This window comes from Uloborus diversus, chromosome 9, assembly GCF_026930045.1.
Source record: "Uloborus diversus isolate 005 chromosome 9, Udiv.v.3.1, whole genome shotgun sequence".
NCBI lineage: Eukaryota > Metazoa > Arthropoda > Arachnida > Araneae > Uloboridae > Uloborus > Uloborus diversus.
Genome location: NC_072739.1, coordinates 123,016,721 through 123,084,168, shown reverse-complemented (window position 1 = coordinate 123,084,168; position 67,448 = coordinate 123,016,721). Strand labels below are relative to the sequence as shown.

The 67,448-nt window shown below is 33.0% G+C and overlaps 2 protein-coding genes and 1 non-coding gene across 3 annotated transcripts; 1 reads left to right on the top strand and 2 right to left on the bottom strand.

Moving 5' to 3' along the window:
* Positions 1-12,891: 12,891 nt before the first annotated feature.
* Positions 12,892-12,976, bottom strand: LOC129230780 (small nucleolar RNA snR60/Z15/Z230/Z193/J17). Its single transcript, XR_008581182.1, has one exon. It is a non-coding gene; the product is annotated as a small nucleolar RNA snR60/Z15/Z230/Z193/J17 (small nucleolar RNA).
* An 8,551-nt stretch (positions 12,977-21,527) lies between these two features.
* LOC129229318 (flavin reductase (NADPH)-like) lies at positions 21,528-35,393 on the top strand. The gene is made up of 6 exons (XM_054863603.1): positions 21,528-21,719; positions 27,404-27,562; positions 27,675-27,764; positions 30,335-30,466; positions 31,259-31,402; positions 35,174-35,393. The coding sequence occupies exons 1-6, from the start codon at positions 21,638-21,640 to the stop codon at positions 35,176-35,178; spliced, it is 612 nt and encodes a 203-aa protein (XP_054719578.1). The 5' UTR covers positions 21,528-21,637; the 3' UTR covers positions 35,179-35,393.
* Positions 35,394-36,760: 1,367 nt separating this feature from the next.
* LOC129229544 (uncharacterized) lies at positions 36,761-50,416 on the bottom strand. Its single transcript, XM_054863865.1, has 3 exons — positions 50,253-50,416; positions 43,004-43,165; positions 36,761-39,748 (listed from the first exon to the last, which is right to left on the bottom strand). Exons 1-3 carry the CDS (start codon positions 50,320-50,322, stop codon positions 39,528-39,530), a joined length of 453 nt encoding a protein of 150 aa, XP_054719840.1. The 5' UTR covers positions 50,323-50,416; the 3' UTR covers positions 36,761-39,527.
* Between the last annotated feature and the right edge of the window lie 17,032 nt (positions 50,417-67,448).

Below are 67,448 nucleotides of genomic sequence, written 5' to 3'. Positions count from 1 at the left end.
TTTTTTACCATAGATAGCTACATTATCAGAGACAACTTAGGCTATAATTTATTACTAAAAAACTTAGTTTAAAAACGTCGTGATCGAAAACAGTAAACGTCATGTAATTTCCACATCAAATGATTAAAGATTAAACCCATTGTTTCGAAAATTCGTTGCCTAACAACAGCAATATTAAAAGTTATCATAATGTAAATTTTGAATCAAGGTCTCTCTGGAGCAAGCATGACATTTATTGCTTTCTTAGGAATTGTATCCTCATCCTTATACATAAATGGCTACTTCTGTATGTAAGAATGTCCGGGGTTCGTGCAGTCCTTCAAAACTAATGTACCGATTTCAACAATTTTTTTTACCATAGATAGCTACATTATCAGAGACAACTTAGGCTATAATTTATTACTAAAAAACTTAGTTTAAAAACGTCGTGATCGAAAACAGTAAACGTCATGTAATTTCCACATCAAATGATTAAAGATTAAACCCATTGTTTCGAAAATTCGTTGCCTAACAACAGCAATATTAAAAGTTATCATAATGTAAATTTTGAATCAAAGTCTCTCTGGAGCAAGCTTGACATTTATTGCTTTCTTAGGAATTGTATCCTCATCCTTATACATAAATGGCTACTTCTGTATGTAAGAATGTCCGGGGTTCGTGCAGTCCTTCAAAACTAATGTACCGATTTCAACATTTTTTTTAACCATAGATAGCTACATTATCAGAGACAACTTAGGCTATAATTTATTACTAAAAAACTTAGTTTAAAAACGTCGTGATCGAAAACAGTAAACGTCATGTAATTTCCACATCAAATGATTAAAGATTAAACCCATTGTTTCGAAAATTCGTTGCCTAACAGCAATATTAAAAGTTATCATAATGTAAATTTTGAATCAAGGTCTCTCTGGAGCAAGCATGACATTTATTGCTTTCTTAGGAATTGTATCCTCATCCTTATACATAAATGGCTACTTCTGTATGTAAGAATGTCCGGGGTTCGTGCAGTCCTTCAAAACTAATGTACCGATTTCAACAATTTTTTTTACCATAGATAGCTACATTATCAGAGACAACTTAGGCTATAATTTATTACTAAAAAACTTAGTTTAAAAACGTCGTGATCGAAAACAGTAAACGTCATGTAATTTCCACATCAAATGATTAAAGATTAAACCCATTGTTTCGAAAATTCGTTGCCTTACAACAGCAACATTATAAGTACTGATGTTCCGGATATCCGTATCCGCGGATATCCGAGGAAAAATAAAGATCTGTATCCGTTACTTTTTTGACGGATCCTAAACGGATCATTTCTATTCTAAAATTTTTTAAATATTTGAATAAAAGACTCTTAAATTCCGTTTAAATTAGGTTTTACTCCCTCTTTTAATTATAAGGTACAGAAGCCAATTTGTATACCACCTGCAAAAGGAAGGGGAAACAAGTTTTAAAAATGTATCTGTGTCTTTTTGTGGCATCGTAGCTCCTAAGCAGATGAACCGATTTTAATTGTTCATTTTTCGTTAAAAAGGTGACTTGATCGAAAGTGTTCTTAGCCAGTGTTGCCAGATTGGGGGAAATTTCCCCATTTTGGGGAAATCTGGTGCTCTCTGGGGAAATTTTGGGGGAAATGAGTTTTGAGGGGAATTCTTTGGGGAAAAATTTTTTTCTTGCGGAAAACCTCGGGGAAAAAAGAATTTTTTTCGTATTTAGATTCACGACAAGAAATAGTAGTTACATTGTTTGTATCAAACAACGTTGGTTTAGCCTTTGCTAAACTTTATGGAATTCTCATTTCGCTTTATGTGGAATATTATGCGACGGATTTCGCATTAATGTTCTGCGTGAGTAACTAGTTGATACGTGAAACAGGTAAAAATACGTGTAATGAAGAACGTTCTTGGATAAATATATACAAAAATCATAGTTTAAATATACATACAGAAGCAGAGTAATACATGCAAGTGGAAAAAAAACATTTGGCTATTTCTTATCTGTCGGTCAGGCGCTTGTATTTATGACTGGTGGCATCCGCAGTAGAAAATTGAAAGGTGTTTTGGTTCCCCTGTATATTTACAAATAATGCATGATGAATTTCTCGCTAATTGGCTTGCCCACGTTGCGGTTCCACGTTATGATAGCTTGATAATTTACTCGTCCATCTTATGACAATTTTGCCCGGGAAAATGTTCTTAAACTTGGAGTAGAAAAAGAACAAAATCCAGTTTTCGAAAAATCGCTTCGAGGTGCACACCCCTATGCTACCAACTAATTTTGTGCCAAATTTCATGAAAATCGGCGGAACGATCTAGGCGCTATGCGCGTCACAGAGATCCTGACAGACAGAGAGACTTTCAGCTTTATTATGAGTAAAGGTAATGAAAGATAAAGAAGACAAAAAGAAAAAAGCTAAAATGGGAAGAAAAAAAAGTTGGGGAATTTTATAAGAAAATTTGGCTATTTGGGGAGAATTTTTTTTTTTTTTTTTTTCCAGAGACAAAAATACTTAAGGAAGTCGATGCATTTTATAAAAATATTAGTGGAAAAATAATTTTTGAATTTGGGGAATTTTGATAGAAAACATCGCTTTTCGGGGAAAAGTTGGAAGGGAATTGGGGAAATCTGGATTTGACCATCTGGCAACACCTTGGCCTCGTTTTTGTAGAACTTTAATTTCCGGAGATATTAATTAAAAACGATTTAACGTTTTTCACAATTATGGTGGTAAAAATTCCCCCGTACGTTAAAAATGTTGACCCGAATTGAAAGATCGAAGTTTTCTGCATTTGATATTTATTTGAACTTCCAACTTATATACAGTAGGAGCTATAATCTTGTTAAGTAAGTTTTAAATGCAATTCTAAGCCTTTATTCGCGATTTCATAGTCGGAATATAAGGAGAAAAAGCTCAATGATTTAAAATTTTTACCTGTTGTCAGTTCATATTTGTTAACAAATGTGTATTCTGACCGCGAAATTCATCTTAATATGAGGTCGACTCGCTAGGACATGTTTTGTTTTTTTAATTTTTAATTTAATATTAGTATTTGTTATTGATTTGGGGTTTCTGTTATTCTTCATTTTTGTTTTTCTCGGCATCCTTTAAAAAAAGTGAGACTAATATATTCTCTATTTACTGTTTGTAAAGGTGTTCCGGGCTCTGTATTTCGTCGCTCTTGCTTTTGTATCCTAAATCTACCGAGTAAGCTAGAAATAATTTTTCACATTCCATCTAAGCATTAATGCAGCGCTGACCCATTCCTTCCAACTCTCCCTCAATTTTAACGGAGATTTCTTTAGAGTAAATTATAGTCTTGATTATATTTTTATCGCAGTTGACATTTTTGAAGAAACTGCCATTATTCTGACGGGAATACCTTCCGTAACAAATTTTACACTTGGATAATTGAATTTTGTAAAAAAACAAAAAATTTTTGAGATCCGTATCCGTATCCACGGATCTTGACACTAATGATCCGGATCCGCGGATCTACTTTTTTAATGATCCGGCACATCACTAATTAAAAGTAATCATAATTTAAATTTTGAATCAAAGCCTATCTGGAGTAAGCATGAGTTTCAAGTCATTTAAACATTTTAAAACTCTACTTTTTGCACCCTTTGGGAAACATAGTAGAGAGCTTTTTTCTTTGTGTGTGTGTACTATTTAACTAAATAAAGCGCACGTTTTTTTTAGTGATCTTTGTTTTTGTTAGTTCATATTTTGGAAATTTTTTAAATTTTTATATGCTTAAATTCGTGCTTTCGTTTCTAAATGAATATTCGTTGGTTATTTATACTTATTTCTATTTTACTTTTAAGGGTAAGGAAGAAGCTCGATTTTTAATCACGTCAAAGCGGTGTGTTTTCAGTTCTTGTAGTTAAAACAAAAAACGAAAGAAAGAAGAGATTGTTTCTCACAATTATTACTGACCCAGGCAACGCCGGGTATTTTTGCTACTTACGGCGTTTTCCGCACTTTTGCGACGTCACTTACGCTAAACGCATTTAATTATAGGCCATTCAATAAGATACTGCATTAGAATGCGACAATATTCATTTCTTTAGCATTCAGCTTAAAACATGAAAATTTCACACTTACAAAGGTACTTTATTATTCAAGAAAATATTTCGGAAATTTTGCCCCGCATTAAACCATTTGAAGTTGGTGTTTGCAAACATTTTCCCAAGTTATACGTGAGTAATATGGTGTTTATTAAAAAATTGTCCAATATTCTTTTGGAAATTTCAAAAATAATGCTTAATTTTTCAAAAATTGCCCAAAATGCGTATTTTTAAAAAAATGCCGGTTTTTTGGTTCCCGGATAAAAGGTTCTGCACTGTATGATGAGAGATACAGAAGATCTTATATCTTTAAACGAGTAATTCTTGTGGGTATGTATATATATATATATATTTCTTTTCTCGGAAACGGCTCTAACAATTTGGATGAAATTTTTGATTTAATTGTAGTTTTGCATTCCAAGTTCATCTACATCAGTGTTTTTTCTGTAAAAACGCGATTTTTTACAAAAAAGTTTTTTAAAATAAAGTCTAATTAAGTTAAGCCTTAAAAAAAAAAAAACTGAATTGATGCATCAGGCAGACAATTTGCAACCATAACAATGAAAATTTCCCATTCCGAGTCACAACTGTATTTATGTCGAGGACTGCATACTAAGTGCCTTGCCTCCATTATTTTATGTACCGATAGATGGCAGCACCATAACCGGATCGAACAATTAATGAGAATTTAGAACTAGTCCAGGAGCTAACAGCTACCTGGTGCTGGCACCCCCCAGAGGTATCGTTTCACTTGGAGGACATTGAGACCACGAGCATATTTAACGTCGCCCAGTCCCCTTTAATGACGGCGGCGGGACTTCGTCCATCGAGGTTCCGGCCCCGAATCCGACACTCTAGCGATCGGGCTACCACGGCCCTAATGAAAATTTGTCTCTTCTCGCTTTAAAATTTTAAACTTGCTTAGAGTTGCCAGGTTTGGCTGATATTAGCCACTTTGGCTAATTTCAATCATACTCTGCCAAAAACAAATTAGAAGGCATTATGTAAGTCGATATGTAAGGCTTTTTTTTCCGCAAAACTATTGCTTGACCGTCTTATTTTTCTTATTTACTTATTTTCTTTTTTTTACACTTCAAACGTTTTTTTTTTTTTTTAAATCATGCATCTAAATTTTATTTCGGAAAAACATGTCTTGAGACTTGATATTTTGTTGTTATAATTTGTTGGAGTGGTTTATGGATCATCGGTTTTTATGAATAGCAATTCCAAATGAAAATCTCGATTGGGATAAAATCGTGAATCGCAACTCTTTTGATAAATGACAGGAAAATTGTATAGTGGAAACAAAAATGTAACAGATAGTTTAAAGCAAAATGTTGATTTAATTGCATTCAGAATCTTCTTTGCTTGGTACTTGAATGTTATAAGAAGGTCGCGGCGCATTTTCAATCCAATTTTTCATATTTATTGTCGCCATGTTTAGGCTCAGAAACAACTTTTTTTTGTCAATACCGTGCGTTAAATATTTATACGCAACCAGCTGAGAGATTCCCTTGGTGGATGTCCGTAGGAGAGAGGAAGCCTATATTTAGTAGTAGGCTTCTTATAACTGAAATGATTATAATGCTGATGAAGTGTTTATATGTATATCTCTCGTTTCTTGGAAGCACATCCGAAGACTGGCGAGAGCCTTTATATTTCGTTAACGTGATGCTTTTCAAGTATATTCGTAAAAAGTATTGAACCTTAGGAAAAAAAACAAGCTGACAAAAAATAATTCTTATGTTTAATCATCATCATTTTCTGTCTCTTCAGGAGACTGAATGTTAACTCTTGAAGAGTACATTCTTTTTTTTTTTTTTACAAAACTCATGCAGATATCTTCGCAAAATACCAATCATGTTCAAGCATGCTTTATGGATTAATACAGAAAAAGCAATTTTATAAAATCTCTGCTTTCAGACAGGACCAACAAAATGAGATAATTGCCCAGTTATTCACTTAATCGTATTATAGAAATCAAAATAAATAAAACAGAAACCTGGTAAGGAGAAAACCATTTTATTCATAAATGAAGACATAATACATGAGTAACAAAACAACTCTAGTCTATTTACACAATTTTACATAAAAGTTGCAAGAAACAATTCCAAAATAAAGTTTATATATGTATCTTTGTCAATAGGTTTAACTACTTGTTTAAGGTGAATCAATTTTTGAACATATTCTTATTGGAACACAGGAAACCAAAAAACTAAATACAAAAGAATTGGAAGCAATCTAGGACCAAGGTGAGGTTGGCATTTCAATCACCATTACAACATCAATAGAAGGATCACCACTGTTTGCTTTTGAGTATTAATAGCAATGTTACATGATGTTTACAGCTTTTATAAAACATGCCTGTTTCTGATGAAGTCTCACGTTCAAGCGGTTTCAAGCAAATTTTGTACCTTTTTCATTCATTTGTCTCTCGCACATAGCATAAAAATATTTGCGTACTTGCCGACATTTTACATTTAAAGAATTAAGTCTGTCATTGCAATGCGGCCGGCTTTAGACAGCACTGAAACCATGCTAAAAAATCTCTACGTATGAATACTGCTCTCAGATGAAAGAATTTTAAAGTTTTAGTTTCCTCAGAAGTTTTTGATCCAAAATAGTGATAAAACATAAGATGGATCAAATGAGAGCGTCTCAAATATTTTGATGTTTACTTTCTCTACCATTTGAGTCCAACAAAGAGCTATTGCACTTGTCTTGTGCCAAAAATGCATAGAAGTGAGATTGCGCTGTTTTTTGTTGCTATAATTTTGACACTTTATTGTAGATATAGAAAACAATACTTCAAGCGTTATTGTCGAAAAACGTGAAAGAATAACTAGCAACTCAAAAATACATCAAGTATGAAAATTAATTTTATAAAATTTTTGTGGGCGAAGGTTTGGCAGTGTGAGGTTTAATGCAGTAGAAAAATCAACGGAATTTAAATGCAACTTAATTTGGGCTATATGCAAATAAAGAATTTATGAAATTTGTGCAGAAGATATTTCTTGTAGTAAGTCAGCTTATAAGTATTTGTTTTGTTATAAATTAATATTAGTGTAAAATATAGAGTTAATGCATGTATCAAAAAATGGATGCTCCTATTATTTTTGAATATACGAATTTTACTCCACACTTTTAGAATTATCGCAAGAAAATTCTTTAGCAATGTCACGATTAATGTATACAGTATATCTTATAGTAAAACAGGTAGGTTCAAACGGGCGGATACAGAAACAGGGTTGCAAAACACCTGAAGTCTAAAAAGATAAAAGAGACTTTATATTGATACTATACTGTCTTTTAAATATTAATAGATAAGTTTTCTTTTTTACTAGTAGAAATGCTAACAAATGAATAAATAAAATCAGCTTGCATTTATTTAAGACCTTAACAGCATATTAATTCCATTAACCACTTTCAATTTCTCATAACCCACAAATCAGGTGAAATGAAAACTTCATAATGTGACATCTAATGCTATAAAACTTCCATATAATTAAACACCTAATGCAAGCTGAATCATTGGACACCACAATTACAAAATGACATCAGTGTTACTAACCCTGGAGAAACAATTTGAGGAGCATTTTAAAATTTTGTGGAGCAGCTGGGTAATATTCTATAAAAATCATGAAAAACTAAACCCAATCTAAAACTTTGAGCTTTGATGGTCATTTTAAGTACTAGCATAAAAATTATTTTTTAACTGATAAAATTTTTTTTTAAACACTATGTGTCATGATTTGAGAATATAAGCATTTTAAATTTCCCTTTATTTACATGTCTGAGATAATATAGCACAGCATAATTAAAATAAATTTGAATTTATTAAGATCTTCAAGAGTTATGTTTTGGCAAGCCTAATGAACATTAAAACTAGAGTAGAAGAATGATGTTGGCTTAAATTAACTCTTATGGAATAGGATAAACATTTTTCAATGGGAGTCTCAAGTCTTCATGAAAAAAAAAAGTATAATGCAACATTCAGACTGCGTCCGGACAGAGTGTGAGCTAGTATCTTTCTCCCCAAAACCAGTTTTCGTTCGGCGTTGCCATGACAGAAAGCCGTATTGTACTGGACCACCTATCAATGTGACTAGAAGCCAGATATCTGACATCCGTAGAGTTGAGAGTCCCATTTCAATGGTTTCCATGAGATGAGTGCGCTCTCGCTATTGGGTGAGAGTTTTGACATGTGCTTTATGCACGTTTAAATGTATGAATGCTTCTCCCCGTTCGGAAAACTTTGAGCGAGTGTTATGGAAGCAGATGCAATCAGATTTCGAAATGCATAAACGCTGATGCTTTCAGTGGCCGGGAAATGGAAAACATAGAGCGGAAAATCGTGGATCTGCGGAAGATTTTCATCCATGAGAAAAAGCTTTTGGAGGGGCACGGGAAATTGAATAGCCTTCCCCCCTTGATGTTTCACAACAAAGTCTCGACTATTTTTAAATGTGCGTGTTTTTTTGTTTTTTAAAGATTCCTTCAGGTCAATGAATCTACTTCTAAGTACTTGAATATTACTCAAAAAAACGTTGAATGTGGACGGGGAAAAAACACCTTAAACATTTCAAGTCATTTAAATACTAAACACAATATAATGTCACAGAGATGTTAGAGAGGAAAGGTTGGGAACCGCTGGACTAGAGTAAAAGCGGAGTTTTTACCTAGAACCCAGTTCGCAAAACGAGCTTTTGTCACCAGCTGGGTGAACCCACCTTTTGTCACCAGTGGGGGGAGGGGGGCTGCTAAGAGTACTGGATAAAACCACTCCCTCATAAAAGGCGCAAGCTCTCTTTGCATGTCAGCTGTGTATCTTACGACCATTGTTAAGTTGGAGCGGGGATATGCAAGGTACTAAAGTCGCATATAAACGCCGCAAGTGTGTAACCTGTGAAAAAACACCACGAGTCACTTGTAATGTCCCTCTTTGCTGGATGCTTGCTAATGCTACAGATTTGTAACAATAATGTAGATAAAAACTAAAGTTAAAAAAAAAATGGTGATGCCAAAATTACATATAATCACAAAAATTGAGGCTGAGAACCCTTGCTGTAGAACATTTTAAAGCTCAAGGCTAGTCATAGCTATGAATAATCTATCGCCCCAAAAAGATAACAGCATTTTAATAGTAACACACTCAAAGCTAATCTTCAATGTTATAAAACAACATTTTATTGCGTGTATTATGTTTTTACTCATGAAGTTTTAATTTTTCATATTGATCAGAAAAAACTAAACAATCAAACCGGTGAACCATACGAAAAGTAATGATGAAAAAAAAGAAAACTCAAATAGGTAGCAGTCAAAAAGACTGTTCTGATGCAAAATGCATTTGCCCTAATTATCCTAATTTTAGATTGTTTGAGAAAAGTGCCATAAAGACTTAGCAAGATGTTTAAGACTATCACATGATTTCAACTTCTGCATGAGCAAAGCCAGGACACCTATTTTTAACAAATAAAACTTAGAAACATGCTGTTTCAGAAAAAAAGAAGTTCCTCACAACAATTCAGTAGCAGAACTGGCAAAAAGCACTCATCATGTACAGCATATCAATATATAAAAAATTAAGTACTTTTAGGAAATTATTACATTTTGGCTATATATGCCATGGTATATGCATAGTATGGTATACTAAGTTTTATGATCAGTTATTTTGTAATAAGTAAAGTAATAGGATAGATTATTGGAAACGTGTGAAATCAGTAACTATAGTATAAAACCATAAATGATTTCCAATTTGATTTCAAATATTCTAACATTACTTATCCTAGCCCTAACACTGGATTCACTAAAAAGAGACTGAAAAAAAAAACAAAATGACCGACTGTGTGACTTATTTGATCAAAGCTGTAACCCATACAGATTTGTGTGGAACAGTCAATTCTTTTAGCACCCAAATTTGAAAGACCAACTTACAGAAAGCTGTCTTGCCTTACAAGTGCAGTAAAAATTTATACCAAACAATGAACTGACCCAAGATGATAAAATTCCCCAAGTTAAAATTGGCCGCATTGAGTTTCGGCCAATGGTGGTTTTAACCACGGATAAAACTGGCTTGGATAAAATCAATTTTGTCCAGTTTTAGCTATTGGACTGTGGATATAATAATAAAGTTTAAAATAAAAACAAGTGAGTTCATAATTAAAAGACATATGAAACATCAATCTCATATAGCACAATACTTACTTGTTTCATAGTTTTATACGTACAAAATGAATTTCAAATTTATTCAGTTATTGCCTATTTTTTAATACACTGAATACATGTTACAAGTTTTGTGAAAAATAGTTATTAGTTTTAATCATATAGGTTGTTTAGTAAACGAGAGTCCTTAACCCCCCTAGTTTAAAAAATTATTTTAATTATGATAAACACACATGCTATTTCTCTTAATCATGCATTAAACTGTACAATCATATGCATTCAAACTGAATGTGTACACATATTAGTGTGCTTTTATAGGATACAGTTTTGGCCAGCTCTATGGTGGTTAATTCCAGTTTTGGCCTTTTTCCAGTGGCATGGCCAAAACTACAACCCTGCAAACTAACACACAAATACGTAACCTTTTTTTGGGCATAATTTCTGTCAATCATGACGTTTAACAGTTAACTTATGCATAGGACACAAACAAGTGAAACAAACAAGTTTAAAACAAGTGAATTTTAACTTTTGCATGAAGAAGGAAAATTTCAATTTCAATTGTTAAAATATTCAGTATGTAATAGTTTCTACTAGTAGCAGAGCGAGCAAGAAATTTACTTCTTGGTGGGACAAAGGAAACTTCTGGTTGAAGAAGCCTCTTAATCTAGCATTAAAAATTCTTAAAAATCTTTTTTTTTTTTTTTTTTTGCACTTTGTTTTGTTAGAAATTCAGGAAAAAGTATCCCCCATTAAAAGTATTGATAGGGGGAGAGTTGGAAAGAGTGAGACAGCGCCGTATTCATTCCAAAATGTAGCAGTGAGAATGTCAAGCTGCTAGATCTACTGGACCAACTGGAAATAATTTTTAAGTTTTACTTAGGCAAGAATGCAGGGCTGTTCCATTTATCTCCTACCGGAAAAATACGTTGGAGAATATTCCCAAGTGAATAAGGAATTAACATGACTACAATTTAGATAGAAAGGCAAACTTCCAGTTTACAGGCGGAAATGGACGTATCTTTTAGTTTACAAGGATGCCAGCTTTTGCAGATGTACTTTCAATTAAGCAGAGCCACATTCAAATGAGCACAGGCAAATTTTACCTTTCCCCCTCATTCATCAGACACCCTTGTCTAAGACATTTACCAATTCCATATAATCGATTGTCAGACTGTACATAATAAGATAATGAATGATATTTTTTCATTATAACTAATGATTAATGAAGAAAATATTAATATCATAAATATTTGTAGATGAACTATATGCGTGGCTACAAGTCCAAAGAAACGTTTGGAGACCCCTGCTATAAACAAATAAAACTGCGTGCTATTTCAGATAAAAGTTATTAGCTCTTCACAACTAATCAGTAGCAGAACTGGCAAAAAGCATTCATCATAAATAGCACAATACACTAAATTAAACAAAACACTTATTTCACTGGATAATTACTGGATCTAAACTAATTCACGATTTTTCCACTTATGACCAACATGCTCAGGACCTATACCTGCATGGCACTCATTTACGGAAACTCAGCTTTAGAAACCGAGATAAAAAAAATTCATTTTTGCATTGCCTCAGATTAAAATTGGTGGTCAACTTTTCATCATGCACAATCAAGAGTAGCAAATGGAATCATCAGAGGCACACTTTAGGAGACAATCTGCTAAAATAGGGACATTTCAGCTCCTATCGCAAAATAAGTTAAATGTTAGTTTTACATATGAAAATTGCATTTACTGACAAAGGAAATAAAAAACTGAACATTAAGCAAAATTAAAGAGGATTCACAGTACAATAATGCTCAACAAATTGGTTGAAAATATCCAGGGATGAGAGTGTTCAGAAAGGAGGAAATCCAAAAAAAAAAAAAAACTAAAAGATATCATATCCAAAACTGCATCAATAGTACTTGGAAGCCATGATATTCAAAAATTCAACAAAATTGGCTAATTTACCAGTTTTAATGGTAATATTATGTATATAATTAAGTATAAGTAATAATTGTGTACAATTTGCTACATTGTACCATTTCTTGCAGAAAGTGTTTATTCTTAAATAAATCGAAAATTTGAAAAAAAAGCACCAATTTCTAACCCTAGAGGCCTTGAACAAAGGGTTTTGGAAGAGCCAGAGGTCAACCTTGGCTGCATCACACAATAGTGTCAACTTTTCATATTTTTAAAAGAAAAATATTTTTTTCATTAAAAACATTTGACTTCATAGTGTTAAACGAGTGGGAACATAAATTTTAAAATTAGGTCTGCTTGTAAAGTAAATATTTACAACAGAGATAAAATTTCTTTGTGACCATGCCAAGTTTCAATAAATTTCAAGACTGTGGATGCTAAGCAACAATTTTTTGATTCACTTTTTTATTTTTTCTAAAATAAATTCAAGAAAAATTTTTTTGAAATGATATAGTAAAAAACTACCCAACATTGTAATACTTGCAGGATGCAAAAAGATTGGAATCGCAAACTAGGCATGCAATTTTTGTGCAGCACGTATTTCACATCATTGGCATGACTCCAAAACATACAGCAGATATGGCGGAGTATGAAGATTCACGGGGGGGGGGGGGGGATAGAATAGAAAAATAAGAAATCAGAGACTGAAAATTTAGGTGACCAGATCTACAGCCTATATTGTTAAACTGCAATTTTTCAGATAGGAGCGAAAGACTTGAATAGTTCTTCAGCACGGAATATCAGCTGAACTATAATATCATCACTAAAATTACAGATCACTAGGGTAAAGTGTAGTATAGTCAGTAAAAAAGTAAATTGCTAAATAAACCCCGTGAAACTTTTAACTCATGCAATGTTGTTGTTAGTTTTACTTTTTTCCACCTCTAAAAATATTTGAATAGTTTGATAACATCCAGTGATGGACTTTTAGGACAAAAGTGGATTCAGTTTCTAACTTTTGAGGAGGTTAGAAAATATACTGAAGGGGGGAGGGGTGTGTGGAGACGATGAATAAGAGGGTCAGGAATTGAGTTTTTAAAATATAACCATCCAAAACCGCAATTTGGACAATATTCGGTTCCGGGGGGGGGGGGGGGGCACTTCTGAAGGGAAGCAAATTTGCCATACTTCAGTTAGATTCCATTGAAAATCAATAGAAAAACATAAAACCAATTTGTAATAAATTCCCAAATATAAATTTACCTCTTTGCACAATAAACTATTCACTCTTGAAATTTACAACACAGAAGATAACATTTTATGTTGCTCAGTAAATATAAATCATCAGTACGGATCGATCAGTTGAAGAAATTCATCCAATATATTCATCACGGCAACAAAAAAGTTATGCTCGTCAGTACGATCAGAAGCTAAGTAATTCTGTTCTGAGTAATATGACGAGTAAATGAAAAAAGATTACTACGTTCGAATCAAGAAAAATTCATACGACCGAGACTCATCATTGCAGTTCATTAAGCTATAAAGTCAAGCAATCAGACAACGATAATCATTCATTTGCAATCAGCAGACCGTCGTTTGTTTTCATCATGCTTAAATAACGAGATACGTGAATAATCTGATACAAATGTACGCCGTCGGCATAATACAAGTTAGAAGAAAACATTACAGTAGGATTGGTTTCAACATTTCTAAACAAATTTAATACGCATAGCAGAAATAAACCACAAAAACTCATCTATTTTCATTACTTGCCAGATTAATTGGTCAAACATGATAATCAAGAGATAACACCAGAAGATTACTTAAGATTGAAAAAACATCAACGGATGAGAATGATCACTTTTCAAGCATGCATGGAAAGAGCATGTTGCGAAAAAAAAAACCATATTTTTAAACAACATGGTATATAAAGAAGGAAAAATCTACGAAAAATAAATTGAAACAAAAAATACAAACTATAATGCACAACCACAAATAAAACTCAGCTTTGAGACCCTCGACAAAACAACACTGAAAAATATACGTTCGGTTAGAGACCGAAAGATTCTGAGAGCGTCAGGGTGAAATAGTGCAATATCTTCGCTTTTCTGTATGATTTTCTTATCGTTTATGCTGCCATCTAGTGGATAAATGTACGAGTATCGATAAAAAATTATTATGAAAATAAAGGTTGCAAAGTCCTATTAATGGAGGTTCTCCTTCTTTCTTTTTTTTAGTATTCATTTGTCCTTTATAATTAGCAAAAGTATAAATATTCGAATAATTAAAATGGCTAATAATTTTGTTTACGGTGGAAAAAAAATGAAAAAATACTTTTTCATTTACGTGCATGATTATTTAAATTAGATAGTGCAATCTTATAAAGGAAAGAGAAGAAGTATGCATTATTTTTGGTTACTATTGGTATAAATGGGTGAATAAATAAATTTTCAAATTCAGTAATATTTTAACATGATAAAATTCAAATTGCCTGCAATTGTTAGTAATAGTAAAAATATTCAAATAGACAAGAATAAGGTAGCATTATTAAAGGTTTTTTTCATTTGTGTTATTCTGAATAAGTACATTGCGCATTCACATGAAATAGACTTAATATATTTAACAGCTACGATTCATGAAAACAGTAATTTAAAGTTGGACGGAAAAATTACAAACATTGAACGTTCTTGGGAATTATGGTACTTGTTACATTTGGAGGATGTTAAATTAATCCTCTTAACAAAAAAGTTCATGTAACCTCAACTGATGAAAGTATTCAGTCAATTTCGCAAAAAAGAATTTTAGAAATGGAAAAAAAAGCATTAAAATAGAATTATTTTCTTTCTATTCATTTACTTTTTACAATTAGCATTCATATGAATTAATGCCAGGTGGAAAATAACTATTTACAATAGAATAAAAGTTATTAAACTAGTTTGTTGATAATTATATTTTTAAAAAATGAAAATGGTACTGAAAAATATCTGTTAATTAAAAGTGAACAACGAAAAATTTTGAATGAAAAAAAAAATAAATAAAAATAAAATTAATTTGAATTTTGACCTTTTAAATTCAAATTATGTTTTTCGCAATCGCGAGTGTGTGTGTGTGTATGTAGGCGTGTGTGTGTATGTGTATGTGGGGGGGTATGTGTATGTGTGTGTAAGCATGTATGTATGTGTAGGTATCTGTAATGTATGTGCACGTGTCTGTATATGCGTGTGTGTATGTGTTTGAGTGTGTGTAGGTGTATGTATGTGTGTGTTGTGTGTATATGTTTGTGTGTGTGTACGTGCGTGTATGCATGCGTGTAAGTGTAGGATATTGACGCAACCTGGAGACGGTTTTCGCTAGAGGAGCAGCATCGTGAGGCGGTCGGTCGACGGTGGTGCTGCAGAGGGTGCTGGTGGGAAAATAAAATCATAGGAACGCCAAAAAACAGTCAAATGAAAGCAATAAGCAATCGTGATTGCTCAAAAAATAAAAAAATAAAAATAAAAAAAAAAACAATTCAAATTCGTTTACAACAAATTTAATGATGATCATATCAGTTAAAAATATGAGTATCAGTTTTACATCAACTACAGAAAAAGCCCTCAAATATTTTACTCTGCAAGACTCTCATATGTTAAACACATTTCCTATGTTAAGATTCCATATGAAAATAGTTTTATTGTAATAATGATAAAGGTTAGAAATGACTACTTAACATCAGGGAATGTGATTTTTTAATTTTTTTAGTCAAAAAATTCGAATTTTTTTTTTATTCATTTTTTTTTTTTTTGATTCATTTTTTTTTTTTTTTTTTTTTTTTTTTTTTTTTTTTTTTTTTTAAGAAACCTTTGTAGATACCAATTATCATTATTAATCTTTCAGTACAAGTTCAGAGGCATAGCTAACTTTTATCATAAAATGTTTGTACATTGTGCATAGCAATCTAGCAATTTTTCCCCCAGTCCCTTCTCTCCCTTTTTTCACGCAGTTTTCAAACAGAATTTTTTCTTTTTATTTAAAGAAAACTCACACATGATGATAGAAGTTTTACAATGAACAATTAGAAATCCTTGCGTACAAATTTCGTCACCACTAGGTTTCAACTCCAGCTGGTCCACCCCCCCCCCCCCTCCCCTTTCCCCAGCTACTACCACCAATCATTCAACTATACTTCTAGGAAACATTGGTACTGCTATATTTCCTAGAATTATAACTTTTATACTTTTTTCAAGATAAATTCTTAAAATTTGACAATTTTCTATGTTTATCAGCTCAGAGTCGACTGAAGTTCTAAAATAAAATCAATTGGGGGTGAATAAGGCAATTGTTAATTAATTAATAAATTAATACTTAAAATGATTGAATAAGTAAGCGAATTGAACTATGTCACTTTGCCCAGCATGCACTTGACTAATTTAAGAAAACGTTTAAAAAAATGTTCTTGACTGACAACAAAATATTAAAATATGAGCAACATTTTTTTAAATCCTAATTGTTATCATTTTTTAATACTCAATGTGTTCATAATTTGGAGCCATACACGCTTTCAATTTTGTTAATACTGATTGTTAACTGCTTGACAATCTTACTTAATGTTAAGCAGTGTTCGTTGATTTAAATCAGCTTGATTTAAGTTATGATTAAAATCATGATTTAAATTAAGTAATTTAGAAAAAAAAAAAAAAAAAAAACCGTTGATTTGAATCAAGAAATTTTTTTTAACAAAATCATTCATTAAAATCAGTTGATTTAATTTTTATTAATTAAATTTGAATTTTTAGAATGTATTGCTCTCAATGTAACTGCACTGTATTATACAATATTAACTTCAACTTGCTAAACTACATAGATTACTCTTGCAATATTGCTTTTATTCCAAAATTACAATTTGGCAAAAAGTATATATAAAAAATTGCATTTTTTCTTATAACACCATGACTTTAATTAAAGTAATTAAGTAAACTTATTAAGTGAAGTAATTGTTTAACACATTATTTTTACACTAAAAATGTACAAAATGATGGAAACCTTATCATTTAGCCAGGGGTGCCCACCAAGGGAGGGGAAGGGGCCATGCCGCAGACTGATCCAGTGAAATTTTTAGGGGGGTTGTTTTTAGGAGTATTTTTCTCAATTTTGGGGAGCTCTTGATCAGGGGGGGGGACTTCGTGACATTTAGGGGGTGTGTGCTCTTTCCCTTTAGGATGAGGGGCACCCCTGATTAAGCAAAGCGTAAAACAAAATCGCATCTTGTCTAAACGTTATAACGTTTTTATGAATCTTCAGAATTTATTGAATATTTAGAGAACTAATGCTAATTTTAAGAGTAAGCTGAAAGGTTCATCAGTTCAGACTGCTTTATAACCAAGTTTTAACTATAGCCTTATTCATCCCAATTAAATCTATTTCAGAACTTTTGTCGACTCTAAGCTGATAAACATGGAAAACTGCCAAATTTTAAGATTTTTTTCTTCTAAAAGGTATGAAACATATAATAATAGGAAATAGTGGTACCACTGTTCCCTAGAAGTATAATTGCAGGATAGGTGGTAGTAGCTGGGGGAAGGGGGAGGGACAGAGCAGCTAGAGTGGTTGATAATCGAAATTTGTTCTGAAGGATTTCTAATTGTCATTGTGAAACTTCTATCATCATGTGTGACAGTTCTCAGATTAAAAAAAAGAAAAAATTTTTCTTGAAAACTGCTTGAAAAAAGGGGAGAAGAGACTGGGGGAAAATTGTAGATTACTATGCACAATGTACATGTACAGACATTTTATGATAAAAATTTATTGTGGACTATGCCTCTGGGCTTGCACCAAAAGATCAAAATTAAAATTCTATGAACCTTTTTTTTTAATTTTAAACGCTAAATTTATTTTGAATCATACATTATTTGTGTTAAAACTAGTCTACTTATACCTATTATTCAAACATAGCTACTGCCATGAAATGAAAATAGTTAAAAAGTTGCTGTTTCATGTATTGTGTGGGAAATATATTATGTTTTTAAATGTAAAGTATGGTTGGTTGGGGTAAGTGGGATCCCTTTTGAGAATGGTTCGTTTTTGAAACCTTATGCATAAAGTTTTGAAGCAAAAAATTTTAAACTTATTGTCTTATTTTATCTTACATATTATAAATAAACAAAAATTCTTCATTATTTTCTAAAATAATGCTTTAAATATTCTTAACGATTATATTTTTTAAAAAATCGGATGGGGCACCCACTTACCCCATGGTAAGGGCAGGGCCGGTTCTAGTAATTCTGTCGCCCTAGGAGATATTGACTAGTGCCGCACCCCAATCACCCCCATATTGAATAATAATAATCATAATATAAAATAATAACATGGGTTTTGCATATCCAAGCTGTGGTACACACTTTAAGTTGTCTTTTTCATTAATAAAGTAGTGCGTCTTATATCACTGAAACGGATGTTAATATTTTCAAAAGACTTTTAAACCACGCAATTTGCCGCCCCTAAAACTAAATTGAATTTTTAGTTATATTCCGAACTATGCTTTGCATGTCCAAGCACTGATACACACTCTAAATTATTTGTACTTTTAGCTTTAAAGCAGTGAATCTTATGGCGCTGAAACAGATTTTCATACTTCGAAATTTGCCGCCCCTAAAATCTGCCACACTAGGCGGCCGCCTACCCCAGGAGCCGGGCGTGAGTAAGGGGTAAGTGGGTCACCCCCTTTAATTTAAATTTAAATAAAGCATATCTAAAAATGCGGTAATGCGGTCTTACATGATAAAGTATGTACATTTTTAGTGTGAATCTTTTTTTTTTTTTTTTTGAATGCATCCATTTATATAAGATATTTACTGTCTTTTAAATCTGTATCACGGAAAATTTTAAAACGAGAAACAAAGCAATTTCATTTGTGAATTCTATTGAAAGTCTATAGGGACATACATTTTACTTTTACAAATAAAGGTGTGTTTATGAACGGAATACAGTTAATTAAGATCAATTTGAGTAAATTTGCCAAAACTATAGGTTAAAAACAAAATTGGAAACACTAAGTGACTGCGTCTTTGTAAAGTTGGCTAAGAAAAAAAAAGAACCATCATCGTTTCATCCTCAGTAATTATCCCAACATTATCTGCACAATGCCAATAAAAAGTGTCACTATTTCTATTCACACTTTTTTTTAAATTTGTATCATCAACTTCCAACATTAGATCTACTTAAATCGAAATGATTTTTTGTCACGTCCGTTTCAGAAATACATAATCACTAGCTTTAGCAGATTTTAGCTCAACTATCAATTCCTATACTAACTCGTCATAGTTGTCTTGCATTTCGCCAATACAAATACTTAATCAGAGTTGCTCTTTATTTTGAAAATCCCATTATTATAGGGGGGCCCAATTACCCCATTGTGAGGGTGTAGGTATAATACCCACTTACTTAGTAGATGGGTATAATACCCACTTACCACGTATAGCAAAAATGTACGGGGTAAGTGGGACCCCTCCTCTTAAACACTTATTAATAATATTTTATTCAAAAATTCTTGTTGCTGTATGAACTTTAAGTTATACTATAGGTGAAAAATTAATTATCATATAAAAAATAATAAAAACTAACCTGGAAACACTTTGAAAAATGTTGCTTGAACTCGCAAAAAAAAAAAAAAAAAAAAAAAATCTGAATTTTTTTTGACTAAGTGCTATGACTTAGAAAAATTTCACGAATCCCAAATATGTGTTAAACCAATTACTGTGATGAAATTTAACATGATCTGTGCAAAAGAGTTTGAAAGAGTTGAAGACAGTTTGAAGAGTTGTTTATCCCTATTTCAGTTTTAGGGGGGTGACCCACTACCCCCAACCAACCCTAATATACGAATGTTTCAAGGTTTAAAAAAATCTGAATGAAAAAATCCGAGTTTTTTGATTCAAAAAGAAAATTAAAAAATGTTAAATGATGTCACGTAGTCATTTCTAATAACCTTTATCATTATTACAATAAAACTATTTTCATATAGAATTTTAACGTTTAAAATGTGTTTCACATATGAGCGTCTTGCAGCCCTAAAATGTTTGATTGCTTTTTTTTTTGTATTTGGTGTAAAACTGAAACTCATATTTTTAACTGATATGTTCATCATATTAAATTTGTTGTAAACGAATTTGATTTTTTTTTTTCAATTAAAAATTTTCGTTGCTCACTTATAATTAACTGACATTTTTTCAGCACCTTTTTCACTTTTTAAAGATATGATTATCAACAAACTAGTTTAATAACTTTTATTCTATTGTACATAGTTATTTTTCACCTGGCATTAATTAATAATGAATACTAATTGTAAAAAGTAAATGAATAGGAAGAAAATAATTCCATCAAAAAATTTTTTTATTCATTTCCAAAATATTTTTTACCGAAGTTTATTGAGTACTTTCATCAGTTGAGGTTGCATTATTTTTTTTGTTCAGAGGATTAATTTTACATCCTCCAAATGCAATAATGCCAATTCCCAAGAACGTCCAATGTTTGTCGTAGTCCAATTTTAAATTATTCTTTTTATGAATCGTAGCTCTTACATATCCTACGTCTATTTCATGCAAATTCGCAATGTATTTATTCAGAATAACCCAAACGAAAAAACGTTTAATAATGCTACTTTATTCCTGTCTCTTTGAATAATTTTATTATTACTAACAATTATAGGCAATTTGAATTTTATCATGTTTATATATTACTAAATTTGAAAATTTATTTATTCACCCATTTACACCAAGTGTAACCAAAAATAATACATTCTTATTCTCTTTTCTTTATAAGATTGCACTAAAGTAAATAATTATGTATGTAAATGAAAAAGTCTATTTTTCATTTTTTTCCACCATAAACGCTAAATGTAACCTTTTTAATTCTTCAAATATTTATATTTTGGCTAATTATGAAGAATAAATGAATACGGGAAAAAAAGAAGAAGACAACCTTCATTAAGAGGGCTTTGCAACCTTATTTTATAATTAATATTGATTAATAGTCATACATCTGTTCGCTAGATGGCAGCATGAACGATAAGAAAATCAAGTAGAAAAGCGAAGATATTGCACTATTTCACCCTGACGCTTTCAGAATCTTTCGGTCCCTAACCGAACGTAAAAATACGTATGGAAATGCATAACTCCATAACGCGGAGTCAGTATGGAGTTGAGTAGAGTCCGACTGGTGCTGGGTCAGTCAAATAGTTAAACGAATCGAATTATCAGAAAACCCAATTTTGTACTCAAAGATTTGTATTTTAAAAAAAAGACGTAAATAAGTAAATAGTATTACGATTTTTTTTTCTCTTTTTGTGGGCAGAAGTGTGTAAAAAAAAAAGATATTGTAACTGTAACTTTGTAGTGCAATTTCGTCATTATTGTCATTGTCATGCAATTGCATGAAATAAACGAAGTACGTTGTTTACTTGAATCTGAAGCCAGAGATCACTTTGTTATATAGCTTATATGATTTAAAAAAAAAATAAAATGCCTGACATAAAAAAAGTTCTGATTTTTGGAGCTTCCGGCAGCACCGGCTTAGCTACCACTAAAGCTGCACTGAATGCTGGTAATGGGTGTTTTATTTTAATCATAGTGTCAATTACAATTGATTTTAAATGCTTTTATCTTTTGAAACGTTTTGACAAAGTGATGAGTTAACAGTGATAGTTTTTAACTTTCAAATTTTGAAAATGTCTCTTTGATTTCGTTCACAATGGAATGAGAAAAATATTTCCATTTTGAATGGATTGCTTCAGAGTTTTTTTAATGGTACCTTGAATAGCTATTTAAATTTTAAAATGTTTTCGCTTTTACGGTCAGTTTATTGAATTTGGAGAGCTAAAAAGAACAATAAACTTGCAAATTAACGCTCAATACTTCAAATGGTTCTAAGATAGCATTAATTTCTCTATAACTTATCACTAAGAGCTTCTATTTCAAAGCCTTGGTTAGAAAAATCATATTTAAAACAGGATTAGTTCAAAAATTCATGACTATGTAAAATTAAGCTGTGAAAAAACTCAGTAATGAGTAATTCTTAGTAAGTTGATCATCTTCTTGACCAGTGGCGGATACAGCCAGCAGGCAACCGGGCATTTGCCCTGTGGGCTGGTCATGCTTTGGGCCGATCGACTAACAGCGAAGTCTTTAGGCCCTGTCTACTAACAACAAAATGTAAATTTTACATGCATGTGTTTAGAATAACGCAAAACACAGCCTCGGCTCTTCTTTACGCATGAGCTAAAGCTTGTGGGTGGAGGGAGGGAGGGTCGTCACCAAGAGGTGGAGGGTGGGACATTTCTGAAATGGCGCTGCCCAGGGCCTGATTACCACACAGGTTGACTAGGCCTAGACCTGGGGTCCCATTTTCGTAAGGGGCCCCACATTTTTTAAAGAATTATACATAGCATTGCGACAATATGAAAAATACATGTATTTTTTAAAAAATGAAAGATTATGACTTATTAATTGGAAAAAAACCTTCTTGAAAGGGGAATTTTTAATCATTCTGCCAGTAACGAATTTACTTGGTCACAATTATGAGGGAGCCCAAAGGGGATTCCTTAATGCACATAAGTGATTTATACATAGTTTTGTGATTAGACAAAGAGGCTTCCAAAAATGCATTTGTGCTTTAAAAATGTAAATCAAACACTGCATAGTCTTCAGGGGGCCTCCAAATTAATGTGGGCCTAGGGCCTCGCTTTTAGTTAGTCGGGCCCTGTTAGTCAGGTCATGTTGACTCAGTTGGAGAATAGGGGCCCGGCTCGGAATTGAACTTGTGCAGAAGGTAAAATAACCTAATGGTGAAAGATGTAGAAGGGAGCTTGTGAAAAAATTGACCTATGTCATTTTTTCCTGGATCCACTTTTGCTTTCGGCGACCCTGTTTATAACAATTGGAATAAAAGTGACAAAATATTTTTTTCCGTAAAATTGTTTTAAAAAATCCAATCCTAAAATACCATTGAGGAACATGAAAGACTCTACATTATAAAGATTTTCAAATCAAAGGCCAAAGGCTTCCAAAATGTGAGTTTCGAACATTTTTGACGAAACATAAAGTATTCTGTATGCTATACAAACTCACAGTTTCAGGCCCCCTCAGTTTAAAAAGAAAATAAGTTGATAAAAACCAATGTCGAAAGAATTCAGGTGGTCCCCAGAACCTCCCCTCCCTAATTACATCGAAGTTCATGTAAAATTCAAATTTTTGGGTTTCTTTTTTGAATAACTTCATAAGAGGACAGCCGAATCAACTCCCGCCATAACATGGAATTCCAGTTTCAAAAATTTGCTGGATGAAAGTACTCTAACCTCTCCCATTTTTTTTAACAATCCCAAACATAATCTAAAACTGTGTTTTTAAATTAACAGTATCGAAAATTTTCTGGGGAAGTACCCCCATCCCCTCCTCTCTCTCGGCATCATCAATGAAGAACGTTTTAAATCTTGTTTTAAGTGCTTCAATTTCGAAAATATTCTGGGGTGAGCCTCCTGAAAACTCCTTTTCCTAACATCACTGAAGGTCAGCAAAAATTTCTTTTTTGGATCTTAACTTTTGAGTAACTGTTGGTGCCCTAGTCTTTACCAAAAAAGGTTTTTAAGACTTCATTGATGTCTTAAAAGCCTTTGACACATGATTCATGACATATTTGAACATTTTCTGGTGGATGGCCTCGGAATCTATCTCGACTTAAAATCACCAAAGATCTTCTAAAACTGTGTTTTCAGAGCTTATATTTTTTTAAAAATTTCAGATGACAGCCCATAGAACCGCTCTTCATACCATATACTTGAAGATAATTTAAAATTCTGTTTTTGGGTTTCCACTTCCGAAAAATTGCAGAAGGAGAAACCCTGAACCTGCGCTCCCCTAACATCACCAAATATTGTCTGCAATTGATTTTTTAAGCCTACAATTTCGAAAATTTTCAGTGGGGAGAGGCCCCCCAAACCCCCTTATTCAGACTCAATGTTAATCTTTGCATTACGTTTATATTGCTAATACTTTAATGACTCCCATAAGCCAGAAAGCTAAGTACACTCTCTCTCTCTTTGTATTGATACATGTGATTTGAAAAAGAAATTGGGGGCTGCCAAACTGGTACCCGACTCCTTCCACCAGGATTTTGACCTCGCATTGAGTCTGGTGGTTGCCAGTGTATGGCAGTATAAAAAAGGGAATGTTTATGACAAAGCCCAGTAATGTATGTTTGTGTCGAGGGACCCATCAAGTTCTAAGCCGGCCCTAGTCTTTCACCCATGAACATTGCTAGATCAGTTTCATATAACAGGGCAATTAAGCTACTTGTTATGACAGAAGAAAAGGACATACTAGCCAAGCAGTTTTATCATTACGGAAATATTCAATCAAGTTCCGGGCATTATAAAAATACTTAAATGGACAATTACAATCACAATTTCCATCCAAAATAAGGTTTAGCTAATACTGTATCAATTTGTTCACCATTAAAGTACAGAAGTGTTCCTATCTATTAAATTTTGTTTAAATGAAAAATATTTAGTTGTTAATAATAATTTCCTCATATTTAAGTGATATCCCAATCGTTAGGTAAAGTTTAATATCTATAAGAGCTATGGGGCCGCTGCATCTCCTAATGCCAGGGCCGATTTTATCAACCAATCCGCCACTGTTCTTGGCCTCACAATTCCATTTCTGATTTCATTAACCCGAGAGAGATCGGGCACCAAACAGTGACGAAAGCGATCGTGAGGGGTAACTCTATCACCCCAATCAGCTTTATCTAAAATTTTCTATGAATCATCATTTTCTATCTTTTTATAATCTTTAAGTTGGCGTTTGCAGGCCATTATTCAGATCACAAAGCAATATGAATACAAAAAGAGAACTAGGGAATGAAAAACTACGCTGCTTAAAATGAAAAATTTAGAAGCAGTTACAGTCACATGGGCAGAGTAAGGTACCCCATTCCCATTTGAATTCCTAGAAATAATTGCTTCAAGCGCAGAAAGAAAATAAAAGTAAAAATAGCACTTCGCCTACCTAGGGGACTGTCAGATAGGAGGATACTGAAAGGTTGATATATACTACAGAAAAATATTTACCCTGCAACACAGGTGTTTGGATTAGATTGGGGTGATTGTGTGCCCCGCTCGATCACTCTGAAGTTAAAATTTGGCATGGAGAAGGCATATGACAAGAAAAGTAATTTCAGATTTTTATTTTGAAAATTGTTCAAGATATAAACCTGTAAAAAAAAAATAAGCGAAAAAATGAAAAGTGTATACTTTCAAAGAATGTAACATTTTTCTTTATTGTAGTAGAGAATAAAAGTTCATAACCCATGGTAAAGCTAAGGAATATAGCATTCTATTGATATATCATGCAGCTTTCTAATCACAAATTTAATTTTCAAGGTTATTTCATCATGATTTTTGTCCTTGAATATCTCAAAAAAAAAAAAAAAAAACCTATTGCTTTAATACTTATTTTCCACTGTACCAAAAATAAGGTTGGTACCCCAATGGCTGAGCACTGCAAACAACAGGAATGTTTGCATACTTTCTGTAGCTGTTTTACACTATTTCTGTTACAGCATTAATATTTTCAATTTTTGTGCATTATGTTCATTAAATAAGGGGAGGTGGGGCACGTGGGTCTGCTTTTTTACTTATCATTTCTTATCTCATCAAGAAATTTAATGATTAGTTCGATTTTCTGCAATAAGTTTCACTAAAAAAACACTTCTCAACCCCACAGATTTTTTTGGAAGTGTTGAATTGATAAACTTTTTTTATACTAATTTTTTAATGGAACTTCATAAAGTTGACCAACGTGCCCCACAGGTGGGGTACGTTGATACGCCTGATGCGGCACGTTGGACCGCATAACTCAAACAACATTTGTTATAATTTTAGTGATAAATACTATTAAACTTTGTAACTACCTTATTCTCTGCTATGTGTAAAGTGAAAAATATTAAGTTTAAAAATCATTATAACATATTAAATTGATTTTTTGATAAATCATCTTTATTTAAAAACAGCAATCAGCATTCACCACTAGTACACAATTGTGTTTTAAAAAAATCATAGAATAATATTATTATAATCAAGTCTTAAGAGCAAAAAAAAGTTTTTAAATTATGTGTTGTAAGTTGGTTGGGTCCAACGTGCCCCACAAAGAGTAGACCAACCAACCCCCCCTTCTTGGTCTGAAAAAGTAGTGTCATATTTTTTTTTGTTTTTGACAAAAAAATGAAAAAATTGCCAATTATATTGAACTAAAAGAACTTATATTCAGTAAGTTACCGCCCTAACGTAAAAGAACTTACTTTAACAAAGGAGTTCAATTTTCCCCCCACAATCTTGATGAAATCCATTAAAAAAGAATAAAGTAATAGTTAGCTGAAAATTACTCAGGACTACTGAAATAACACTTTCTGGAATAAAATTTTTTCAATATAACTGTCCTATGTGATTTCACTATAGGATTTGTAGGACTATAGGTGCTATTTTTTGGTTATGAATTAAAATGAAAAATATTAACAGTAATAAAAAGTACAGTTAAAATAATTGAGACCGGTGCAACTTACCCCACCTCCCCCTACACATATTTTGACACATCGTCAGAGTTTTTGATTGCAAGCTAGTATGTGATAGTAATTTTATTTGATAAACAAAATTCCTTCAATGAAAAGAATGTGTAAAGAGTTTTTGAAGATTTGATTTTCCTTTTTGAGATGATGCAGTCAATTATTGTAAGGAGCTTTTCTAATGGGCATCCTTCCAATAACTTTTTTTTTCCATAAAATAATTCTGAGAGTTATTTAAGATTTTTACCAAATTTTTGAGTATTTTTGGTAGGTAATTTCAGTTATTGGTTGCTAAAATATTCCTGTTATTATACACAAATATATTCATGATTATACATCGAATAATATTTAATTTTCTGTCCTAAAATGCCAAAATATTATGTTCACATATAAATGTGGTTAGCGTACCATTTGTTTAAAAATATTATGGAGATGTTTCTATTTTTGTATATATCATTACAATATGTTCCCTTAAAAACTAATCCGACAGAACTTTTTAAAATTAATTATTTGTTGGTTTTTCAACATTCATAAAATGAAATAACTCTTTTATTCTATTAATAAGCAATTCAATAATGTAATTGTGTCTATAATTTTTAAACAACGAAATTATCTGAAATTACTTATTCCAATGTGTAGTCCACATTTTTTTAAACGTTTTTCAAACTTAGGTTATGAGGTGACAGCTTTTGTTCGAGACAAGTCAAAATTGGAAGATGTTGTACCCAATAATGTTGTACAAGGTGATGTACTCAACAAAGACGGTGTTTTAAGTGCTGTTGCTAATCAAGATGCTGTCATAGTTGTACTGGGAACAAGGAACGATTTAAGTATACCTGTTTATATTTTTTAAACATTATTTGGTATCTTTTGTTGCTGGTTTTTATTGTATTTTGTGCATGCTTTGTGACTTGGATAAAACATATAAACTTAAATTTCTAGGCCCTACTACTGTCATGTCAGATGGTGTAAAGAATATTTTGGAAGCTATGAAAGTTCATGGTGTGAAAAGAATTTCATGCTGTATTTCATGTAAGTATTTTTTTCTTTTAAATTGTTATAGAGAGAAAAAAGACTATTGCCAATCATCACAAGGATCTGTTCAAAATAAAATTAATTTAATTTGTATGATTTTAATTTTATAATCTTGTTGGATTAAAATGCTTGAATTTTTTTAAAAAATGGACCTCAAGGGTTAAGAGACGTTTAACAAGTTTAATTTGTTAAAAAAAATATATACAGTGGCTCCCAAAAGTGTTCGTACACCTACGACTTTCAATGAAATAGGGCCCTATCCATTGGTTAGAATTAATATTTCGGAATAGGTATTTAATTATAAGATCTATGATCAATTTTCAACAAAACAACATAAATTTTTAAAAAAAAATATTACAACTTAATTTTTAAAAAATCAAAAGCCAAAAAGTGCCGGGAATTTTATCTCACAAAAGTCTTTGTACACTTTAAAAAATGTCTATATATTATTGAACAATCTAACTTTTTATTAAGTTATTATTTAGTAGAATAAAATGCAGTATCAATGCCTCCTTTTAAACGTCTGGGAATAGATTTCATTCTTTTTTCTTTCTTTTTTTTGCGTAATTTCTGAGTAAGTGTTCAACCACACTTTGAATCTTATTGTTACTAGCACTGTTTTCGTTTCAAAGCCGTATTTTTGTAATCTAGCCTCCAGATACCTCTAAATATGTTACATTGAGTTACAATCTGGAGATTGAAGGGGTATTTTCTAAACTTTACAACCATTTTTGGGGCACTAGACGCAAACGTTGAAAACCGTGTGCTTCTTATCGTTGTCTGGATAAAAAACAAAGTTGCTTCCAATAACCAAATTTTTGGCTAATAGTTTAAAATTGGTTTTTAAAATATTTAAATGAACAGCATGATTCATTATTTCAGCAAAAAATTCCAAACTACCAAGTCCTGGTGCTGATATGCACCCTCACACAAGAATGCTTTCACCGTCCTGATTAACTAGTTCAACTAAGTTCTTAAGATTAAGTTCTTAATTATTTTATTTTATTTACAATTGTGCAAAACTTTAACCAAAAATGTTGAATTCATTTTTATCTGTAAGTAAGACGTAATTTCAAAACGTTTTGAGCATTTTTATCATTGATTTTGTGACGAAAAGCGTAAGCTTTCTGTTTTTCACAATTCCAAGAAAACTTCTGCGGAAAGAGGTCCCATTTAATCCAGCTAATCAGAGAACTTGGCGAACAATTTTAGGTGAAAATTAAATGTAAAAAGTTTCATTTAACACAGCAGAAACTTGTAAAATACAGCACTCAAATGTGTCTTTTTCCTAAATTTTTTAACTAAATCTCCGATCAGGCGTTATCAACTTTGCCGGTTGACCTTTTCTTACATAGTTTTCGGTCCGATTCTTTTCTTTAAAGCATTTTATCAAGCACTTCAATATAGAATGGAATAAATTAACTAATTTAGAGACATTTCAAACCAATTTACCACTACTGTGAGGGAAAAATTCAAATTTCGAATGGTGTTTGTGGTTTTTTTTTACGAATACCAGCCATTTTAAAGTAATAAGCACATTATTAAGGAATAAATAAACAAAAAATTAAAGCCAAATGACATTTAAGGGTCAACACAATGCAAAAATTGTAAAAAAACGACATATGATAATTTTAATCATGAATTTATTCGAAAATATTTGAGTTTACGATGACTTTTGTGGCATATGATTTCTCTGTCTCTTCGCTTTTTGACCCATTTCAAGAAGAAGATCCGTCAATATTTTTAAAAGAATACAGGGTTTCATTTAGAATGACATAGCAATGATGTGAAAAAAAATTGGACTTCATATTCGTATTCAGTTTCGCGTTATTTTGGTTTTGCTAAAAAATTTCAAAGTGTATGAACACTTTTGGGAGCCACTGTATACATCCCTCTCTTTCTTTTTGAATTATATTTTGTAACGATCTTTGAAGTAGCAGTTTTCTAATTAAAAATGTGATGCGAAATTACATTTTTTGAAGTTTCCCTCAGAGTTAGAATCAATAAGTTGATCAATGTTTGTTGCAAATCATCTCTTCACTAGGATAATCATGATTAGTATCTGAGGTTATAAAATTGTGGTACATTGAAATTAAAGCCATCAAAATGAGTAAAATCCTTAATTTATTGTTGTTTGCGAAAATCTGTTCCGCTAATTTGGATTAGTAAACTTGTTTGTCAAGTTGAAGAAATAGTTAAGACAAATTCAGGCTCTTTCTTTTTTTCCGTGCATGAAAAAAAAAGTAAAGAAAGGTTTTAAAAAAAGTTAGAGATGAAGTTTTTCAGGAAATTGGTTTTTATAAGCATTTTGTCTTTAAAAAAAAAATTAATAATTTTGAAAAATTACTTCAAAAAATTCCATAACTAAATCTTTTTCAGTTCATAATTTAGCGGTATGTTAATCTTAAAAACTTCTCTCTTGTAGAATAGTTGTTAAGTTCAATCAAAATTTGCTGCTTGCAGTTGTCAATAATCTAGCATTCTCTGCATATACTATTGGATCAGTATGTTGTTTTTGAAACTGCCTAGTTTATTTTTAAAATTTTACTGCTTTATTATTTTTATAGCATTCTTGTTTTGGCCACGTGAAAAAGTACCAAAGCCATATGTTCCTCTCACTGAAGATCATGAACGAATGTTGGATGCTTTGAAAGCAAGTGATCGGGAATGGGTAGCTGTGCTACCTCCACACATTTCAGGTATAGTGCAAGATGTTTTTGTAGAATTGTAAATTTTTAATCAGAGTGGAGCTATTTCTTTGTATTTTTTCATATATAAATAAATTGCAAATGGTTTCAAGTCTTCACCTTTGCCCGGCTCTAGCATTGTCTTTCGGAGAAAAATAAAGTGCCAAGTCTTGCTCAGGCACAAAGCTCAATGAGTAAAAAAAAATTCTAACACTCGTAGGCAGCTTGTATGGTCGAGGGGAACAACTGCCCAATTACTTCTAAAAGTAAAGTAGCTTTACTAATCCACTTTTATGTTCAAAAATAACAATCAATCAAAAAGTGATAGTGTTGATGTGTAGTGATAGTGTTTACATTCACTTGATTAAAGAAAGAATAATTGACTTAATAAGTTGTCGTTTTTTCTCATGTTATTATTTCATTAAAGTTAAAATGGAACTGAATTGAAAGACGGGAGTCTATCGTGGCCATCCGTCCCAATTTTTGAGGATTGTCCCAAATTATGGTAGACAAATCTTTGTTAGGCAAAAGAAAAAAAAAGTCAGAGCTTAGATTGCTTAGCTAGCATTAGTTTAAGAGGCAGATTTTTCCTTGGTGGTTTGAAACCAATTTAAAGTATATTTGCACTACTTTTACAATAGAAAACCAAATATTTCTGGGAATGGCATTCCTCTCAAATACAGCTCTAGATTATATGCATTAGTTGCCTTTCTTTTGACATAATCAGCTCTTTTTGAAATGCAATTTGTGTTTAGTCAAATCTTAAAGTACATTTAGTAATAAGTTACATTTTTATATCATCAGATGAGCCAGCAAAAGGAAACTATGTTATGAAAAATGAGGAAGCCGTTGGGAGGATGATATCCAAGTATGACCTTGCTGATATCTTAGTGAAGTGCCTGACTGCTGAAGAGCACATCGGCCATTATGTAGGAATCGGTTACCCAGGTGCGGCCTCTTCTGATCTTCGCACATGTGTCCCAGAGAAATGATTTCATTACTGCATGAACCTGTTACGTGAAAATCAATTTCAGGTATTTCTGGTAAAAACGCCACATCGAAGTAATCGCTGCATCCCCAGAAAAAATGTGTTACAAAAGAAAAAAGTAATTAAATGCTCAAAAATGCTGCATTGCTGTAAATGCTGTGATTTAAAAGATGATTAACTCAACCATGGTGCATCAGGGGACTAAATGCACATTAAAAAAGAAACATTGAAAGCAAGCCCGTCATTTTGAGTTTTTCCAGAGCAGTGCAAAGGGTGTTTAATGAATCAATGCAAATTTTACTGGAAAAGAACAAAAGCCATGCTCACTTATATGTGAAATGATAATTTTTTTTATGTCAGGGGGGGGGGTGCAATTGACCACATGAACACCCTAAATATTGAGCCTGTTTAAAAAAGAAGCATAAATAGAATTCACTGTGCACACTCATGTATGGTTTGATCCCTCTTTTTTAAAGCAAAAATTTGGAAAAAAAAAAAAAAAAACTGGCAACCCGCATTTTAATCAGCCCTCAAATTTTTAGAAAAAGCTAGAATGTTTTTTATCCCTTTTCTTAAAAATAAACTAAAAATAAATGTGAAAAAAATAAAAAATTTCTAAATATGGTTATAATCCAGGACATGCAATATTCATATTTCTGTATGAGAAAAAATCATTTTTGCAATCTCTATTTTTGTAGAGGTCTTGTTTTTGCAAACACTATTTCTGTTAACTGTTGTTTCTATTTTAAACTAACACAAATAAAACACAGGGTTTTCATTTTTTGCTTCGTTACAACACTTTTTTTCGTTAGAATAAACTCAAATGTACTCACAATCAACTGTATGTAAAATTCGCAATTAAGGAATTTGACATTTCCTGCATTGTTTGAAGTGTACCTTTTACTGTAATTAAAGCTCTTAATTAACATCACAATGCAAAATTATATGCGTCAGTATTTATTTCTTTATTGTGTAGTTAAAAGAGCTAGACTAAATTCACAGTGATGACATAATCACGAGCACTGCATCAACGGAAAGGCCATACTTCCGAAAATTAAACTTTTGAACAATTAAATACAGTGGCGTTTCTTCCAGAAATGACTTTATTATTTTGACTTTTGCATTTATATATATATATATCAAAGTTAATATTTTTATGTATGTTTTTATGTTACAAAATGTTTTAAAGTTATACATATGCATATATACAGTGAAACGTGGATAACTCAACCAAACACAACATTTGGAACGATACCAGGTGGGGATGGGGGATGCAAAGAGAATATATATCCAGTGTATTTTTTTTGAAATGGCGAAAATCATGCTTACTTACATGTAAATACATTAGAGACTCAGAGAGTCTTTGACCGACTAATATTGAACTTGCGGCTTTTTGATCACAAGCCCAGTATCAAACTGATCTGGCTATCAGAATGTCCACCCACTCAGAAGTTCTAAATAATAGTGTTTAAACTTCTTAAATTTTGACTCAGCAGGAAGAATCAATTTCAAAAGCAGTTTATTAGTTTAAGATTGGAAACGCTGCTTTTCTTTGTCACAAGTAGATAGTTATTCATTACACATTAATGGCTAGGCATTATAAGTTTCTGAAACTACTATATCCTTACCTTTATCAAATCTGACGCGACTGATAGGATGCTTTTTTACATATTTATTTGTTCTCATAGTTTTCTGTGTGAATAATTGTTATAACAGGGGTACCCCCCCCCCCAAGAGCAAGGGCACACTCCCATAAATGTTGCAAAATCCTTCCCCCCAAAAGTAAGAGCCCCTCAAAAAGTTAAAAATACCTCTCAAAACACTCCCCCCTCTAAAAATTTTAATGCTGCAATCTGTGCCATGACCCCCCTTCCTTCTCTTAGGTGAGCGCCCCTGGTTATAATGATTACTTTTACTGTTTGAAATGAAAATATTTTACATAAATTTTTAATGCCCCTGCCCTTTCAAGTGCTTTAGATTAAATTCGTAATTTTTAAAAGCAATGAATGTTTGAAAAATAGTTGCAAAACCTAAGATTAAAATCATACTTGCATGCTTTATACATGTATAAAGAGAAAGTCGAAATCATCCTGTTTATAACAGCATATCCAGGATTTAACAACACCGGATTTAAAAATTTTCTCAATTTAGTGATACATTTCACTGGTCCAGATTTGTCTGCAGTGAATGTCTACGCTCCTCAATTTAACGATATCCTTGATTTAACAATAACTTTTTCCAGTTTAAAAAAGGTACTTTAAAGGTTTCCGTTAAAAAGGGTACTTATATAGTAAACTCTTGATTTTCCATGGTTGGATTTTTTTTGACCTTTCACACTTAAAAAAAAGAAAACGACAATTAACTGAAAGTAGGTAAATGTTCATATTCCAACTTAATTTCTGCAAAATCTATTTTAGACATTCCCTATTTCTTCCTTCCTTCTCCCTTTCAATGACATCAAACCTTTAAAGTTCACCAAAATCTGACATGTTGAAATCTGAATTTTTGATGGTAACTACAAACTGCTTCAGATCTATACTGTTTACTGACTTTTAGATCTACCTTGCTTTCTAAAATCTACACTACTTGCTAAAGTCTACACTACTTATGCGCGCACAAACAAGTGACCAGACTAATCTTGAACAAATTCTCCTTCTCTCCCATGGCTTTTCGGTGTAACCTAGTTTGATCTGTTGCAGTTCATTTGTTTGCAGGCTTTACTCACGTATGTTTGTAATCCGTTTGCAATAATAAGCAATCCTTTTTCAGGTTTTATGTGAATTTTTTACATATGCTCTTATTGTTTAAGCTTCAGTTTAAATGTATGTTAGTGTTATTGATCTTTTAAAGCCATTGCATATACTAGCAATAATTTTTAATGCTGCACCTATTTTCGTTTTATCACATTTTATGTACAGTACAATTTTTGTTTTTTTGCAGAAGATAATTTTTATCTCCTTTTTCCTCATTTTAAACCTTATTCAGGTTATCCATGATTTTCGTTATACGGTACCAGTGCTACCCAATTCCCTGAATAATCAAAAGTGTACTGTAATTACAAATCAATGAATCTCAATTTGAGGAAAGTAATTTAGTTTTGTCAAACTGGTGAAAGGAGCTTAATTTTGTCATTAGATGTGGTTATTTACAAGTTCCAAATGTTCTGATTTTGAAATTTTGGAATCTTATTATTGAAATGTTTAATTTTTTGCTATATTTATAGTCCAATTGCTTTTCTCCCCTATTGTATATGAACTGCTATTTTTTTGGTCATGTGTAGCTTTCATTTGTGCTATTCTCTGATGCATGTATCATTTTTCGTCTGGCATGACTCAGTATTGTCTCATTGTTTTTGGTCTTGTAAACAGATTTCTCTTTTAATTTAAATTGCTAAATGTAATGTTTAAGCTTTTGTTATGCATTAACCCTGGTTATGTAAATCAAATTTGCTATTTCTTCAATAATTGAACGACTTTGAATACTGAATTACCAAGCTTGTCTTGTTGCCTTGTTACTTGTTGCTTAACTGTTTTGTTACTAGTCTAATTGCCTATCATAAGTCTACCCTTTGGTAATGTGTACTGAAAAAAGAAGTATTTATTTTCTAATAGAAAATCGTGTTTTTAAGATTTTTTTTTCAATAGGAAAAACAATGTTTTATGCAAATGAGTTGAATTTTTAAGCTTTTCATATGCAGTCATTCGAATCTCTAACAATGACCATCTTTTTAGGATAAAAATATTCTTTTGAACTGTATGAAAAACCAAAGAAGAAACTGAAATTAAAATGGAATCAAAGCAAAGGTTTAAATATTTACATGAAATGTAATATTTTTATACTAAATTTATAGTGTATTTTACATCTGTGCAAATATATGTACATGTTTGAATTAAATATCTAAGTGCATTAAAATGCTATGCACTTGAAATTTTAATAAATACCAAAACCATTTCTTATAGAGGTTCATGAATTATTTTGGTGTTCTGTTTTACTTGAAATAAGTTTATATTTAGTAGAAAGTGTTTTTTGAGTTTGCTAATTAAAAAAATTATGGAAAGAGTTCATATTCATCTTAACTTGATTTGACTTTAAAAGTTCTAGCCAAGTTTTAAAACTAATTTATATCATTCCAAGCAATTATTTCTTCATTATTTAAAAACTCTAGATAAAGAATAAATATTACTTCACCTCCATTGTAGTTTAGTCTGCAATTTAGTTTGTTTTTGTGTGCTGTCAGTTGTCTTTGAAAGCACTGATTTGTAAATTTCATATATTGGATCTCTTTTAACTTAGGTTTATCTCAATAAGTGAACTTGTAGCTGCATTTAATAAATACCTCTCAAACAAAAAATCGTAGTAGCTATTTGAGCATTAAATGATGAACATTTGTCATTGATTTATTTTCAAAAATGGAGTCATGGTAAATTATATTGACAACTAAAAATCATTTGAACTTATTCAATTATCAGCGTTACTCTTACAAATTTTAACTTGTTAGTCAGTAATTAAATGTGTTCATAAAAACTTTTTCAAGAAATATATTTGTAAGTACTGTTTATGAATTGAATAAGAGTACATTTAGTGTGAAATTTCTCTCATTCTAATGGAAATAACTAGAAGAATTTCACAGTGGAATATAATTGCAATCTCAAAAAAGAATCCTTGTTTGCATAACTATAAATTGTTCCATCACTGGTTACAGCAATGTTTCAGAATTTAAAACATTTTGCGATTTTCAATGGGGTGGTTTCCTTTAGTCAAAAGTACTACTTTTTGTCATTGAAATGGATAGAATGAGAAAAAAAAAACATGAACCCAAAAAGTACTTTGATTTTCCTAACAGTTTTTTTTAAATTAATTTTTTAAAATGTCCGATTTTTCAAAAAAAGCGTGGTCTTTAGGACATCACAAAAGATGCAATTTGGCGCATCTTTCTTCCTCGTTTCCACGTTATGATAATCAAGAAGTGAACTGAAATTGCACGCTACACTTGCTATCTACCATATCATTGCCAATACATGTGAGTAAAGATGCGAATTAAATATTTTGTTCTGTGAAAGGCAGCATTGAATATCATTTCATCATTTGTGATGTCACGCGGCAGAAGTGTAAACAATAAAAGCACACCGATTTAAGTTTTTTTTAAAAATATTAAACTTAAATAAATTATTTAAAAAATGGTCAGATCCTATGTTTTTAAGCATGCTCTTTCAGAAAATAATACCTTTGAAATTTTGGAAACGACCCCATTATTGATTGAATTATTTTTTTGCAAGCTATATTCTAAATAAATGAGGTTTGGTCAGTTTTTAGCAGCATGTTTATTTCAATTTTTCATATTTTGACCTGTTATAAATGTTTTGCATAGTAAAATGAGTTTTGCTCTGCCCATGCAACCAAATAGTTATTTTACCTGACATATTAATAAACTTTAAAAAGAAATCCAATATTTACTGGCAGTTGTTTAAGCAAATCATGACATTGAACTTTTACCTTATCTTTTTATATTCTGTTTGAATTTGAATGAGTAATATCAGTCACAAGTACAGTCAATGCTCTATATAACGACCATCTCCATCCCAGAGAAAAAGGTCTTTAGTAGAATTTAAAAATATATACACAATCATCATGCATGCCCTTTTGGCACTATTTCAAACGTTCCAGTTAAATGCCCAAATTATTTTTATGATGGGAATTTTTAGAAAAATTCTGTGCAAAATATTATGACAGAATATTAAACAAATTTTAAAGTGGAAAATATAGGGAAGAATATGTTACTCACAAATCTGCTACTATTACTGCTACCACTACATTTTATGAAGATAAAACCAGAAATAGTTTGCCTTTTTAGCACACATGATTTTTGCAAAATATTATTTTCCATTTCAGATATAGGTGATTAATTGTGTTTTTCTTGCTTTTCAAAGAAACATTTAAAAATCCTTCGAGAACCCAAAATCTTAAACACCACTAGATTCAAACACCAAACTACCAAAACATCTGTCAGCTCCCTTTTCTTAGGAATCTGAAAATTTCTCTTTGTCCTCCCATTATTATTTTTTCTGTGCTAGCTGTGGTGAGTGGTAATTCCCTCCCCCCTTCTCAAAGTTGGGTTTTATATTTAACACTCCAGGCAGACGTCCATAAACAATAACAGAGGTCATTTCAAATTACAAAGTTGTTTTATTGGAAGGAACACCAGAAATAACATCCGCTGAATTTGGTCGCTGTATTGGATTAAACGATACAGAGCGGTCTTTATGTCAAAAGCATATTAACATAGAGTTCATAGCAACAAAGTTGGGACTTTTTTCACCGGGCGTTATAATGGGACGGTCTTTATAATATGTATGTGGTCGTTATAATGAGCGTCAATTATATACACTTTGTGCCTAAATGAAATTTATGCATAAGATCTCTTAAAATGCCTTGTAAAGAAAAAAATTAAGCAGTTCATTTACTTCGGATGAACACTTCGTGGTCTCAAAAATCAAGTTTCACTCAGAACATATATATTTAATTTCACTTATTAAGTCTAATAGGAATGCTGTTGGTGAAAAAAATGCATATTTTACATGAATTGTTCGATTTTTTTTTTCAAAATTCAAAATTTCATTACTTTACGAAGTCACTTAGAAATGTGCTCATATAGTCATCTTTACCTTAAAAAGCAAGCAGGGAGAAAAATAATATATACACTAGAATCTCAAAAATCTGAGTTAATTAGGACCCACGTCACCTCGGATTACTGGAAACTCGGATTATCTGGAAAATTCTTCCAGATTAAAAATTGACACTATTCGGCAAAACTTTACTTCCTCGTACAAAGGAAATGAAGTATTGTCTTCACAAAAAATTTATCACTTAAATTTCAACACAAATTTTCCTTTCAATTACGTCTGAAAGAATTTTGATTTTACGTTTTTACGATGTCTGTAAGTATTTATGTGTGCACATTTGTAGGAAACCAAAACATGCATTTTGAATGCGCCCGAATCCATTTCAATGAATTTAGTCTCATGAGGTTATCTACAGGTATGAGTGCGTGTATATGTATGTATCTTGCATAACTAAAACTGTTTATTTGTGGAAGGTTTAAATTTTGTCTATTGAAATTTCAATGGCTTCACACCTTCTGTTTTGATTTTATTTGAACACCTTTTATTTTAATTGCAATCAGATATTCCAAAAGGGATGTTAACACATTCGTTGTGGCAAATCAATGTGAATTTTGTGTATCAAGTTATCTCCAAGGCATCTCTTAATACATACCTTGTAGTCGATGAATATTTTGTGCCACTTAGGTAGTTGTTGAAACCAATCTCAACGTTTTTTTTTAAATATTTACTGTTTGTAGTTAATTAGTTTCATAGTTGCATAAGATTTCATTTTCAGATTTCAATGAATTTTTTTTAGCTGCTAAAAAATTAAACTTAAAGTATAAATGAAGCACCTTGGATTAAGCAGAACCTCAAACTTTCTAGAGACTCTACTGCATATATATTTTTTTCCCCACAGAAGAAATGCACTGCATTACATTAAGGTTATAAATGTTATTTATATACACTTTATTCAAAAAAAAAAAAAAAAAATGAAAACTTTTATTGTGAAATGTGCAAGCTATTATTATTTACACTAGCTTCTGATTCGAAGCTTTTTATATTTTATTCAAAAGCTTAATAGCTTCTTGAATAAACCCTCTTGTTTCAAGAAAGTTTTGAGCCATCATTGTAACTGTTGCTGGAAGCAAGAGCTTTCTCATGGAAATTTGAAAACGAAAGGGAAGAAAAAAGATCACAGAAAAATTTAAAGTAAGGAAAGTGTTGAGGTTATGCTCCAGCTGATGTAACAACAAAAATAAATATGATGGCAAGGAACTTCATTGAAAAATTTTCCGGAGAAGCTGCTGCTACTTTTTGCCATAACTGACCTGGGCCACACCTAACCAATAAGCTGTGCAAATAGTAGGTGTGGAAGGTTTCATTTTGCCTAGCCATTTGGTGTTACGTGCAGTTCATTCATGGCTTCGAAATATTCTACCTATTTGAATATTGCATTGATAGTTTTCTAATTTTCAACATAGGTTCATGCCATCAATTGTCTTCTGGCCAAGATAAAAACGAAAGCAGAACAAAGAAACAGTAACTGATGGCTGATGCTTCCAGGGATCGACACACCGTTGCACAAGTCCCCCAAGCAGAAACACATATAGACTGGCTTTCTGTCGAAGATTGTATCCGAACACCTTTCCTCACCATCTGTTGGTGGCCTTTGAACACACATGCGTTCAGTTGCAGTGTCAAAATCTGTTGAGAGAAGATCAGAATTAATATCTAAGAATTAAAATCCAGAATTCATATTGAACAGTTAAAATCTGGCTTTAAGTTTTACAAACACATTCTGGACAGCAAGCACTCTTGTAGTTGCATTCAAATAATTGATTTTAAAAATTGATTTGTACTTAATTGATTAATTAAACAATTTCTCTGCCCGGCATTTTAGGTTGCACACTTTTTTTTCCACTTCTGGGGTGCATTTAGATTTTCAATTATTTGATTTTTTTGAATTCTCATCGATAACATCAAACTTTTACAAAATTTCATTTTGAAGCTGAAGTTTTACAGAAATTCTCGAATTTGGAGGGGAAAACTCTTGTGTGCACTCTGAAGTTTTACATTAGTGGAAGTACAATTTTAAAAGTAAAAACCTATATTTATGTTCAAGCAGAAAATATGCCAACAAGAAAAATGTTGTCGAATCAGGTTGAAACACAAAGAGATCGGAAGACACACAAATACGATTGATCATTTTTTTTTCAGAAACAGTGCTGGTAATAATTATTCAGCACTATTTCGTTTATTGCTTGTCAGAAATGCCAAAAGATAGCACTAATTAAAAAATGTCGAGAGAAAATAGTGTACCAAATTTGAGTAAATGTTCGAATTTACATAGCAAAGATTGATGTCTATTTTTCGTATTAGCATAGCGTAACCCTTGACCAATTCTATAGTTGCAGCAAACCTAACTCAGCAGCGTTGTAATGTTGTGATTACGATCTGTGTAGCCTTCACAATGCTGCCAGGTTAGGTTTGCCCTAACTATAGTTATGTCAAAGTAAGCAAAATTGCAACCATTTTGTAACTATGGGAGTCACTGGAGATTGATATAGATAAAATCTTGACAAACTAAAAAAAGTTAAGAATAATTAACAATGATTTGTTGACATTTCTTTCTTTCACTTTTTTTTAAATGGGAGTAAAATGTGTGTAGTATTTACTTAAAAATTTTCAGCAACATAGAACACCATAATTTTGATGCAGAAATTTTAGTTTTACTTTTGAAAATGTGCTAAGGAAGAAAAATGGTTCACTCTTGAAAAATTGTAGAAGCTCAAAACAAACATTATTTTAAAAATGTTTAATCTTTTTGATGGTGAGTTGACTTTTTTTCCACACTCTGGAGAAGTAGTGCAAGTATGAGCGAAAAATATGCTTAAAAAGGAGAAAATGTAAACAATTTTTATGGGTCGAATTTAAAATTCGACCTTCAAGACACAACGTCCTGCCTTGTCAGATTTTTAAACTATTTGTTTATCTAAGCTTCTGACTGTAAATGTTATACATTCAGCATTCATCTGGACAATCGTACTACACATTAAGACTCGGACATACAAAGCATCTTAAAAAGTAAGTGGAGATACAATGCTTGGACTTCAATCTTTTGGTGAAGTTATTTTCATTTTCACCTTTCAAATATTTTAGGAGTTGTGTGATTTTTATTACGGCTTTTTAACCGACGAAACTAAGGATTCTTCATGCTTCCTTTACAGAATTTTTTTTTCATTTTTTTTAATTCTCATTTTGGCAGCTTCTGCTAAGTTATTTTCATTATTTAAGATTTGCTGATGTTCCTAAACAACATGTACAGTGAACGCGGGTTAATTGAATCTGTGGGAATTGAGTCAATCTCTTGAATGAATCAAATTGACAAAAAGAAAAGATAATCCTGTTTTATCGAACTAGCCGCTTTATCGAATCAGCCGCTTTATGGAATCAAAACTGTTTAGAACAAACGTGATTCATATAAGCGGCGGCCACTGTATTGAATAGTTAAGATCCCTTTTTTCCTCTTCTATCACTTAACTTTTCCTCTGCTTTTTTACTAAAACTTCCCAAAATTATTTTCAACTTTTAAAATTTGTGAATCAGTTTTTCTTAAGATGTTTTTTTTTTTGGTTTCTTGGGGTGTGATCATGTCCCCTCACTGTTGGCGCCCAAATGAAAAATTTTAAGATTGGGGCTCAGATATTTTCCCCATAGAAACCGATTTCAGTACAGATTAGAGTTATTAAAATTTGGCATTTTTAATAACTTATTCATTAATGGCTGGAGAAGAAATATGTTTTTGCATTTTTGTAAAGAAAAAAGTTCTAAAAGCTAAGAAGTTCTGACTCGAGCACCCACTTGCCCCCCATATGGTCGCCTATGCCCTCGCGCCTGCGGCATGCTGGTATACTGCTCCGGTGGTAATTTTTTTAAATAACCTATTGGTGAATGAAGGCTAGGCAACGTAAACAAGACATTCTGAGCGTTCCGCCTTCCTTACATTTTCCTCTCCAGCAGCAAATCTGAAGTAACTGTTTTCAACTAGTTTTCTATGGAAGGTTTCTGAGATATTTACTTATGAATTTCACTTTTCCTACTATTTTTGATGTTCAATTTATGTGTTTCCATCCCCACACATGGTAAACTTTGTTGCAAATGGAAACAGCAAAGTATGTCATTCGTCCAATTTTTTGGAAGAATTCATTTTGATGTAAATTACACTTTCGTGTGCATTTGCATGAATTTAGCGCACAATTTAAACTTAAGTTTGATTTTTCTTTTTAAATGATTTTAGATTATATTTGCAGGGGTACGTGGGTATGAACTATGGACCACATAATAAGTATTGTTTGCATGGAACTTCTTAAGCTTCTAAACTGCCTGCGTATGTTGCGATTATTTACCTACATCAGCCTCATGGGGAAAGAAATCATTGTTTCCAGTTCCCTCTTAGTCATTGGGGTAAATGTAAGCGTAATTTCAGTCAATGACAAAGTCGCTAAAAACAATTGTACTTTGCTAACTATATTAGCAGTGGCGTACCTAACATGGGTGACACCCCCTCCCTCCCGCTACATACGCAAAAGGAAGCCAAAATTTTATGTAAACATGAAAACCTGAAATTCATTCCATTTTCAGTAACAACTACATTTGTGTCAGAACGAAATTGTAGGTGCGCTAGTGTATAAAAAAGAAATAAAAGTGGTGGGTTTGGGCTTTTATCTCCCGGAAATTTTTCAAATTTGTAGGCTAAAAATGTAATTTAGCTTCATATTTTTCAAAAACTTGCAATTTTACTTAAGGGTGTCACCCTCCCCCCGACGGGTGAAACCCGGGGCGAACTGCTGCCCCCCCCCCCAACCCACCGTAGTGACGCCAGTGACTTAACTACAAGCATGTTTCAAAATTTAAAGACGTTCACCACAAGAGGATCACAAAGTAAGTACGATTTCTTACCACTATTCTCTCCTTCAATTATCTTGGCGCACCATCCTGATGCGCAGGGAGCAGCTTCTACCCCTCTTAAATCTTCCACTGTAGTGCTGTTGTACTGGAAGGGGTCTTTGCAGTCTCCAAGCTCACCCCTCGAACGGCAAACATAGCAGCGACGAATACGACCTGCAAAAATAAACATCATCAATTCTGATTTTGTTCCTACGAGACAGTGAGTCTCAACCTTTTTACTTCCTTGTATGAAGTAAAGGAAGTGTATTGAATTTATGAAAAATTTCTTACTCTTTGAACCTAAATTTCTATTTTAATCACTTTTCTAAATGTATCATAAATCATGACTATTTTTTCGGGCTCTTAATAATAATAAGGTACGGGGAAGAAACTTCTGTAGACCGAACTTTATATTCGGTGTAGCATTTTGTAGAAATACAGCGCAATTAATAATTTGGGATGAAGAAAAGCTTTTGAAAACTGCTAAAACCTATAACAACTACTCTTATAAGGAACTTCAAAGCATCGGGAGAGAAACATTTTCTGTAAAAAGATTTTGGGCTAGTCTTTCCAATTCCGCGCCGAATTCAGTCCCGCGAGATTTCGGGATTGTAAGGAACCAATCCCCCGGGATCCCGCGGGATTGACTTTATTTTTCTAAAAATTTTATTTTAATGTCAAATAGAAAAAGTTGCGTTTTTTAGGAAGAACTGCTTTTGTTACTTGAATTAGTAATTTTTCCGAATTGCAGAGCACTACAAAGTCAGATCCCAATTAGCAATTATCCTTTCGTACTTGAAAATGTGCCCCAAAAAAGTCTGTGTCCTGATAAAGGATTGTTCGTATGGAATGAAAAAAGGTTTTCGGTTGCTCAAAAAATAATCCTCTTGATGAAAACATGTCTGTGGCTCCAGTGCAGTTGGTTTTAATGACATTAAATAACGACGGACATTTAGCAAGTTATCCCCATTAACTTCATCACCTTCTGAAGTAGATTTTTCTTTTCTTATGCTCGGTTTTTGTTCAAGAACAGCAAATTTCGGACAAAAACGATGGCTACAAGTTAACTTGCATTGAGAATACCCAAATGACTTCATTAACGTTTGTCATTGTGGCAGTGCATTCGATTCATTACAGCAAGGAGTGAGGGCTGCTTGGTTTCACCAAGTCGCAGTCTCAGTAAAAGTTTTTCGATAACTTCGCTATTTTTACCTCTCACTTTAATGATACATTCAAAAGCTTGAGCAGCTTAATTTACTGCAGTCATGCGAGTCATCCTGGGTTTGTGTGTGTGTGTGATTCAAGTTTCGGTTTCCTCTTTTAGAGGCGTGCCGAATATTGTATAAATAGTGGCAGGTTTTTCATTGCTTTCTTCTTTGGAGAAAAATGTTGTGCACTTTTTGTAAGTTAAAGGTTTTGAGTGCGATTCCGTAAGCTTACAGAAGTGATCCAACATTGCATTCAGGCTACTCCAGCGGGTTTTGCACAATCAGTAATACACTTTCCCTTTTTTTTTTCTAAAGCGTAATATCCTGGATTTTAAACGTTAGTGATGGTTTTCAAAAATAGTTTTAAATTATAATTATTATTTCTCAATTTCTGTCCGTATGAAAACTTAAACCTCCTAATGAGAATACCAATTCATTCTCAGAAAAATATACTCTGTTTTTATTGTGTTCTTAAATGGTAAATCCACAGTTCATCATATGAGACTCAGTTTTTCTCGCTCTTCTTGCAGATGTACGAGGAAAGTAATTCAAACAGATGATACTTGTGAAAATAGTTGCTTTGTGAGCGGCAAAAGTTGAAATAAATTTGAATGAAAAAAAATTGCGGGATTGGAAATCCCTCAGTATTTTGCTCTCAGTCCCTCGGGATTAAACCCGCTAAATATCATGCGGGATCCCGCGGGATTTCGGGATTGGAAACCCTAGTTTGGGCATCTTAAACAAAACGAAGAAAGTCATTTTGTTTCACGTACTAATGAATAATGGCACTGCTTCTTCAAAAAATGTCATCTACGGAGAAAATATAATCAAGCCTATGATTTACTCTTCAAAGAAATCTCCCTCAATTTTCTCCGTGAAAATTGAGGGAGAGTTGGAAGGAATGGGTCAGCGTTGCATTAATGCTTAGATAGAATGTGAAAAATTATTTCTAGCTTGCTCGTTAGATCTAGGGAACAGGACCAAGAGTGTAAAGCTGCTTCTGGACAGGCTAGAAATTTTTCGTATTTTATTTCAGCATAAATGCAGCGCTGACCCATTCCAACCAACTAACACCGATCGACGAATTAACAGAGCCGGGAACATTTTTACGAACTGTAAATAGAGAATTTAGGATTTTTTTTTTTTTTTGAAGGATGCTGAGGAAAACCAAAGTGGAGAATAACACAAACCTCAAATCAATAACGAAAACCAATATTAAATTTTAAAAAAAAGCTCTGTCCCAGAGGACCGACCTTGTATGAAGATGAATTTAGCGGGTCAGAACACACATTGTTAACTAATATGAACAGACAGCGGATAGAAATTTTAAATCATTGAGCTTTTTCTCCTTTTCTTTCGACTATGAAATCGCTACCAATCACGCGTATAAAGAAATAGAATTGCGTTTGAAATTTACTTAACAAGATTATAGCTTCTACTGTTTATAACTTGGAAATTTTAAACAAATATCAAACGCAGAAAACTTCGTTCTTTCAATTGGGGCCAATATTTTTAACGTACGGGTAAGTTTTTACTACCATAATGTGAAAAACCTTAAGTTAGTTTTTAATTAATATCTCCGGTAATTAAAGTTCCACAAAAACGAGGGCAATCTAAGAGCACTTTCGATCAAGTCACTTTCTGAACGAAAAAAAGAACAATCAAAATCGGTTCATCTGTTTAGGAGCTACATGCCACAAATAGACACACAGATGCACATTTTTAAAACTTATTACCCCTTCCTTTTTGCGACGGGGGGTACGAATCGGCTTTGGAAATGATGATAATTTTAATGGGGAATAAAACTTAATTTAAACGGAATTTAAGTCTTTTATTCGAATACTATTTAAAATTTTTTAGAATAGATAAGATCCGTCAAAAAAGAAACGGATACGGATACAGATCCTTATTTTTCCCTCGGATATCAACGGATACGGATGTCCGGAACATCACTACCTCTGTTGTTGTTATTTACGCGCTGATGTAACAGCTAAAAACTTTGTTTCTTCTGTATGCGCTGACGTAAGCTGTCTGAACACAATGCACACAATTTTGTGTCTCAGTTCATTCAAAAGAAAACGAGCTGATGTGTGCATCACATGACTTCCTTTTACCCCAATTTAACGTCATTTCCCTATTACTGGCAATTATAATGTCATTCAATAGTTTACTCTCTAAATATCACCAACAGTGGGAAAATTAAAATTAGATTTAAAAAAAAATCGCCAAATTTGTCACCAAGTTGGCGTTAAAACTGGGCGATCAAAAGACTGGCGGAAAGACTTTGGCCAAGTGTCCGCCAAATTATAACACCACTTGAATTTACATCGAAATTAACAATGATTTCCCCCCAAAAAGGGGCAAAAGACCCTTTTAGAAACACCCGAATGCAACCAAAAGGGGAGGTGCCGCACAACTAGAACCCCACTAGGAGTTTACGTACCGAATTTCAACTTTCTAAGACATACCGTTCTTGAGTTATGCGACATACATACATACGTACATACAGACGTCACGAGAAAACTCGTTGTCATTAACTGGGGAATCGTCAAAATGGATATTTCGCGTGTCTATACGTTCTTAGGCACTATCCACGTGTGGTCGAGTCGAAAAAAAAACCTCATCATTCTTTCGGGTGTGAGTAAAGTGGAAATTAAGGTCAATTTTTGAGTGAAAATTTTTTCGCGAATACAATACTTCATTTTTTTTTTGTAAAAGGAAGTAAAATGAGAAGGATCAAAATTTGAAATTCTATTTCCTTTTACACCAACTAACCCCTACTTACCAACTTTATTATTATTATTTTTTTAAGATTACTACGTACATTATATTTCAATTACTTGCCTAAAATTCTTATTTACTGACTGAATTCAGTAAAGGTGAGGATTATTTCTGTACCTCAGAGCCATATTGACGCGAGTCCAAAAAATTGCGATTTTCCGTTTATTAGTACATTGTATGCAGGAGTTTAATACGCATCGAGCCATGTGAACGTAATTCCTAAAAAAAAAATCCTTTCCAATTTTTTACCGGGGTTGAAAGAGCGCGCTTCCTATCCATTATGTGACTTACTTCCATCTGGCTCTGAGGTAGATTTTTAGATTCGAAATACTGAATCCGTGAAGGCCCAGCAAAATCTCTGATGATTTGATATGGAATGACCCTAGAGTGTACTTTTAAAAAATTAAGCTTCGTTAATATTTCAATGGGGTGGTTTCCTTCAGTCAAAGGTATTACTTTTATTCATTGAAATGGATAGAATGAGCAAAAAATATAACATGAGCCCAGAAAATACTTTCATTTTCCCAACAGTTTTTTTTAAATTAATTTTTTGAAACGTCCGATTTTTCAAACAAGGCGTGGTCTTTATGACGTCACAAATGATGCACTTTGCCGGTGCATCTTTCTACTATGTTTCCACGTTATGATAATCAAGCAGCGAATTAAAACTGCACTCTACGCTTGCTATCAACCATATCGTTGCCAATACCTGTGAGTAAAGATGAGAATTAAAAATTTTGTTCTGTGAATGGCAACACAGAATGGCATTTCATCATTTGTGATGTCATCGCCAAGAAATATAAACAATGAAAGCTCACCGATTTAAGTAATTGTTTGAAAATATTAAACTTAAACAAATAATTTAAAAAATAATCAGATCCTATGTTTTTAAGCATGCCCTTTCAGAAAAAAAATTTCTTTTAAAATTTTGCAAACGACCCCATTATTCACTTTTCACTTACGTTATTCACTGACGTGAGCTGAATTCATTTTAAGTGAATTGTGAAGATTATGTTTAGATTTGAAATACTGAAACTCATTCCTCAAAATTAATTAGATTTAATATTGATACAGATTAACCGGAAAATTATAAAAAATTTACTTGCTTAAGAAAATACTGAACTGCGAGTCAAAATTTCTTTCTCTATTTTTGTCAAATAATTTAAGAAATCTGACAGTGGGATTTAAAGTGAGAAACGAGTTCAAGAGGAAAAAATATATGAGACTTCTAACGGGAAAAACTTTAATGAACGCATTAGCTTGAAACTCTTTTTATGAATAATCAATTTTGAAAATATTGAAATTGAAATAGCTAATTACTGCCCATCAGAAAATCATTAGAGAAAAAAAAGTATAATTAATTATATCAAATGTAGGGTTTTTATGGGTATGCATGTTTTTTCCCATTGTTGCTATTATAAAAAGCTACATTTAGAGCAATTTTGCTTTCATTAATAAGAAAAAATAAGTAAGTGAATAAAATAATAATAATAATAATCAAAATAAATAAAATAAAATAAATGTCTCTAGAAATTACTATGCACTAAAAAACGAAATGTATGCAAAAGAGTGCCGGTGCATTGAGCTGCAACATTGAAATAGCTATGCATTTAGCTTTGTATTTAAAGTTCAGAATTACGTACCACAAGAGGAGTGTATTAATTATTCTTTTTCATCTGACGTTAAGAGGGGTTTTACATCAATTCAGATTATTATTATTAATAATTTTCTTATTATAATTATCATGTCTGTTGTAGTTTTTGTTGTTGTATACAGGGGTGCCCCGGTGGGAGGTCACTAGGGTCCATGGTGCCCTGATCGGTAAGGCATCGGACTTGTGACCTGAAGGTCCCGGGTTCGATCCTTGCCGGTGGAAGATCCTATCGTCTTTATAAATGATAAATGGTGACTGGGGGACGTTTAATATGCTCGTGGTCACAAAGTATTCCAAGTGAATCTACACCATTGGGGTGCTGGATCAGGGATTTCTCGGCTTCTGGTCTGGAACAAAAAATCAGAGTTGTTCTTCAGGGTCCCATCCAACTAGTTAAACCACAAATAGTGGTAGGTACAGGGAACCCTGGAGTGAAAAGTGAAAAGGTTAGAGGACACTGTGACCTTCCAAAATTGTCCTTATTCGGCAAGTTTTGTCGGACGATTCATCAAAGTTTATTATCATCATTCGGCGAAATTTGGAGTTTCATTCGGCAAAAATATCAGCAGTCGGCGAAATATGGAGTTCAATTCGGCAAATTGAGAATTTCCATTCTCCCAAAAATTTAAGTTCTGAGTGTCCCTGGTTGTATACAGTGGCGGATACAAGGGAAGGGTCATGGGCAGGGCCGCAGAGAGCCAAGGCGGCCCCTAATCAGTAATATCACCGGGCCCCCGACCTCCCCTTCCGCCATAAAATAAGAAAAAATGAAAAAAGGCGAAAAAGAAGGAAAAAAAAAAAAAAGAGAAAAAGTCTATTCGAAAGCAATTAAATCTAGTAGAAATACAACAGTAAATACCAAAAGAGTAAATTTTACTTTATTTTTACGTTTCCGCTTATTCGGAGTCCCCCCCTTTCTCTTTCTTTCTCTCTTTTCGTCTTTCTTTCCTTTTTTCTTTCGCTTTTTTTCTTTTTTTGCGTCAGCGTCGCCGGACCACCCCAAGGCCTTGGTCCCTAGTTTCCGACTAGACTGACTGGCCTCTCGTCGGGCCTGACCTATGGGGTCATGCCCATGCCCCTCTCCCCTCGAAACATTCTACAATATTATCCGTCCACATTGCGTTCAAACCGTTAATGAATAAAATGAAAACGGTTTCAATATTCTTTTAAATTCAATAATTATTTTTAAAAGTAAATATTTGAAATGTATTTCTTCTTCTTATTGCTTATGAAATTAACTAGTGACGTTTTTGCTGTACTAAAGTGCCTGATTCCGGGAGTTTTTTTATTGATTTTTGAACTCTAAACCGGTTCGTTCATAGAACGGCGGAGGTGGGGGTCATAAGTCAGCATGACCCCCTCCCCCCTAAATGGAAATCTGTATCCATCCCTGGTTGTATATACTGGAAAAGAGAAATTTTTACTCGCTTATATCGCAGCTAAAAACTTCGGTTTTTCCGTACGCTGACATAGCTGTCAAACAGGTATATGATTTCAAAACATTCCTTTTCGTTTCTTTATTGCACCACGCTTCTCCCGTTATTGTCACACACCTTCTACGATTTTTTTTTTCTCCCTATCGATCAGAAATATTTCAAAGAACAAAAGAACAACTCACCTTTCACTTGTGAGGTGGCAAAGAGGATGAGGATCACCCCCTGCAGGAGGACCACCTTTGATGACATCATTTAAGGAGACATCTTTCGTTCGGGACTCGTCCTTGAAGAAAAATTTTCGCTTGAAACACGGACACGCGAAATTAGAATGTAGGCCAGTGGTTCTGTAGGACCGGTTTTGGAGGCTTGAAAGAGTTACGTCGACCCACTTCTTTTAGCACTGAACGGTTCGCTGAAGAATTTTGAGGAGTTTCTTTTTCTCTACGTGCGTGAGGATTGCGAGTGCGTTATTAAAACAATCAGGCAGCAGTTGTTATCACTTATGTTTCGCACGGCTTTTCTTTGTAATTGTTTCTTTTTAACTAAAAAATCGCCTGTCAAGGTATGACGGGTGAAAATTGTTACTACATTTGTGCGAAGGCTTTGCCTGTTTGGTGATATTTTAGTAGATGAAATTATAACCCCAACTAAGTAACAACACAGTCTCACCAGTAAAACAGTTAAGTTACTGGATCGAGTTCAGCCTTGTAACAATAAAGCCTTTCCCTGCATGTCAAACATTACCGAAACATATTATCAAATTATCATGCCGTGACACGAGTTTCATTGTAGAAACACGCGGGTTACTCGATCATCGGCTATTATTTATATGAGGATGGGGTTGTTTTCAAAATTTTAAAAGTATTTTTTTTTTGAAAGAGTATGCTTAAAAACATTGGTTTTAACCATATTTTAAATAATTTGACTACGTTTAATATTTTTTAGCAATTGTTTTAATTGGTGTGCAAATTGAAAATCATTTTTTACGCTTCTGTACATGATATGACAAGTGATGAAATGCCATTTACTGATGCCTTTAGTGCACAGCGCAAATTATCATAACTTGGCAACACGGTTGACAGCAAAGCGTAAACATTTAGAGTGGCAATGGAGTCGCGTGCCAAAGTACATCACTTGTGACGTCATAAAGACCACGCCTTATTTCCAAAATCGGACATTTAAGAAAATTAAAGGAAAATAACTATTGAAAAAAAAAAGTTATTCCTGGCTCCATGTTATTATTATTATTATATATATATATATATATATATTTTTTTTTTTGCCTATTCTATCAATTTCAGTGACTAAGAGTAGAACTTTTGAATGAGGGAAACAACTCGATTGTCCCGTTCAGAGACAAGAAATTCCACTTTTCTTCAACATTTGAATGCTTTTTTTCTTTCTTTGAACTCAAGTGGCAAAACATTGTAACTGCCCTAAAAATCATAATAGTACATATCACTTTTCTATCTCTGCCTTCTTCCATTTTATTGTTAGAAAAGAGTTTCTTCACTTTTCCTTTTTTAAAAAATGGAATTGATCACTATTTTAGTCTTCACTATTTTCATATAGTTCAATCCTCCAAAATGAATTTCACTCCTCTAAAATTGTTAAGGATTATTTTCATGCTTTGAGAAAATTCCTAGTAATGTCTCTGAATTTCATTATTTCCGTATATACGACATTTTAAAATTCAAAAATAAAATAAAATAAAATAAATGAGTAAATAAATACAAGCTTGGTCCAACAAATCTCGGGCGTCAGGTCGTCGGACAACTAAGGAAATGCCTTGGCGACTAGTTTTTTCAGAAGCATCTTTCAGATGTGCGCAGAATTTTTCTGTGAATTCTGAGAAATAATCTGTCCGGTTACTAAGATTTTACAACTTTTGTCGGTCACTGAACATAAGCATAAAAAAAGATAAATAAATAAAAATTGAAAAAGAAATAAACATAAGTAAATAAAAATAAATAAATAAATAAAAATAAACAAGTGAATGAAAAGAAATTAATTAATAAAAATACATCATTGACAAAAGTAAGTTATGCATATGCAGTTGACAAAGCAAAATAAGTTATAAGTTATGCCTATACTGTCCAAATTATTATTTCCTGCAGAGGAAAATATTTCTAATCATAGAATGTTAAAGAATAATGTATTTGACACATAGAGGTGAAATTTCGGTTTGAAAATTTTTTACGTGTTTAAAATTGGTTTGTGACTGACTAAAAATTAACTTTTGTCAGAAACAAAAACCTAAACGTAAAGCAGACATATCGCACTACTCAAGTCACACCCACTGCATCGAAAGGATAACTCTCCGATAGAGAAATGTAATGATGAAATTTGATGTGACTTCAGAGTCACTGGGGACCTCTCTGAGGGGGTCGAATACAGGGAATAGAGGGTTGAGAAAAAAAAAATTAAAATAAATAAATAAAATGATAACAGCTACTAAATTGAAACGTCTTTGACAAAATGTTTTTCTGGGCTAAAAAAACTTCAGTCGTACAATATTTTGAACAAAGTATTTATTATTCATTTTCAAAGGTGATAATTTATAATCCACTAGCAACTATCATGCAACTTATTATTCTGGAGGAAGTAGTTAATCAAAACTTCAGAAATTATGAAAGCGGTTTCAAGTAATCTTCGGGGGATCGTCTTTTTTTCTCGCTGAAGATGATTAATAACATGTTACCATTAGTCATCCAAGCCGCTGTGAAGTTTTCGCTTTCTATCGATATAGAAATTGAAGAATTTCTGTCGCAAGAACCGATTAAAATAGTAGCTTGAGATGGAGTGTTAGATTGCTTTGTAACGGTAAGAGGAACTAGGTTTGAAATTTTGATTAAAAATGATTTTTTGAATAAATCTTTCTTTTCATGATAAGAAGAAGAGGACTTGGTATGTAATTCTGCATACATTTTTTTAAAGTTAAATGTACGTTACAGTCATTTTGGTTTTGGGTAACGTTGAACCCTGTGGGTAAACTTTGTGCCACTTCATATTTTGTAGTCTATTTGACTTTAAAATAAACTGTAGAAGACAAAAATGCCGCACTCCTCTTGCAAGGTTACACCTGCCCTCAAAGTCAGATTAACGCCAGTGCAAAAATGACGCACTCTGCTGGCAAGGTTAGAACTGTACCTCAAAGCCAGATTAACTTAGTTCAAAAATGCCGCACTCTGCTGGCAAGGTTAGAGCTATACCTGAAATCAGATTAACGTTAGTGCAAAATGCCGCACTCTGTTGAAAGGTCATAACTGTACCTGAGGGCAAGATTAACGTAAGTCTAAAAATGGCGGTTTTCAGGTTTTTTCTGCATTGTATGTAGAATTCTTTTTCGCATTGAACCACAACAACGTAATTCCATAACAGAAAATCCTTCATAATTCTTTATCAGTGTTATGAGAGCGCGAGTAACAACTTTCGTAAGCACCGGACAAACATTTTTGCGCTCTCTTGCAAAAGCAGTAAGTAGTCTCCTGCAAGGTTTAAGGTACTGTCTGTCTTTCACGAGAAAAGCTCCCGCCGTCAAGTCTGAGCCAGTCTACCTCCCGTCTAAACGTCACACTGCCAAGCTTTCACCCACGAAAATTTTCTAAAGTAATGAATTTTTCATACGTAGAAACGGACATCATTTATTTTCTACAAGGGTTAGCAGGAAGGCTTTTGGCGCCGCTTGCCACTCGTCTGCTCGCCTTTGTGCAGTCGTACGGGTTTTTCCAACATTAAGCTTCCCTTGGAAAAATGAGACCCGCTTCGCTGCTATAGCAGTAGACCGAGACCCGAGTAGACAGGCGCAGACATTTCGGCGGAGGCTTTTCTCGTGATGGTCGGACATTACACATAATATTAATCATATCAATTTCCTGCTTTTCATTTTTTCAAATAAGTTGGCAACCCTTACCACAGCTAATTTTACAGTCCAATAACTGTGCATTTATTGTTCGGAAGCTACTCTGGAACACTGATTTGAGCTGTTCAAATCTATCGTTCTGCACTGTAAGATTTTTTTTTCAGTGTAATAAATTATAGAAATCTTTCATAGCTATGAATTAAAATAAAGAGTTTTTGAACATTTAGCAGTTTTATTTTTCTGATTCATAGTTCCACTACTTTTATCAAAATATTAGTTTTACCCCACATTTCTCACAGGGTTTAAAGCAGCGGTTCCCAACCTTTTCCCCCCTGCGAACCCCTTTTGAACTCCGAAAGAAATTGGCGAACCCCTTGTGTACTAAGTAACAAGCCCAAAAAAAAAAAAAAAAAAAAAAAAAAAAAAAAAAACAACGCTCACATACATAGACAAAATTTGGCAGATTTGTTTGTTTTTTTTTGTTTGAGACTTTTCCGTAGTTTATAACAAGAACCAAAATATAATTGCAAAATGTAGAATTACATATATTGCTACGAACTAAAATGATCGCTAAACAATGAATTTAAAACAAATTCACCTGAAAATAAACAGTAATTATTCTGTGTCTTCAATTAATTTTGAAAAAATAATTTTGAAAATGGAATATTTGTGGAACAAAGAGGTTCAAAAAAAAAAAAAAAAAAATGGGTTGAAATTTTTCTGATCCAAGAATACATTTATCTCTATCACTAAATCAGAAGTTAATTAAACAATGATCTTTAAAATATCTTTCAGAGATCTGTCTCATATTAACTAATGAACTTTTTTCTTCCAGTAAAATGAGAAAATTCTCTAGATTTCAGTCTTCTTGAAAAGGACTACGATCCTAGATGTTTGATAAAGCTATACAGCGTTCATTAATCGTTTCATTGCTCAAAAATTTTCTTGTAATCTTCCTCACTAATAATAAAGCTGAAAGTCTCTCTGTCCGGAGGATGTCTGGATGTCTGTAGGATGTCTGAAGGATATCTGTAGGATGTCTGTGACGCGCATAACGCCTAAACCGTTCGGCCGATTTTCATGAAATTTGGCAGAAAGTTAGTATGTAGCATGGGGGTGTGCACCTCGAAGCGATTTTTCGAAAATTCGATGTGGTTCTTTTTCTATTCCAATTTTAAGAAAAAAAAATATCATAAGATTTACGAGTAAATTACGAAATTATCATAACGTGGAACCGTAACATGGGCACAAGCCAATTGGCGAGATACGAAATTATCATAACGTGGAACCGTAAGATGAGGACAAGCCAACTGGCGAGAAAATTCACCATGCATTATTTGTAAATATACAGGCGAAGCAAAAGACCTTTTGATTTTTCTATTACGGGCAAAGCCGTGCGGGTATCACTAGTTATACATAAAGGGCTAATCTCTGTCCGGATGTCCGGGGTAAACTTCAAAACTACTGGAAGGATTTTAACCATTTTTTCACCATAGATAGCTACATAAACGGGGAACAACTTAGGTTATAATTTATTGCTAAAAAACTTAGTTTAAGAACGTCGTGATCGAAAACAGTAAATGTCATGTAATTTCCACATCAAATGGTAAAAGATTAAACCCATTGTTTCGAAAATTCGTTGCCTAACAACAGCAATATTAAAAGTAATCATAATGTAAATTTTGAAACAAGGCCTCTCTGGAGCAAGCATGACATTGCTTTCTTAGGAATTGCATCCTCATCTTTATACATAAAGGGCTAATCTCTGTCCGGATGTCCGGAGTAAACTTCAAAACTACTGGAGGGATTTTAACTATTTTTTCACCATAGATAGCTACATAATCGGGGAACAACTTAGGCTATAATTTATCGCTAAAAAACTTAGTCTAAGAACGTCCTGATCGAAAACAGTAAATGTCGTGTAGTTTCCACATCAAATGATTAAAGATTAAACACATTGTTTCGAAAATTCGTTGCCTAACAACAGCAACATTAGAAGTACTCATAATGTAAATTTTGAAACTAGGCCTCTGGAGCAAGCATGACATTGCTTTCTTGGGAATTGCATCCTCATCATTATACATAAAGGGCTAATCTCTGTCCTGATGTCCGGGGTAAACTTCAAAACTACTGGAGGGATTTTAACCATTTTTTCACCATAGATAGCTACATAATCGTGGAACAACTTAGACTATTATTTATCGCTAAAAAACTTAGTTTAAGAAGGTCGTGATCGAAAACAGTAAATGTCATGTAATTTCCACATCAAATGATTAAAGATTAAACACATCGTTTCGAAAATTCGTTGTATAACAACAGCAACATTAAAAGTAAACATAATGTAAATTTTGAATCAAGGCTTCTCCGGAGCAAACATGAGTCTAAAGTCATTTAAACATTTGGAAACTCACTTTTTGCACACTTAGGTAAACATAGTAGAGAGAATTTTTTTTTGTGTACTATTTAAGTAAATAAAGCGCACAGTTTTTTTTTAGTGATCTTTGTTTTTGTTAGATATATTTTGGAAGTTCTTCAAATTTTTATATACTTCACTTTGCGCTTTCGTTTCTATATGAATACTCTTTCGGTCTTTATACTTATTGCTGTTTTACTTTATGGGTAAGGATGAAGCTTAATTTTTAATGACATCAAAGCGGAGTGTTTTGAGTTCTTTCAGTTAAAACAGAAAACAAAAGAAAGTAGCGATTGTTTCTCACAATTATTACTGACCCAGGCAACGCTGGGTATTTTTGCTAGTTATGCTATAAGTGTGGAGTAAAATGAGTATATTGAAAAATAATAGAAGCGTCTATTTTTCAATGTACGCATTTACACTAATTGTTACACAAAAAGTAATTTTTAACGAAACAACTTTTTTCAAGCTCACTTATTACAAGAGACATTTCCAACACAAATTTCATAAATTCCTTATTTACATATAGCGCAAATTAAGTTGCATGGTTAAATTCCGTTTTTTTTTAATATTTTTTCTTTACTGCTTAAACCTCACACTGCCAAACTTTCACCCACGAAAATTTTCTAAAGTAATCAACTTTTCATACTTCCTGTGCTATTTTTGGATTGCTAGCTATTCTTTCTCTTTTTCGAAGTAATTTTAGTCTATGTAGTGTGAAAAATCTAGCAACAAACAACAGCGTGATCTGACTTTTATACACTTTTTACTCAACACAAGAGAAGAGCGATAGCTCTTCGTCGAACTGAAATGGTAAAGAAACTAAACATCAAAATATTTGAGATGTTCGTATGTGCTCCATGTAATATTTTCATCGAGTTTAATCAGTATTTCCAATCAAAAGCTTCTAAGGAAACGAGTGCTTTCAAATTCTTTCATTGAGGACATTGTATTTATAAGTAGAGCTTTTTCAGCATGGACTTCAGGGCCATCATTTTCAGTGAAAGTGCTAAAATCGGCACTTTACAATGACAGACTTAATTTCTTAAATTGATTTAATGATTATATGTCAGCAAGTATGCAAATATTTTCATGTTGAGTATCGAATGTACGAGAGACAAATAAATAATAAAACAGGGCAAAATTTGCTTGAAACCGCTTGAACATAAGACTTCATCAGAAACAGGCATGTTAAAACTCGGCCATTAAAATATTATTTTCACGAACCCCCTGAAAACCTGTCACGAACCCCCAGGGGTTCACGAACCACCGGTTAGGAACCGCTGGTTTAAAGTTACTTTAAGGAGCAAGATAATTTTGAACCAGATTAATAATCAGGCAATAGGTTACTGACTTAAGGCAGGGCTAAAGCAGAGCTACATACAATGTACCGACAGTAGGACTTATAAAGAGCTGATGTGTGCATCACATGACTTCTTTTACATCAATTTAATGTTATTTCCCTATTATTGCAGTTTTAATGTGATTCTCTCTATAACTCTCTAAATATCACCAACAATGACCACATTAAAACCAGATTTAAAAAAAAAAAATCGCCAAATTTATCGCCAAGTTGGCGACAAAACTTGGCGACGAAAAGACTGGCGATATATCGCCAAGTGTCCGCCAAATTATAACACCACTTGAGTTTACATCGAAATTAACAATGATTTCCCTCCAAAAAGGGGCAAAAGACCCCATTTGGAGCATCCGAATGCAACCAAAAAAGGAGGTGCACAACTAGACCTCCCTAGGAGTCTACGTACCAAATTTCAACTTTCTAGGACATACCGTTCTTGAGTTATGCGACACACATACACACATTCGCACATACATACGTACATACAGACGTCACGAGAAAACTCGTTGTAATTAACTCGGGAAACTTCAAAATGGGTATTTATGGATTATTTCGGGCGTCTACGCGTTCTTAGGTACATATGTACGTGCAGTCGGGTCGAAAAAATAACTCAACATTTGTTTGGGAGTGAGCAGAATGGTAATTCAGGCCGATTTTTGAGTGAAAATTTTTTCGCGAATACAATACTTCCTTTTTTGTAAAAGTAAGTAAAAATGGATGTTTTATTTTCGATTCGGAACGTCCATTTTGTATTTGCAATTTTGAGTTGATAGGCTTCTACGGTGTTGCCATGGAGGTCAACTAAACTATGTCATAGTTTCCTAATTTTTTAGTATTTGAATCGTAGGAAAAATTCCACTTGTCCAAATGTATCCCGTGTCCCACTGTGCTCTCCTCTCCTTATCTTTTCTGATCCACAAACTACAGACTAGCACTAGACCAATCTAGTTTTATTAACAGATCTTTACTTTAGTACATGATTTGAATCTATATTCCTTGAATATATCTAAATTCTTTTTCAACACATGTCTTATCATTCGCAGTAGAGTTAAAAAAAAATCGAGGGAGTAAGTGCAGATTTTTTGATATTTTCTAAACAAAAGTTATCTTGGATACGTTTTTGTTTAAAGAGGTAATGGAATGTCAGTCCACTTCTCTTCTTTGTGAAATATATTTTATTGCAGCAATAACAGAGGCTCAATTTCGCCAGTACTAGTAGATTCTGTGTAGCTTCGTATTTCTTACTAACGTGGCTGCTCGAGTTGTCTAAAAACAAATCCTTTAGTTTTGATGCCGGTATACAACACAGTGAAGAATAAAATCACCACACTTCTCTGGAGTAGGATATGAATTCAGCTGTCAAATGGACAAAGAGTACTTATGTGAATTCATTTTATTATATTTTTCCTTTGCGAAAAGTAGTTGGCTAAAATACTTTGGAATACGAGTGATATTTAAGGTTGGATGGGTTAATTTTATATTAGAAGAAATTAATTTTTTAGAGGGAGAAAAATAAATCCATTTGAGTAGCAATGAAACAAAAATATGTGTTTCCAGTGTCACCATTTATAAATTAAAATAGCAAAAGCGTAGCCTTCACGAAAATAGTACTATCAAATATGAGATTTTATTTCATACAGAAGCAGATTAATTTAAATTGAATACATATGCAGAAAGTTTATCTGATATTTAGAAGCTTAGCTATTTTTTTCGATAGGTCTTATTTCTTCAAATCTATTTTCCTTTTCGAAAAAGTACTTGTGCTCAGATTAATGTTTTAAACATGCTTTCACAATAGAAAAAAAAAAAAAAAATCCTGAGAGCAAAAGGTTTTCCATATTGTTAATGTTTTTTTTTTTTCTTTTCAATAAAAATGACAGTTTAAAAGGAAAACCCAAGTTTAGTGCTTTTTTTAAGCACTAAAGGGCTTAAAAGCTGTTTTGGCGAAAAATAAAAAATGGTGTTTGTACTTGGTAAAAACTTGTCAACTTGACAACCTTGTAAATGGTCTAGCAGTATTTGTTAAGAATTCCATTCTTAAACAAATGCTGCTAGTCTGCGCTGTTGTTTAAGTGCGTAAAACTCGGGCGCCCCGATGCAAGGTCACTGTGACCTTCCAAAAATTTCCTTATTCGGAAAATTTTGTTGGACTATTGGCAAAATTACCATTATTCGGTAATTAAGAATTTTTGCCCTTCCAAAAATTTAAGCTCGGGTCGCCCCTGGAGTTACCATATGATTCCTAAATAGCAATTAGTGTGGCTCTAGTAACTTGACACTTGACTAATACGAACCCATATACGTTTGGGTTGAAAGAGGAGAAATTATTAGGCACAACGCCAATAATCGTTATCGCAAAGCAAATCGACTTCCCTAATCCCCTATTTTAACAAGCGGAATTTTTTAAGCCTCAGCGGATCTTCTCAAAGCCCTACTGTAGCTTCAAGAACTTTATATTTATGTTTTTATTTATTTATTTTATAGAAGCGTCCAACCATTCAATGCCCGATCTTACTTACCCCCTTTAGACTCTCAAATCAATTTATTTCTAAACCACTATAAATATTTATCAAGCTAATATCTGAACCTAAATTCGTGCTTATATCTTTATACATAAATGGCTACTTCTGTATGTATGTATGTATATATGCATGTCTGTCCGGGGTAATCTTCAAAACTACTGGACCGATTTCAACCATTTTTCACCATAGATAGCTACATTATCAGGGAGCAACTTAGGCTATAATTTATTCCTTAAAAAGTTAGTTTAAAACAGTTATGATGGAAAACAGTAAGTGTCATGTAATTTCTACATTAAATGATTAAATATAAAACCCATTGTTACGAAAATTCGTTGTCTTACAACAGCAATATTAAATTAATCATAATGAAAATTTTGAATCAAGGCTTCAGTGGACCAAGCATGATATTTATTGCTTTTTTAGGAATTGTATCCTCATCCTTATACATAAATGGCTACTTCTGTATGTAAGAATGTCCGAGGTTCGTGTAGTCCTTCAAAACTAATGTACTGATTTCAACCATTTTTTTACAATAGATAGCTACATTATCAGAGACAACTTAGGCTATAATTTATTCCTAAAAAAGTTAGTTTAAAAACGTTATGATGGAAAACAGTAAATGTCATGTAATTTCCCCATTAAATGATTAAATATAAAATCCTTTGTTACGAAAATCCGTTGTCTTACACCAGCAATATTAAAAGTAATCATAATGAAAATTTTGAATCAAGGCTTCTCCGGAGCAAACATGAGGTTAAAGTCATTTAAACATTTGGAAACTCTACTTTTTGCACACAGGGAAATAGAGAGCATTTTTTTTCTTTTTTTGTGTGTGTACTATTTAATTAAATAAAGCGCACGGATTTTTTAGTGATCTTTGTTTTTGTTAGTTCATATTTTGGAAATTCTTCAAATTTTTATATGCTTTAATTCGTGCTTTCGTTTCTAAATGGATACTCGTTCGTTCTTTATACTTATTGCTATTTTACTTTTATGGGTAAGGAAGAAGCTCGATTTTTAATCACGTCAAAGTGCTGTGTTTGGAGTTAAAAGAGAAAACGAAAGAAAGTAGCGATTGTTTCTCACAATTATTACTGACCAAGGCAACGCCGGGTATTTTTGCTAGTTCACCATAAAGCGACTGCGAATCATTCCTGTACTCTGAGGCTTTATTAACTTACGCGTTGGTCAACCCAGGCAGTGGTGCCAAACCTACGGCCCGTGGGCCACATCTGGCCCACGAAGCCGATCCACGTGGCCCATTGTTTTGTTTAATATTACAAATCGAAGAGTATCATAAATGACAATGTTACAAATTTGGGGCCAAATGTTCACAAAAAGGTTTCTGAAAAACAGATGTACTATTTTGTAAAGAGTGGTAATTTTGCAATTCTTGGTTTGTAATTTTCTTCCCTTTTTCATATTATCCCATGTTATTTAGGTTTTAAATATTTTGAAATTTTAATGTGTGCTCTGACCTTAGAACAGGACTTAAAATCGAGGAAGGAAGTCCATCATTGGCTTTGCAAAAGCTAACCCAAAGATCCCAAGTCACGTGACTCACCAACGACAAGAATGGTTGGCACGTTTTGCGTGAAACAAGCAAAAGAAATCTAATTTCTTCCAATGCTTTGCTTTAAAATCTATCGCGTGACTTGAGGTCTTATTTTCACGAATGAAAGTCTTCACTCCCTCCATTTCATCTCTTCAATTTGAGCTGAGTCTCTCGGGTAGAAAAAGATTGGGCACAACTGCAGTAAAGAAAATCTTGAATGTTGGTTTCGTATAAAGCTGCATTCATTGTTTTGACCTTCGTTGGCGAGCTGGATAACAAGGATGCTTACATCCTGTATATCTGGGAAAATGGGATGCAACTGCCGGCCGTAGTGTAGGATCAACAACAGATCCTCGTAGGCTAACTGCTGACAAAACGGATAGTAGTGCTGCCATCTAGTAACGACTCTTACAGAGGTGTGAAAATTATTAGAATAATTGTGATTTTTTCAGTTTTTCTTGAATTATTTTGTATATACTTGCAGTAATTCAAGAAAGATAATTTGTTTTGTTTTTACAATCATTTTTCCACTTCTTTAGAGTAGTTTGGGGACATCACTTTGTTACATGTTGGCATTATAAATTAGAGAAACATTTGATCTTAAGTAATTAAATTGTTTACATTGTATAAAGAATGTGTTTGATTAACAATCAAATTTAAAATAAAATTTAAAACTGTCAGCTTGCTGTTCTAGTATTTTATATTATTTCTTTGGGTTGTCATCAGTATTATTTCATTCTTAATGTAATTTTTTTCGCAGCTTCAATTAGTTTTATAATCGGCAGCTTTATTTTCCTTTTGTTGAAGAACTATTGCGTGTTTATTCGTGAAGCCAGTGATATTTTTCCTAGAACACTAGCTAAAATAAAGTGTCCCATCCAAGAAAATAACTATATTAAACAAGAAATTGCTAAAAAACTAATATTTTTGCAACCATCTGTGTGTAAGATAAAAAAATCTTTGAATTTTAACTGTAAAAATATAAAGAAAATATAATTCCAGTGTAGAGAAACGCAATAGGAAAGTAAATTTTTAGCAAAAGCCGAAAGGAAATTGATTTATAGTGTCAAAACTATCAGAAAAATAACTGAGTGTGAACTAAAAATCTCTCTATAAGTGTGTGGAGTAAATGTATGTGATTCTTCTATTCGTAGAAAGCTCATATCAGTTGAACTCGACAATTGTTATCCTCATGAAGAGAGCTAAAATCAAATTTACTATGTCAAAGAAACTCGTTTGGGCAAAAATTGTACATAAAATGTTTGTAAGTAATTGGAGCAAGGTGAGAAACATTGATTTTACTTTAATAATTCAGTTTAATTCAAGTCGTTCAGTCATTTTCCTAAAATTAAATTTACTGCATAGTGACTGAAAATTCAGAACTGTTTATAAATGTGGCTAAAACTTTCTCCATAAGAATATTTCCCAACGAATTACATGTACTAAGGTACTTTTTACCTCTTAGGTATAGTTTTCTGATAAATCAACGCTTAAAATACCAAAAAGAAAAAAAAGAAAAAAAAAAACAGTCAGTATGTCAGGAAAAGTACCAATAAAGTATTTGCTCGAGTCGCATTACACGAACGGTTAAACATCCCACTTAAGGTATGGATTGAAGCGTAATTTCCACTCATGGTACTGGATGTTTAAGCATTGTAGAAGGCGGGAGGACCCAATATCAGCATATGAAAAAGTGCTTGAACAAAGGTTTTATACATGAAATACCTCGCCAGCTCAGTCAATTCCAGACGAGGACTGCAGTTTCGTGCTTATTAGCACTCATCAGCCCGGCATAGGTAGGAAGTGGTCGGTTACTCGTCTGGTCTGCGCTAATTCTACATTAGCTACTAGTTTGTTTGGCACTCTTGGCTTCCTCAAGAGATTTTCCGCCTCCAGCTCATTGACTTCCTATGCCGGGCTGATGAGTGCTAATAAGCACGAAACTGTAGTCCTCGGCTGGAAATGACTGAGCTGGCGGTGTATTTCATGTTTTTATGCCTTAGCCCAAGCGGTAACTTACTAAACGTTTTTATAGTTAAAAGTTTGGTTTCTAAATGGAGACTTCATATTTATGCATGATAGAGTTCTGTGTCTTGAAGCTTTATCTGTAACAAAAACCTGGCATGAAATAAATAAATAAATAAATAAATAAATAAATAAATAAATATATATATATATATATATTAGGGTGTCCCAAGATATAATGGCGAAAAAAAAATTTGTGACACCGAATACGCATACCCTCCAAATTTTTTCCTTTTCACCTCAGAAACATGAGAAAAAAGTTTTATTGCAGTAAAATAACGGTAACCCGTGCCGACTTGAGGTCAAAGTTGAACCTGAAATCCTGTACAGCGACTACAGTGAAAATACTGCTAACTGTATAATTCTTTACTACACGTGACATCAATTTATTTAAAGCAGATATTTACAACAATATTAGACTACAAGAAACATTACTGTACATATTTTTATTTCAATGTTTGCTTTTTGCAGTCAGGATAGAGCTTCTGGTGCTCTTAAACGCAACGTAACACACACTGTTTTTGTTGCTCATCAGCTGTAAGCAAACCATGAAAGTCCTGCATCATTTTTACCTCTTTTTCAGCTGCATCGCTTACTGCTCTTAACATTGAGACAGTCTTTATCACATCAAAGAATGAAATATTATTGACCATACCATAAAAGCTGGATGAATTTTTGTAGAGCAGCTTTTGAAATAATTGGGTCCACATTTTCGTACACTTTTTCAAAAAGCACAAATCTTTGTTGGGTGCTTTGAGTGCCAAAATGCATTGAAGCCATGGTTTCACGTATATTGTTACTACAAAAAAAGGACACATAAGAATGTTTCATTTTCCTTCGTATCTAATTTTAGTTGTGAACTAAATAGTAATAGTTGAAGGGAGTAAATCGCTCGAGTCGTCCATCGAGCTTGGAGCATGGCTCCCGGTGGTCTTATTTTAAATTCATTTTCTGTATATCCACTTAAAAATATGATAGGCAGTTCTATCAACTCTTTATAGCCATCCCTGACCGTAATATTAGCGAATTCAGCACGGTAAAAGTCAAATAAATTTTCCAAGTTAATGTACAATTCGGAACAACTCCGCAGCTCCTCCATAGCACTGTATTTTAGTGGGATAGATCAGTTCATATATATGATGGCGGCAAGCAAAGGAAAGCATTTCTCTATCAAATATTTGCTCAAGAATAGCTCAAGAACTACTGGAAGGACCTGTTTTGGAAGCTGCAGTATCACAACAAAAGAGTTTTGAACTTTGTCTTCAAGATTCCAATATAAAACTGCGTTTCAATCAGCCTGTTTTTGTTCTTTTCTTGTAGAATTATCCAGTTTAGACTCAGCAATGAGTTGTTTGTCACATCCTTATGAAATAACCATAGATAACCGATATTCATTTGATTTTTGAGCGCTCAAAGCAGGCAACATTTTTATATCCCAAGGTAAATTCACTACATGTGGTACCTCGTACTGAAAACCAATTTTATTCCTTCCTCGTGCTCCTTCCGCTTTTCGATTCGAATTCTTTGAATTGAAGATACCTATGGGAAATTCATCAATGTTACACCCAAGTGCGTCAATAGTAGCTTCAAGAATAAACACATAATCTCGTATACTTTGACACCTGTCCAATACATCAACTGACTTCGGAGTAATAAAAGCGTTCCTCATTACATATTTACTTGTTCCAGGTTCTGATAATTCTTGTTCCAGGTTCTGGAATACTTGTTCCAGGTTCTGATATACTTGTTCCAGGTTCTAATATACTAGTTCCAGGTTCTGATAAACTTGTTTCAGGTACTGCTTTATATGTTTCACGGAAATCTTCTGAATTAATATTTTTACTAGAGCTCGAAGAGGAATTTTCTTGTACAGGTTCACACAAATCCGAGGATGTTGAAGCGGAATCGTATTTCATGCGCCTGTTTTCTTCTTTGACAGCTCTGCCTGAATACTTCTTGCAGTTTTTTGTTTTGTATTTTTTTGTAAGTCTCTCTAAATTTGATACAAATTTTTAAGGTTATTCACACAATTTGGCAACGATTTGGTGGGAATGCGTGCCTTTTCCCAAAAGGTGATGCATTTTGAAATAGCGAGATTTGCACTTTCACTGATGGTTAAATTTACTTCTCGAATGTTATAAAACAAAACAGACAGAACTTGTCCGTTAGAGGGCAGTTTCAAACCTGTAATTTGGTGTTTTACGACTCCTATTAAAAATATCTCTTTTTTCGAACTTCGCAACTCCAGTGCCATGTTTCGTTCCCTATGGAACGACTATACTGCGCTCGCTGACCGGAATGTATTCGTACTGACAGGTTTGACGGTTTGAAAATTGCCACGGATAACCCCCCCCCCCTCCCCAACATATGTTTTTTCTGTTTTCATTTGTATTCTGTGTACTATTTACAGCTGTTTTGGGCTTCGCAAAGTATCGCGTCGCCAGCGTTCGCTTGCTTATGAATACACGTGCTATTTGCATGTTTAGGCCTTTAGGCGCAAGTCGGCACGGGTTACCGTGCTTCAAATTGCATGAAACTTTTTTTACAACGGTTTTGATGTAAAAGGAAAAAAATAAGAGGGTATGCGTTAAAAAAAAATGACTTTCATTTTTTTGGGACACCCTAATATATATATATATATATATATATATATATATATATATATATATATATATATATATATATATATATAAACAAACACGTCCACGGCATGAAACAGTCCAGATATGAACCCAATAGAGAATATTTGAACCATTGTAAAGAAAAATTTAAACAAATAGAACTTTACAAACAAGAATTTTCTCATAGTAGGACTCTTTCAAATTTGGCGCCATGACGAGAAAATACAAGTTAATTGCCAAAACAAATTAATTTCACAATTATTCTAATAGTTTTCAAGCCTCTGTAAGAGCAAGGTTAAAAACAGACATAAACACATCCCAGTACAGCGTTTCTACGCCTTTTTCGACTCACGATCGTAAGAGCTTAAATTAAAAAAAAAAAAAGTTAAGTAAGAAATAACAATGTCAAAAAGCATTAAGTGCAGATTACTGCAGACACGCGTTTCGGCGTTACAAGGAACGCCTTTTTCAATGCAAGAAAAGACATCTTCTTTCGGATGTCTTTTCATCCATAAGCTCATTACTTTTTGCATTGAAAAAGGCGTTCCTTGTAACGCCGAAACACGTGTCTGCAGTAATATGCAGTTTGTGCTTTTTGACGCTGTTATTTCCTACTTTACTTATGACATCATAGTTTGAAAGCATCGAAGGAAAATATCTCCATTGTTTCTTACACTGTTTTAAAACTGTTACGTAAAGTTTACAAACTGGTGTTATTAATCTTACACTAGCTTATTAACTAACGTTCATTTTAGCAGTAGCATAATGTTGATCATTTTCTTTGTCTGAAATGATGAGTCTTGACAGGCAGTTTTTGAGTTAATATTTTGCAATGAGAGAATAGTTAGACATCATTAATTCGTTGCTCACTGCTCCCATGGCACTTTCATGTTAAAAGCAGAGAAATTACAGATTGAATTAAATCTAATTACAACCAGCCTGTCGATGCAAATAATAATAAAATAAGATTGAAAACATTGGATCAACAAAATAAGGATACTTAAACGGAATTACGACTTT

Bases quoted from the DNA above. Each gene is read 5' to 3' on its own strand.
- LOC129229318 (XM_054863603.1), top strand. From the start codon at position 21,638: ATGCCTGACATAAAAAAAGTTCTGATTTTTGGAGCTTCCGGCAGCACC. The intron at 21,720-27,403 runs GTAATGGGTGTT...TTTCAAACTTAG, and splicing joins TAAAGCTGCACTGAATGCTG to GTTATGAGGTGACAGCTTTT. The intron at 27,563-27,674 runs GTATACCTGTTT...TTAAATTTCTAG, and splicing joins GGGAACAAGGAACGATTTAA to GCCCTACTACTGTCATGTCA.
- LOC129229544 (XM_054863865.1), bottom strand. From the start codon at position 50,322: ATGATGTCATCAAAGGTGGTCCTCCTGCAGGGGGTGATCCTCATCCTC. The intron at 43,166-50,252 runs GTGAGTTGTTCT...TTATTTTTGCAG, and splicing joins TGCCACCTCACAAGTGAAAG to GTCGTATTCGTCGCTGCTAT. The intron at 39,749-43,003 runs GTAAGAAATCGT...TTCTCTCAACAG, and splicing joins AATTGAAGGAGAGAATAGTG to ATTTTGACACTGCAACTGAA.